Source organism: Malania oleifera, chromosome 13 (assembly GCF_029873635.1).
Source record: "Malania oleifera isolate guangnan ecotype guangnan chromosome 13, ASM2987363v1, whole genome shotgun sequence".
NCBI lineage: Eukaryota > Viridiplantae > Streptophyta > Magnoliopsida > Santalales > Ximeniaceae > Malania > Malania oleifera.
In genome coordinates this window covers 74928444-74994711 of record NC_080429.1, presented here as the reverse complement: position 1 = coordinate 74994711, position 66268 = coordinate 74928444, and the positions used below count along the sequence as shown (strand labels likewise).

At 35.0% G+C, this 66268-nt stretch overlaps 1 protein-coding gene across 2 annotated transcripts; it reads right to left on the bottom strand.

Annotated features, from left to right (window-relative positions):
- Positions 1–5645: 5645 nt before the first annotated feature.
- On the bottom strand, positions 5646–39882 carry LOC131145507 (peroxisome biogenesis protein 3-2-like). Of its 2 annotated transcripts, none has more exons than XM_058094635.1 (7): positions 39419–39882; positions 38829–38987; positions 38489–38694; positions 38211–38341; positions 8443–8570; positions 7123–7350; positions 5646–6219 (listed from the first exon to the last, which is right to left on the bottom strand). In XM_058094635.1, the coding sequence occupies exons 1-7, from the start codon at positions 39430–39432 to the stop codon at positions 5964–5966; spliced, it is 1122 nt and encodes a 373-aa protein (XP_057950618.1). In that variant the 5' UTR covers positions 39433–39882; the 3' UTR covers positions 5646–5963. The 2 variants fall into 2 exon arrangements, with proteins under 2 accessions (XP_057950618.1, XP_057950619.1); XM_058094636.1 differs by having other exon boundaries at positions 38552–38694; positions 39419–39750.
- Positions 39883–66268: the final 26386 nt, after the last annotated feature.

Here is a 66268-nt window from a genome sequence, read left to right as displayed (position 1 = left end):
TGTTGAGTCAAGCCCGAACCCTCTGCCATCTTAAGCCAATATAATTTTTGCTTAAGATACAACTTTTTTTTTTTCAATGACTTGGATATGTACTAGTGCTCCAGTTTCAGCCAAACCGCTGTCGGCGAGTCCTCACCCATGACGTGATACAACTCGTCATCGGCCAGATATAACCTTATAGTGGACACAATCGTCGCTTCTAGCTCCTTCCAACTTGCGTTGTCTATGCTTTCTGGCTTTTTTCCATATAAATCCTTCACCATCCCTTACTGCACCAACAAGTCCTTCACCCTCCTTTGCCACATCCCAAAGTTCCCCATTCCATCGAAATTACCAACCTTGAATGTAATGACTTGGCTATTTTACTATATAAATTTTTTTTCCACATAATAACATTCATAATGACTCTGATATCCTTCTAAACTGATACAGTCATGATCAACTCGAACCCATGGGCGTCAAGGATAAACTTGTCATACATCTCTGATACCTAAGCAGCGGAAAACATAAATTACATGCAACACCGAATACAATACTAGAGTTATACTGAATTTGTCATATATATATATATATACAAACATCCACAAAAGGACCCAAAAGTATCCTAGGGTCATAACCCAAAAACTAATCTGACCCTAACTCAACTACTTACCCTTCTGACAGGGTAGCTCAGTCAACCTCTACTGCTGTGAAGCTCTATCCGCCCTTCTATTTGGATTTCTTGAAATGTTTGTAATGCTGGGGTGAGACACCTCTCAATAAGGGAGATAAACTAATATCATTGTGTGGCAATATGAGTATATCGTGCTTAAACATGAACTGTACATAATAATATATATCTGATAAAAACTAGTTGTATAAACTCTAAGTAAAACATGATTCATCATATCATAATAAATGTCATAATATATATCGTACTAATTTCTATAATCATGAAAAACATCTTCTATAATTGTACAATACTAAAATAATACCCAGGATGGATAGTTAACTGATGTCATATCTTACCCCCCATATGATAGGGTTGTGCGGCCCGAAGGCGGGACCTAGCAATGGCTGGTCGACCATGCTAATCAACATATGTACGATGGGCTTGTCCCACCTGGTCCAGACTGCCAGGGGAACACCTCCACTACATTGAAGCCACATCAACTGCCATCTCCCACACTTTATCTGAGATGTGTGGTTGCACTAATATAAACTTGAACTTGTACGTATAGCTACGGTACCGTGCTCTGAAATCTAAACTAAGTCATCCGAGTTCTGATAACATATAGTACGTTTCATATTACTAATACATAGTTGTTTCGTATTTCTAAGTAATATCTGACATGATCATATTTTCATAGGTTCTGACATAACATATATAATTACAGCATCCGCGCTGACCATATCATAACATACTGAATATGAATTTTCTGTACTGTTTAACATAATATTCTAAACCATAATTTTTGTACTATTTTCATGATTTTTCTAAAAACCATTATAACATACTTATTCTGGAAAAATCATAATATTCTAATATAACATAATTTTCATGGAAATCAATACTCTTGTCACACAAATGTGAGTAATATCCTAAAAATAAAATCTGATCTGAAATCATATTTTCTGATAAAATATATTAAATCTATTTTCCTATTCAACAACAGTATTCTCAAACATTATACTATAATATACATAATTTTCTAAAAATAAATGTTGTATATTAATAAATAATTTCATGAAAAATGCTGACTTAATTTATCCCCTTACCTGGCTTACTAAGAAGCCCACAAATCTAACCAAGCCTATTCCTATATGTTCCCAGCTCAATACCCTAAAATTTACATTTCCCAAACAAACCAACATACACCAGTATAATACCTTCCTACACATTCCTCTCAGTTCAGAAATACTCAATAACTTATAAAGTCTAAAATAACCAACTTACCCAAATTTTGGGATGAAGCCCAAATGCTCCAAATCAAAATTCTGATCCAGTAGTATTGTAGAGAATCTTCTCAGGAGTAACGTGGCGACTTTCGATCGTCAAATCGATGAGAACTGAAGTCGAAATCCTAGAGTAGAGAGAAGGTGAAAGAGATGAATTCTAGAGAGAGAGAGAGGGTTTGCATGTAAAATTTCTCGCTGAAATCCCGAGTTTAGGAAATTTATAGAGTGTGGCCTCATTGACGAGTCCAAGAAGGAGGTTCGTTGACGGTATCATAACCTTCATCAGCGAACTTCAGGTCGTGAAATCAACTCTTTCGGTTTCTCTTCGTTGACGAGACACGTGTCCTCGTCAACGTTCCCAATAGGCTACTCGCCGATGAATATTTTGTGCTCGTCGACGAGTCCCTATTGAACCCTTTTGGAAAAATCCTTTTTCCTCTCTTTTCCTTTATTATTTAATTGCTATAATTTCCCGGGTCTCTACCTCGAACCTTATAGAAGAAATCCCAACAATTGAGAACCAATAGCTCTGATACCAATTGTTCTTCACCACACCAACAACCACCCAGGTCTGATACTGATTGTTGTTCTCAACAATCAGCTATCAGAAACCAATTGTCGGCGCTAAATGTGTGCAGCGAAAGACCTCACACAAACTCTCACGAACAATCAATGGAACAAGCAAGCAAATACTTGATGATGAACTATACGAACCTAACAATCACTCAACAATGAGAATCAATCAAAGTAATTATCAAAGCACAAAAATTTACGTGGTTTGGCAAGTTGCCTACGTCCACGGGAGCAACGGTTTTTTTCACTATGAAAAATGAAGCTTTCAAGCTCGATCCCATCTAGGATTACGTAAGATGATTATATATCAATCTAATGCGTACAAAAGACCTATAGTTGATCTAAAATACTTTTGTAGCAATCCCCCGGAGGAAATCCCTCCGATTAGCCCAATCTACTAATCTCATATTTGAAAATCCATGACGTCTGCAAGTGAAACCGTAGACGATTTGGCCTAAACTGTCGACAGTTTGAAGTAAAAAAAAAACACTTTGCAATCACTAACTGAAACTGTTAACGGTTACACCCCAAACTATCGACAATTTGCCTTTATGGCCGCACCCTGCATCTCTCTCTTGGTCCCTCGCTTCACCGTGCTTTCCTCGGTATATGCATTTCACTTAGAATATGAACCACATCCCCAACAGGTAGAGTTACAATTATGAAGTTCAATATGCGGAATTGGCCTTTAGTTTTGTAAGCTAGCTCCTTGACTCGCAATACTTACTAAGCCATAGAGCTCCAATACTTTTATGTTTCTCATATTTTGTTTGAAGGGAATTTTTTTATATGTTAATGTTTGGTGAGCACATTATTTGCTCTTACAAAGTTTGAGTTGCAATTGTGAAGTTCAATCCTTAGATTTTGAATTTTCGTTTGTAATTGACTCTTGGAACTTCTATCCATGTTGACTTATACCTTAAAATGTTTTCATGCTTAATTTGCTAATAAAACTTAGCAAAGATTTCCATGCTTAACTTTGCATTTTGTGTTATAAAAACTTACAATTTTTACATAGTTCACTGCATTGGTAACATAAAAATGATCAAATTTCCAAGATTTATTTCTTTTGTTATTCCTAACGCAATTTAAGAAAAGGTGAATTCGGACTAATTAAAATATTGGGCTTAATTAAAAAGATTGACAAACCTAAATCAACACAAGCAAGAACAAACAAATGAACATAAATAGAAAGTTTAAAAGAATTAAAAACAAGTAAACTCTTTGTAGTGGTTCGCATCTCCAAGCCTACATCCACTCTCTCAAAGCCTCAACTACCATGAGGATCCACTATATAAAACTTTATTATACTCCTCTTTCCTTCACGAAAGCATTGACACCAAGATTGACAACAAGATAAAATACAACAATCCTCACAAAGTTGATTTTACAAATGTAGCTCAAACTATGTAACAAGAATTTTTTTAAAATACTAGGTTTATGGCATAAGGAATTTTTGATGTTTCTCTCTTTTTAAAGAAAGTAAGAGTAGAGATTAATTAAAGGAAAGAGAAAAATAGCTTGATTTTTTGTTTGCCTAATATATTAGTTACACTTCTTTGAGCTCTACAAGGGCCTTCTAACTCTTACCTAAGAGCTCGATATTATCGACAAATGTTCTAGTCTCCTATTTTGCTTGAACATGACCCAAATACGGGAAGAGAGGGGCTCTTGCCTCAATGAAGAGCTTTTTAATCACAAACAACTTTTCTTTACACCCTAATACAAGAAAATGGAAAACTAACAATAGTCCTGCCATGGGTAAGGACAATCCTAGGTAACTAAGAAGCGGTAGAAGAAGAGGATTTCTCAGTCATAATTAAGAAAAAAATTTTGATAGAAAAAAAAATAAGTTATATTAAGAGAGAGAGAGAGAGAGAGAGAGAGAGAGAGAGAGAGAGAGTGTGTGTGCCTTGCAAGGATACAAAATCCTCAAAAGTAAAATAGAAAAAAAAAATACTAAAATTAGCCTAGAAAACCCTTCTTTAAAACCTTACATTTGTTGGACACTTCAAATTTGCTAATTCCCTCTAATCCTTCTTCTCTAATCAAGGAAAAAATGAATGCAAGAAAATCTTTAACAAAGAAAAACCTGAAGAGATGGGGAACAAGAGTAAGATGGAAAAGGCTCCAGGCAATGCTCATTGGATGCAAATAAAAAATAAAAAAATAAAAAGAGAGAAAAAAGGAGGAAGATAAAAAGAATGTATAATGCAACGACTGAATCCTAAAACAAAAGGAAGAAGGCAAGAATGACAATAAGTTGTGGGGAAGGTGTTCCATGTATAGGAGGGGGAAAAAAAGAAAGAAGAAAGCTTTCAACAAGAGAGGAGATTAAAGGGGCAAAAAGCATAAAACAAAATATGATATTTGAATTCGATACAAAAAATATTTTTTAACTTTTCTATATAAATTTTAACTAGAAAACAAGGTGACATTTTTATAATTACTTAAAAAATTAGATATATTTACAAAAGTAAATAGTATCAGTAGTTTTTATTATCGTTTATTTATTTTGTATAAATATTGTAAATTTTAAAAAATTAACTAACATCTCTTGTACTAATTTGGAGAACTAAAATGAAAAACAATAACTAATTTCCCACAGCTTATAGTGTTTTTCTCTATGTTATCATTAGTTTTTCAGTCTTAACTAATTCATTTACAAATGAGACAGACCATGGGAGAAATCGCTTCACATACCCCTCTTCGAGAGTGAATATCCTCATTCTAGAGATCTTAATCGCTGCTAATATAGGTGTTTCTTTCTTCCTATCATTTGGTTTTTGCATGCTCAACACCAAGGCAGATATAATAGAACAGATTGGCCTTTAATTTATCTTTTCTCCTAAATTAGCAGCAAAGAAATGTATGCATTTCAGCCTGCAGCCTGCCAATGACATGAAAGAACTATCCTGGCCGGCTATAATTTCAAATTTGCTCATGTTTGTTCATTCCATTTCTTATCATTTGGCCATCTCCATAGCCCACAAACTATTCTGGCTTTCAATCAGCCCTGAGAACATGGAGAATTCCGAAAATCCAATTACAAACCATCAACGGCAAAGGTTTTTTTTTTTTTTTTTTTAATTATATTTTATTTTGGGGGCCTCCAGGGGAACAGGGAAAAAAAATAAAAGAGAGAGATCTTCACTGTATAGACGTTTAAGCCTGAAAGCAAACAAAAAGGTAAGCTCTATCGAACTGTCTCGGCATTGATTGCCAAAAAAAAAAAAAACTATTACAGCAAAAATAAGTTTACCATAATGTTCAACAATATTTGAAGGGGGTGTAAATGATTACAACAAGTTGCAGTGATCTTCCTACTCCTTTATTACTTCCAAATCAAGAAATTTTGAGAAGCCCAAACCTAGCACCACCTGAAATCTTTACATTCTTTCCATCCATCAACAAAAGTTGAAATATTTTCAAACACAAAATACACAGCTACCTTATGAGGTGGGCATGCTTGCATAGAGAAGAGTGAAGAAGAGTTCAACGTCTGGTACACGTGCTATTATTTGGATAAACCGTTCTCTACTTGGTTCCTCGAGCAGTAACGGACCCATCTGGGCAACCCTTGGTAAAAGTTTGGCCAGTGGCATCCCTGATAATAAATTGCTGCCTCCCAACTGAACTTCAATATCCTCCATAAGTGAACCCACTACATTTTTCAATGACTTCTCCACAACATTTCCAAATTCAGCACTGCAAATAAAGAAACAACACAGAAAATCAAGCAAAAAAATTAAATGAGGCTTTTGGGTGGCAAATGTTTGGATTCAAGTTCCCAAACCTTTAAGAAAAAAAAGTAGTATGGTTTTTTTTGTGCACGAGTAACAATGAATGTTGAGTAATAATGATATTCTTAAAGCTTAAGCTGTTCGGTTCAGTGGTTGCTAACATGCAATCAGAGCTTCCAGGGTTCTATTCTTTTTGCCTGCATTTATTGTCCGTTTGTCAAAAAAATTATGCTGTTCCATATGATGGAATTTGTGTTAGTCTGTTTATTTCTCATGCAACCAAGCTGCACGTGCGGGGGAATGTTGAGGCTTGATATACATTGTTTGCCACAACCTACAGCTTACGCTTTTAGGTAAAGTGGTTACTAACAGATGCTAAGCTTGTATATATGACTGACAAATAACCTGTACGTTAATCCTATATTCTCACATAAATGACGAGTAATGCTCCATTTTAATAACTTCCAAGTAGTTCAATATTTGCAAAAGGACAAAAAAAAAAAAGGAGATTTGGGACGTTGGTATCTTTTAACCTAGCTGTTATATCAAGAGGATGAAATCTAAAATATAGGTCATTACGAGACATCCTTACTTCCTGCAGTTGTTTCCAAAAACACTCATGCTTATTTTTAAGACAGCTCAGTCATGTGACATTGCACAGCTAGGGACAATGCCGCTTAAAAGAAGTGATTTCATGCATGCAAGGTCCTAGGATCCAAGCAAATGGTTTCCAACAAAAAGTTGTACTTTTCTAAACTGTTGCATGGGTGAAATTCGCAATTCATATATTAGAACCAAGCGGATTACTGCATTTTTATCAAGCTATGTCACTTCTCTAAATTTTGGAATCCAAAGATAATTATTTTACCTTGATAAAACAGCACGTGTCTCCACCATAAGTTTGTCAAATTGGGTCGAGTCAAAGACACATGTGTTGTCATCGCTGGAAGCTGCAACCTGATTGTGATCTCTAGTATCATCAGGGATCAAATAATTCACCCATTGATAGTGACTCCCCATGGTCATGAATGTATCCACTATCTGTATAATCATTTCATGAAGTGCTGGAGCATTGAAGATATCTCTCAACTGCTTTCTGCACATAAGAAGGGCCCAAAATTATGTAAAATGAAAAGGAAATAGATGATTCACAAATACGTGTAAGATCAAATGGGGATGGGAATACTTTGTGGGCATAGTGGTTCTATGGAATCCTTGATGCCCGTCATGTAAGATCAAATGCCTGTATCAAGAATCCCAAACTCACATTCTCAAGAATCCTCTAAAGATTCCTTGAACCAAATGACTAGTTAGATATTATAGCACCCCAGCTTGGTGCATTCCTCCTCTAGCACCATCTAACTCAATGTAATGCTTGGACAACATTCCGGACTGCAAGAAACCCCACCTATGGCATGTGTAATTCATAATTTTTTCCAGGCAACTAGTCCCGAGCCCAAAAGAGGATGGTCGTGTAAGATAACCGATGGCTAGCACAAGATTTTGTCGAGTCATCGTTACATGGAATCTAACAGAATGACAGGCTAAATGGGGAAAAATGAGTGGCTAACAAAAAAAAATTTATATTTAAGGCTCAGATGATGTTGCTGATGCAAATGGCAGCATCAGGATCATTTATAAAATGCTGGGGTTGAAACAAATCTAGCTTCATTTCACAGGATGCTCCCAATTTTTAGGGCCTGTTCTGCTCTGGAAAACTGTTTTCATTTTCCATTTTCAGTTCCAAAGAATTACAAAAATGCTTCAAGTGTTCTAGCATTTGCATAAAAAAGTTAGAAAAGATCTTGTTTTCCATTTTTCTATACAAATGTTGGCAAACTAGAAAAGAAGGTGACATTTTTGCCATTCTTTGGAAAAATGGCAATGAAAGAACTTTTTTCCAAAACCGAACAGGACCTGAACAATTATAAGTCCATGAAATCCACCATTCCAAGGACATGATGGGGATTCAACACAGGGGATGCAACCTTTTTTCCTTGCTGCTTTTGCCCCCCAAAAAGAGCGACAGTAAAATTAGATTTCCATGATTGTAAATTGACATATTTTAGATGAACTTCTAATTTTCATGCCTATTAAATGATGGAATCAAAAAAATTAACTTCCACAGTTGTAAATTGACATGGTCTACATGAACTACTAGTTTTCAAGAAATAGAGGAAAACCTTACCCCTTGAGAACTTCTGTTGCTGCAGTCTGCATATCAGATATCAAATGAGGCAGGCCTTGATTGGCAAGAAAATCCGCACATGCCAGAAACTTCTGCTGGTCATGACTATCAAGGGCATCAACTCCCTCCTATAAGAAAAAAAGTACAGGAATAAGTACTAGCTGCAAGCCCCAAAAAGGCATGAGAGATAACAGGATTATTTGAAGGTAGGAACAGGCATATATACAATACTAATGGTAATTATACATAATATAGAAGATAAAGTGATAAGCTAACCATAAGACTTGTTCATCAAAATATTGTTAGGGGACTATTATGGGAAAAGAGAATCAACAGCAAAGGGCATATGCAAAACCAAAGCAGTGAAATGAAAATTAAACATGCAAGAATGCAAATATGAGAAGCACTATAAATTCTCTTTGACCAGTACATGAGAAAAGCTACAAACAGAGGATTAGAAGAAGCAAACCTCAGCCAATAAATATTTAATGCAAATATAATGAGTTTTGGATCTGCTGATTCTTTACATGAATTTTAGTTCCACAAGCTTGGACACAATGAATTTTGGATCCATAATGATCCCCATGACCATATCTCTGCCTTATTTTGCCAAGCAAAAAAAGAAAAAGAAAAAAGACATGCTAATATCTGCAGCAATTTTCTATGGATTTAATCAATTTTCTTGCCTTTGTAAAATGTTTCTACTTCAGTATTGTACATAACTGCAGTCTACATATCATGAGGTATAAACTCTGGGTGTACGTCTCTGTAACAATCAATACTAGCCACCAAGACACATGCTATGTGTGTTTCGTATAAAGTTGCAAGCCTGAGCAATCTGATCAGTAAATTGAGTATCAGCACAACCAAGATTAGGAGGAGTGAAATCCCAAAGGTCAGAGAAGAAGAAAATAGAGTGGACCACAGGAGATCACGGTTTTAAATAGTGATCACACCCATAATGTTACTGTTACCTAACCATTACATAATGGTTTTTTGGCTTAACGATACTTACACACTGCTAAATCCATGGGAAGAAAAACTGTAGCGGCTGTTTGGATGCTATCGTTACATAATGGCCATTACAGCCATTACATAACAACTACAGGACTGTAATGGCAAAAAATATTTTATTACTTTTTAACCTTTTCTTCTCATATTTTTCCCTTTTTACAAGTCATTCTCGATAAGCTATCTAAAGAGAAGGGGAGAAGATTATAATGAAAACGATAATGATGTAAAAATTATTTATTATTATTAACATTTACATAAGATGCATTAATTAACAATTTAAGGTGGATGCTATTTTTTTTAAAAAATATTTGGTTTGATAATATTAGTAATTAGATATTTATTTTCTATATTTTTCAACTTCAACCTTCTGTTCTTTCTAGCTTTTGGCGTGTTCAAGTTGTTAGTACTTTATTTATTTAAAGATAAATGTAATTATTATAAATTATAATTTTAAAGCTTTAGTCCTAGTTATACAATATAACTTGTTCGTCCAAGACTCTAAATTTGTTAGATTTTTATTGCTTTAACAAATAAAATAGTAAATTGTTTAATTTATTGCATTTTTTGAACGTCTAATGTGCCTAATAGATTAATGAAGTGTATAAAGTATTTCGTTTTATTAATTAATTTATCACATGTGATTAATGAAAAAATGAAAATATACATAATTTTCCTACCAATAGTAGTTTAAAACAAAGGCAAAATATGTTTTCATTTACTAAACAATGTTAGTAAGTTGAACTAAAGAATGCAAATGCACTGAAACTCTTTTTAAGAAGGGTTACCAGCTTAAAACATGCAAATAAACCAATTTACATAAGATTGTGTGTGCTTGAAAAAAATTCATGGCTGTTACACCTACTTCCCATTATGCAACATTTGTCACTCCCGCTTCCCACTACACCATTACAGTTATGCTACCCTACCTGCCGGCCGCTACCGCTATTTAAAACCATGCAGAAGATATATTTCCCAGACCAGCCATACTCCAAAATACATACTTTCAAGGATAAAAACAACCCCAGATAAATAATACAAATACAGGCCTATATTTTAAAAAATAACACTCCAAACACTCCCCTTAAGTGAGGGATGCATAAATATCACCAAACCCCAACTTGGTACAAGCGAAGTAGGTCTAAACATAGCCTTGGTGAATAAGTGTCCAGGATGGTTATAGGACTTTACAAATGGAGTAGCCGCAATCTTAATCACAACATTTCTGTTGACCCTACGGGATTGTTCCTTTTATGTAGAAAAAGAAAGATGTTATTAGAAGAGATAAGAATGCACATACACAGAAGGATAAGAAATCCTCCCACAAGGAAATAAAAACAAAAAATAATAAATAACACAAACAAGTTAACAAGGCCTGCCAGTCCCAATGGAAATCTGAAAAAACATGTTCCCTTAGCATCCCACTGCAAAAGCCCAAAGAGAAGCCATATATTGTATCCTATCCTAAAACAAAGATAAAATCAACCTTTTTTGCAGTGAAAAGCCAGATACCCCACAAAAGTGAACACTGCACATCTTGACAAATGACCAGCATCCTTACTCCTAAACCTCTAAACGAAATAACCAAAAGATCTTCCACTGTCTCCGGACAAGCCCAATTCTCTCCAAATAATCCAAACAACCAAGTCAAAATAGCCCACGTAATTGAACAATGTAAAAAGAGAAGAGCAGAAGTCTCTGAACTATTAAAGCACAAAGCAGAAACATCTGTGGGCAATGCCTTAGAAGGCCTCCTGCTCCTGAACAAACTATTACTGTAAAGCCTATATTGTGAACCATCAACCAAATGAATGCTTTAATCTTGGAGGGAACTTTGGCCTTACGAATAGAATACCACAATGAATCAAAAAAGACATGTTAGATCTAATCAGATTATCAGAGTAAGATTTACCCCCTCCCCCCACCCTCTAAAAATAAAATATAAATTAATTGATGAATCCAAAGCGCTGTTTTATGTAGTGACTGCAACTGTTAGGCATTATGCAACAGTTTTCTTTTGGCTTCCTGATACCAATACACATCGCTAAAATCATTGGGAAGAAAATTCTTAACCATAGCAGCCATTGCATAACAACAGCAGGACTATTGCAGCAAAAAAAGATATATGTATGTTTTCCCTCATTTTTTGTTTTCCCTTTCATAAATCATTTTTGATAAAATATGAAGGGGGGGGGGGGGGGAGGCTATAATGAGGACGACAATGATAAGAAAAGATGCATTAATTAAAAGAGATCCATTAATTAACAATGTGATATGAACACTGTTTTGTTAATAAATAATTAAATATTATATTATGATAATATTAGCAGTTTGATATTTCTTTTCTATATTTTTCAACTTCAACTTTCCTTTCTTTTCTAGTTTTTGTTGTGTTCAAATTGTTAGTACTTTATTTATTTAATAATAAGTTTACGATTATATACTATAAATTTTAAAGCTTAGGTTTAACTAATACAATATAACTCGTTCGCCTATATTTATTAGATTTTTTATTACTTTAACAAATAAAATAATAGAAATTGCATGATTTATTCTTTTATTTGTATCCCTTATGTGCATGATAGATTAATGGAGTGTATAATGAAGTTTGTTTTATTAATTAAGGTATCACAAATATTGTTAATGAAAAAGGGAAAATAATAATAATAATAATAATCAATAGCGGTTTAAAACAAACGTAAAATTAATTGCCCTTACTTAACAGCATAAGTTGAGCTAAAGAATCCAAAAATGCACTAAAACTCTTTCTGCAGAGTCAAAAACTTAAAACATACAAATAAAATAATACACATAAGACTGTGTATCCTTAAAAAAATTGATGAGCGTCATGCCCGCTTCTTGTTATATAACATCCACGATTCACTTCCCACTACACTTGTTATCACTATGCTACACTATTTAAAACCATGATCCAAAGCCCAATCCTGAGCCCTTCTATTTGAAGGGAGACAATCCTCCTCAAATGAAAGCAAAGAAGAGAGCTCCTCCACCCCACCCACCCTCATCCCCATCATTTAAATTTCTTTGAAAAGAAAATCCCCAGTGAAAGTATCACCAACAAAGATTGTTCATGTAGCACTAAAAAGTGAGTTTTTGGATTATAATAATTAGGTAAATCATTATAAAATTCTATTTCTATTACAATAATTTTAGATTTATATTATTTTTTAAGTTGTTATTTTAATCATATTTTTAATTGTTATTTGGTTCAAGGGAAAAAATGAGCATTTGTTCAATCAAGTTTTTAATTTGATTTAGTTTTAGAAATATTAACTAAACAGGTTGTTGGTTTTTAGTTTTTAGTTATTGTTTCAGGTTTTTTGTTTTTGCTTCTGGTTCTTGTTTCATAATTTTTGATAGTGGTACCAGATGGCCCCTAAGCTTTTTCCCATAGATTGACTAATGGGAAAACGAGATGTAATCTAATTAGAGAATTAAAGTTGAGGAAGGGGGAGATGGTTGACTCAGTAGAGATGCTTGGTTGATTAGTCAAGAAATTAATGTTTTTTTTAGTAATCTTTATGCTGAGGAAGATTACATTAGGCATATGATTGAGGATTTGGATTCGAAATCCTATTTCTAATGCCCAAATGCCTTTGTTGTAAAGGGTTTTTGAGTAGGAGGTGGAAAGGGCTGCTGTGTTTGGTCATAAGGCTTGGATCTGGATTGATTTAATATGGCCCATTTTTTCCCTAGTTGTATTGAATATTTTTAAAGAGTTTTATGGGAATGGGGTTCTTGGGAAGAGTGCTATTTCTATGTTTATGACTTTGATGCCTTAAGAGTCAGCCGTTTAGGTGTTAGATTTTCATCCTATTAGCTCAGTAGCTAGTGTTTTTGAAGATTATTGCCAAAGTTTTGGACTTCTAGTGAATAGGTTGACTTCATGTTAATTGATACTATTTCACAGGCTTAAAGTACTTCTGTAGGGCGTAGAAAAATTTTGGATTCTATTTTAGTTGCTAATGAGGTGGTGGAGGACATTTCTTGAAGGAAAGAGAAGGAGATTGTTTTTAAGTTAGGTTTTGAAAAGGCATATGATTGGTTTTGTCGGGATTTTCTTGATAAGGTTTCTATTAAAAAGGATTTGGTGCAAGGTGGCAAGCTTGTATGGGAGGATGTTTATCTAATGCATTCGTCTAGATGATAACTAATGGGGAACCTCAGTCGTGGTTTAGGTCTTCAAGTGGTGTTAGGCAAGGGGATTCATTTTTTTCCCCTTCTTGTTCATTCTTGTCATCGATGCTTTAAGCAGATTAATACATAGTGTTGTGGATAGAGGATTTGTGAGGGCAAAATTGGGATGGAGAATGCGTTAATGATAGTAACTCATTTATAGTTTGTAGATACTATTATTTTCTTAGATGATCATGGAGAGTATTTGTGATTTTTTTTTAGCAGATTTCTAGGTTAAGAATTACGCAGGTGGCTACTGCTAATAATTTGGAGAGGAGCACTAGAATTTTCAAACAAGTGGCTACTGCTAATAATCTGCTTTGGAACAGAATGATATATCTTGCATCACTGCGGGTGTCGGCTAATGGAATTCTTCATCATGTTTCTTTGTAAGACCTGCCGTGGGACTGGATGGCTCTGCTTCATTGAGTTGGCTTTTTGTAATTTATTGTTATTAATGCAAGGGGAGGATTTTTATTCTCCCTGGTCTATTTTCCATTTTTTCTTGTCTCTTTCTTTTTTTTGATGTATGCTCTTCTTTCTTCTAATAAATTCTTTGATCATAAAAAAAAAGTAAAATATTTTTAAGATGACTATTATTATTTTTAAAAAAATTTAACAAAATTTATGGATATTTTTATTTTAATTATATTTTAAATTCATGTGGTTATTTTATTTTAGTTTTAATCAAAATTATGTATCAAATGAATGATTTAATCCACAATGATAATTATGAATATTAGTATTTTGGTGACAACAGGTAGTCAAAACAACTGGAAACTATAAAATCCAGATTCCAAATTTTTAGAAATCAGCTAAAAACTTACAACAGAAATAAAAAGCTAGCAACATAAACAAAGGATGCCAACCAGCCCCCTAGAGATAAAATGGCCCTCCCCTAACTTAAATTTAAGTATTTTGCCTCCAAGTCCACACTTCCATAAGAATTACATGCCATCATTCTACAAAGACACAGACTTAGCAACCTCAACATCAGAAAGCCTCCCTACTTCCTCTTTTCTATCCAATGCACCAAAGTCTCCAAGAATGCTAGCCTTCCAAACCCTCATATTCTCAAACACTCACTTAACCTTTCCCTAATCTAGGAATGGAAACAATGATGATCAATCCACATGTTCTCAAAACAAAAAGAGGTAGGAGTCCACTTGACCTTACTAGGCTATAGCATGATAAGGAAATGATTGGTATAGACAACAACTCTTGCAGAAAATAGGAAATTCAACCTCCCAAACACAGGTAACTATCCAAACGACTAGCTATCACCTTCTACCTACCAGCTGACCAAGAAAAAATAAAGCATCCTCCAAAGGAAGCTATCTCTACCCACACTCTCCAACAAAGGTATCAAAATTCCGCATACTCAAGACAACCTGAGAGCCCCCTTTTCCTGCAGAAAGTTTGACTGCAATAAAATCAAACCCCCCAAAAATTCACCTAAGATAACAAAATCCAAAAACAGCATATACCTCATCCCATAAATATGAATGAAGAGTTGGCCTAGCAGGATCATGAATAAAAGGTAAACCACCACCAACCCCACCCTTAAACTCCAAAAAAAAAAGAAAAAGAAAAACCAACTAAACAAATACATTAAAAGAGAAGAAACCCTACTAAAAAGTGACCTCTGGAAACAGTTCAAGTATCCCACACAACTAAAATACCCCCAGCAGCCACCTAGGAAGGGAGAAATTGCCAATCCTAACATCTATCATTCAAAATGCCCCTAACTATCCACCATCCAAACTCTCAAGTTTGGTTTCTTACAAGAAAACAACATAGGGAGAATACGTAATCAAAACCTCCCAATTAAACACCTGTTCCAAGTTTCTCAAGCCTACCAACATTCCAACTAATGACCATCATAAACTTTACAACCCCTCCCCCTTCTCTTTTCCTCTTCTCCCATGATTAACAAAGCAGCAAGATTTTTTAGTTAGTTTTGAAATCTCTTTTTTCCTCTCTCACATGAAATAGGTGCAGCTCTCACTTGAATCTCTTCCCTAGGGGGCTAACGAACTAAATACCCATCCCTTTCAGAGATGTTGAGGGTCTTGGCCATCTCTCTTACCCAACAACGACCACCCCCCCCCCCCCAGGGGGGCCACTCAACAGGTTAATAGAAATGACTCCTTCCTCATTATCTTCCTCCCAATAACCAAAGAGATATCAGTTAATAAACAAGTTTTCTAGAATGGGGAGGATATATTTAAGGAATGTGGGGTTCTCATGATCATCCTTTGCAGTACCCTTTCAGTATTGGAATCAGCAACAAGTCCTTAAGACAGGACAACATAGGAAGAAATGATGTCCAAAGATGCCTCCTTTGAAGCAATAAATGGATCAGCAACGCCCCTCAAATGGCAAACACCGACCTGAGCATTCTCAGAATCTCAGAGGATCTCCCCAGATCAATAGTCCCCCTCCTGCTGTCCAAACAAGCATCAGTCACTCAAATCTACCTGTACTGAACTAATATCTTTATTCTTCTTCATGTCTTTAGAAATATCAAAATCATCTTCAATTCCATTATCTGCCATCAGTTGATCAAGCAATAATCCTTTCTTCGCTTCCCTTATGCTCCCGAGCTCATCATCCACCTCTTCAAACAAGTCTATTAAGAAGGAACTCCTAGATATCATCGTTCAAGTAACGCTTCCTCTTATTGCAGGTCAATCGTTCTGACCCCCATATAGCACTGATTATATTAGAGAGAATTTGCTGTACAGGAATCACAATATCTGAATTGTGATACCATTCCAAAGACCCAATCCTTCCTAATTCCGAATTAAATTCAGTACTTAACAAATTCATTTTCGCAGCTTCCTCATCTACCCTCAGCTTCAATTAGACAATCAGAAGCAAGTTGTCATGCTTGTTTCCAATAGCTGTGACAGTGATGCTTATATTCGTATCGCACACATCCCACACCCAGTCATCTTGAATCTGATCCACATGACCCAACTAATTTATCGCATGCGGGCTTCTTAAAGTCACAGACAGACATCTTGCCCACATACAAGCAAGCCACTCCTTACCATAAACCCATTTAGCCCAGACAAGGTTTTAACTGTTGGCCCATTTGACTTAAAACTTGAACTTGTGTCACTAAAATAGGAAAATTTCCCATTCCTTAAATTTCGAATATTATTTTGGAATTCTCCCTGAAGGGGAGCTTAAGCGCAATGGTAAGGTTGTCGCCGTGTGACTTGGAGGTCACGGGTTCGAGGCGTGGAAACAGCCTCTTGCAAAAATGCAAGGTAAGGCTGTGTACCATAGACCCATTGTGGTCTGCCCCTTCCCCAGACCCCGCATACGCAGGAGCTTTGTGCACTGGGCTGCCCTTATTTGGGAATTCTCCCTGCTGATTTCTCGCTCAAGTACCAATGAGTGCGTAGCACAACTTCGCTAAAGAAATTTCAAAGCATACCAACATATGAGAGACCCAACGAAAGCCTCTAGGAGACACTGACTCTTCCCCAAACCTTGCTTCCCTCAATGTTGGTTGACTCACTCTCACAACATCCCCAGCCATCACCATTACTATACAATGCTTCACTGCAATTTAATACCTCCTTCAAGGCTTGAAGGAATAACTACTGACACATACCAGCTCCAGAATACAAATATATTGATACTAACCAGCATCCATGAATTGTTTGAGGCACAAGAAACAACCCTTTCAATTCAATCACAGTTTCAGGCATAAGGAGCCTTCTTCTACTCTCAAACTAACACTAACTAATTTGACATAAGTGAGATTTCCACATTGCCCATCACCAAAAGTGGCATTCATCTTACTGTGAATTCTAAGATATGATGTGAAACATCATCCACTCAATCTATGTTGACAACCTTTTTACCCACTTTGAGAGAATGATGAAATCCCATACTTCAACTACCAATCAATCTGTGTCATACCCTCAAGAGAATATTTTTTGAAGCAAAGGCAGAAAAACAACAAACTCATCACATCTCCAACATTCTTCCTTCCACAATATTTTGAATTTATTTTGCTGATTAGAAAACTCATAGTTGATGAATTACATGAGCTTGCATTACAATTTACCCTTGTCAATTATAAGCATTTTGCCATGAGTGCCCAAATGAAATGTCTTTCTTAGTGGCAGTATGAGATATCTCATGGAAATTATGAGATGACTCATAGCAGCATGAGACATCTCATGGAAGTTGTCGTGACATCCCGGGAGCGGAGCGTGCCCCAGGAAGGCGAAGGAATTGAAATATAATATTTTCAGAAAAAATTAGAGTTTGGAGTCGCCACTAACCTATTTTCACTTGGTGCGGTTAGAACACCTAGCTACTACTCAATTAAGAATAGTATCGGTCTACATATACCAGGATCGGGATTGAGAGTTTGGTTATGCTAGGTGAAAGTATTCGCACCCCCTACGCACCCGTTCTATGAATGGTACCTAATTAATTAAGAATCATCCCCAAATTAAATTTAATATCCTTTTAATTAACTCCTTTTAAATAGCCAAACAAATACAAGAATAAATGTACAAACTTGATAGTAGATAATAAAAACCGGATGTGATTTAGGAATGTCTAATAAGACCCCCAAAAGAAGGAATCTTGTTAGAAAAACACCCCTCAAAGCTAATAAAGGTGAGACCTAAAATGTCAATTGCCCTCTTTATAATCATAGGGACACACCAACAAAAAAATTCATAATAATATAATACAAAAATACTTAAAAATAAATACCGCAATACATAATACAAAATATAAACATATGGTATAAATTAAAATACTAAAAATACGTGATAATAATAATACTAATATATCATAATAATAATACACTACCATAATAATAATACTATAATAATAATAATAATATATATATATATATATAACATATACCATAATATTACTAACACGTAAATAATAATACAATACCATAATAATAACATTATAATAATAATATATATAACATATCATAATATTAATATCACGTAAATAATAATACAATACCATAATAATATTATTATTATTATATATATATATAAAACACATATCATAATAATAGCAACACCCTAATGACAATAAACTAACCCTAATAATAATACAATAATCAATACCTTAACAATAATATGTAAAAACCCTAACAATATTATACAAATAATCAAAACCTTTAACATCTTATAACAAAAATAAAAACTTTAATCATAACAATAAAGGAAACCCTAAATTTTCAATAATAACATGGAAACAAATCAAACCCTAAAAGTAATATGCAATATATATAACATGGAAACAATAATAAAATTATGTAAACAAATCAAACCCTAAAATTAATATGCAATATAAACAATAATGATAACATGGAAACAATTAAAACAATAAAATTATGGAAACAAATCAAACCCTAAAATTAATATGCAATATATACAACAATGATAACATGGAAATAATTAAAACAATAAAATTTTGGAAAAAAAATCAAACCCTAAAATTAATATGCAATATATCTAACAATAATAACATGTAAATAAATCAAATCCTACAAGCAATATACAATATATATAACAATAATAACATGGAAATAATCTAAACTTTAAAATAAGACAATAATCAAAGCCCTAAAAATACCTAAATGATAATGACATGAAATAATCAAAACCCTAATAATAATGTCACCTGAACAATGATAACATGAACATAATCAACATTCTAAAAATATGAAAATAATCAAAACCCTAAATACATAAATATAAACATGAAATAATCACAACCCTAATAAGACAATAATCAAAACCCTAAACATAACATGCAATACTCAAAACCCTAAAATATATCATTCAATAATCAACACCCTAAAAATAATGCGCAAAAACCCTAAAATATATAAACAATAATGAAATAACCGAAACCCTAAAAAAATATAAACAATAATGAAACCCCTAAAAATATATCATGCAATCTAAAAATACATCACGCAATAATCAACACCCTAAAAATAATATGCAATGATAATAACCGAAAAAAAAAACCTAAAAATACTACCTTTGGAGAAGAGAGGTGGGTAAGATGCAAGGCGTGTGTGTGTGTGTGAGAGATGGCTACGGCTGCGGCTAGTGCATAATGTGTGGCTGCTACAAGTGGGCTACAACTGGATGGTGTGAGGGCTGCAATGGTGCGTGGGTAGCTGCTGCAAGAAGGCTACAGCTGGTGATGGTGTGAGGGCTGCTGGAAGTTGGTGTGAGGATGGTGGAGATGCAGGGAACAGGAGCCGCAGCACACAAGAGAAGAAGAGGCAGCTTCCCCTGCAGAAATCTCTCTCTCTCCCTCACGGCACAGCATAAAAATAAAGGGAGGAGGCTCACGGCACACACCCACTCTCACCATCCTCACACACGGCTGAGCAGCACAGCCACCTCACGGCTTCTCACTCTCCTGCAACCCCTCACACAGCTGCAGCCCCACACTGCTACTCACAGCCTACACAGCACTCCAGCCACCACCACACTCCAGCGGCCTCCTCCTCCTTGCACAGCAGCAGCTCCTCCTCCCTGCATCTCCACCATCCTCACACCATCACCAGCCGTAGCCTTCTTGCAGCAGCTACCCACGCACCATAGCAGCCCTCACACCATCCATTCGTAGCCCTCTTGTAGCAGCCACACATTAAACACTAGCCGCAGCCGTAGCCATCTCTCTCTCACACACACACGACTTGCATCTCACCCACCTCTTCTCCAAAGGTAGTATTTTTAGTTTTTATTTTTGGTTATTATCATTGCATATTATTTTTAGGGTGTTGATTATTGCGTGATATATTTTTAGGGGTTTCATTATTGTTTATATTATTTTAGGGTTTCGGTTATTTCATTATTGTTTATATATATTAGGGTTTTTGCATATTACTTTTAGGGTGTTGATTATCGCATGATATATTTTAGGGTTTTGAGTATTGCATGTTATGCTTAGGGTTTTGATTATTGTCTTATTAGGGTTGTGATTATTTCATGTTTATATTTATGTATGTAGGGTTTTGATTATTTTCATATTTTTAGAATGTTGATTATGTTCATGTTATTATTGTTCAGGTGATATTATTATTAGGGTTTTGATTATTTCATGTCATTATCATTTAGGTATTTTTAGGGTAGTGATTATTGTCTTATTTTAAAGTTTAGATTATTTCCATGTTATTATTGTTATATATATATTGTATATTGCTTGTAGGGTTTGATTTATTTACATGTTATTATTGTTAGATATATTGCATATTAATTTTAGGGTTTGATTTTTTCCATAATTTTATTATTTTAATTATTTCCATGTTATCATTGTTGTATATATTGCATATTAATTTTAGGGTTTGATTTGTTTCCATAATTTTATTGTTTTAATTGTTTCCATGTTATCATTGTTGTTTATATTGCATATTAATTTTAAGTTTTGATTTGTTTCCATAATTTTATTGTTTTAATTGTTTCCATGTTATCATTATTGTTTATATTGCATATTAATTTTAGGGTTTGATTTGTTTCCATAATTTTAATATTGTTTCCATGTTATATATATTGCATATTACTTTTAGGGTTTGATTTGTTTCCATGTTATTATTGAATATTTAGGGTTTCCTTTATTGTTAAGATTAAGGTTTTTATTATTGTTATAAGATGTTAAGGCTTTGATTATTTGTATAGTTTTTACATATTATTGTTAAGGTATTGACTATTGTATTATTAGGGTCTGTTTATTGTCATTAGGGTTTTGATTAGGGTGTTGCTATTATTATGGTATGTGTTATATATATATATATACATACGTGATATTAATATTATGATATGTTATATATATAATTATTATAATGTTATTATTATTTTATTATATTATTATTGACGTGTTATTAATATTATGGTATATGTTTTATATATATATATGTAGTGACCTGAACCCAGAAAATAAAATAAAAATAAATAAAGAAAAGAGAAGAAAAGAAAATGGAAGGAAAAGGGTTTGGCCAGAACCAAACCGTCGACGGTTACGTGGGACTCAGAAAAACCGTCGACGGTTTTCCTATAGGGCAAATTACCGAGAGCATATAAGGGTGTTTTTGGTGAAACCGTCGACAATTTTGTGTGGGGTAGCAACTCTATAAATAGATGTTAGGTTATTTTTTTAGAAAATTTCCTTTCTCTCTCTCTCTCAAAAACCTAGGGTTTCGAGATTTGGTCTTCTTTCGGGTTTCTCTCACTCTCTTAATCCTAATTGGAGTCCGTGCTTGCTCTCCGGTCATGTCTCTCTTCTCTCGGCTTGTCGGTCTCTATCCTCGGCGAGTTTCAGAAAGCTAGGGTTTTGCTTTCCCGTTCGTTTTGGGTCGTTTTTGAAAAAACAAGTAAGGGAAATAAATTATACCAGCTTTTTATTGAATTTGAACCGGTTAATTTCAAGTATATAAACCTGTGTATATAAGTATGATTTTCTAAACGAGTTAGGTATTTGAAAGTGATGGTTTTAATTATAAATCATATTTGGAGAAAAACCAATGTGAGTGGGGTATATTAATTATTTATAGTATGTAACAGTATGATTAACACTCAAACCGTGTGGCATGAGAATAACTCTTCATAATAAACTGGCTGTGATTACTGTGTTGAATGAATTGATATTCTTGGATGAATTGTTTGTGTGGTTATTCGTATGTATTGCAATATAACATTGGCAAGCATGAAGAGTTCGTTATATTGTCTGTGTATAAATCATGATATAAAGTTGGCAAGCATAAGGAGTTCGTTATATTGTCATTTATATAATTGGGGTAAAACATTGGCAGACCTGAGGAGTTTGTTTTACTGATATATTATGAATAGGTCATTGGGAAATGAAGCAGTGAAGGTCGATGGTGATGAACTTGTGCAGTATCCTGTGCGGATGTGAAACTTGTGCAGTATCTTGTGTGGATGTGACTGAAATGTGTGATAGTTGTTGAATATGTGCGGGGTACATGTATGTGAATTTAAATGTATGAATATTTAGGGCGAAGTAAAACTCTCCGCCCGAGGGCTTACTGAGTAAGGCAGTGCCCTGATAAGTATCAACTGTAGTCTTACCCAAAAATTTAAAAAGGGCAAACTTACAAACGGTATTAGAGCAAATGGGCATTACATGTATGGGCATGTAATCTCCCCAATCCTCGGGAACTTTCACTATAAATATTGGTTATGTATGCATGATTATAGTATATAAGTGTATTAGCAATTATAGTTGTTGATTAACAAACAAATATATTTTGTGTAAACTAAAACTCATCTGCCACACTATTATAATTTATTTCATCCTTTCTGAGAAGTGTCTCACCTTAGCAAATTATTAACTTTTCAAGTCCTTCAGGTGATCGAGCTTAGCAAGCTCCAGGGTTGGGTTTAGTTTTTGGTAATTGTGAGTAGTTGTAAGATATAAAATATCTAAAAGTTATGTTTAAATTTCTGGTCACATAATATAAAGTGAATGGATACACTTTTTGGGATTGTATAGAATAGAACTTTGGTATTTTAATGGATAATGTTTAATTATTTCCGCTGTGAATGGTATTTTTAGTATCAAAGATTGATGAATGGAACACATAACACCCCAAGCCCCAATTGGTGGGTTCGGGGTGTTAAAATATATATATATTATTATAGTGTTATTATTATTATGATATATTAGTATTATTATTATTATCACGTATTTTTAGTATTTCAGTTTATACTATATGTTTATATTTTGTATTATGTATTGTGGTATTTATTTTTAAGTATTTTAGTATTATATTATCATGTATTTTTGTGTGGTTGTGTCCCTATGATTATAAAAAGGGCAATGGACATTTCAGGTCTCACCTGTATTAGCTCTGAGGGGGGTTTTTTCTAACAAGATCCCTTCTTTTGGGGTCTTATTAGACATTCCTAAATCACACCCGGTTTTTATTATCTACTATTAATCTTGTCCATTTATTCCTGTATTTGTTAGGCTATTTTAAAAGGAGTTAATTAAAAGTTAATTAAAAGGATATTGAAGTCAATTTGGGGATAATTATTAGTTAATTAGGTACCGTTCATAGAACAGGTGTGTAGGGGGTGCGAATACCTTACCCTAGCATAACCGAAATCCTAATCCCAATTCTGGTATAAGCAGACCGATACTATTCTTAATTGAGTAGTAATCAGGTTTTCTAACAGTACCAAGTAAAAATAAGTGAGTGGCGACTCCAAACTCCAAATTTTTCTACAAATATTATATTTCAATTCCTTTGCCTCCCCGGAGCACGCTCTGCTCCCGGGACGTCGCGATAGAAGTCATTAAGATGACTCATCTTGACATATCTACTGCAGCTTATATTTTTATCTTGTGCAATCATATTAGCTACATCTAACAAATACAATTGTCATTTTGTCCCACTTGAATATTCATTTATTATTTTAATTGAGTTATAAAGTTACAATAATTTTACTGTGGGATTATGCCCAACTTAAATTTGAACTATGTCATCATTATGGTATGCATATAATTATGCCATCTATATTTTAAAATAAGGCTATTTATTCTTTGAAAGTTTGAATTTCAAATATTGAGTGATATGATGATAGGTGTTCTACATTCTCCCGTGATACATGTAGTTTGGCACCAACCTTTGATTCTTGGAATGCAATAAGTCTTATGTCACGGAAGAAATTTAAAATTGTTTAGAAACTTGTTCATTACAATATTTTCTTTACATATACACACAATGAATTGGGAATGTTTGGATTTCATTTAACCTAATTCTTTTCAAATGGCTATAATATGGCCTATTTAATGTATCCTTGTGCAGCAAATAGAAGACACGAATAACACAGTGGCAAAAAGATATTAGATAGCAGAAACACACGTAAGTCACAAAAAAGAAAAAACAACTACTAAGAATCACACTTTGACAAAAAGAAGAGCTTTAAAATTTTTGAAATCGATTTTTCCTGAGTCTCACTATAAGGTTGTTATAAATTGTATTGCTAAAACAAACTGCTGACCAGAAGCTTGAAATTCCCTATCAAACTACTCAAGTTTTGTTCATGACAGCTTCATCAAATAACTCATAAAGGACATACTTTGTTTATGAGCAACTTCTACCTTGTTCATGAGCAGCCTAAAAGACTACTCATCAAGAATTGACTTTGTTCGAAGGCAGCATAATCAGACGACTCATAAATATTAAGCACTTTCTAATTTCTAGAATGAATATTGCTGTGAGATTCATTGTGCAATTTAAATTCCACTAATCTGTTTTATTGATATGAAAATTGGATCAAGTACCTGTTGGTTGTTTGGATAGTATCTATATGTTGTATAATGATTGAGGGCACGTTCACTGTTTGATATACTAGTAGAATGTCCAAGCAAGTTACCTGGAAAGTGGATGTAGGTCATGAGAGACTGGACCACTATAAATCTTATGTATGTCATTGTCTCCATTGCTTTGCAGTTTAATTCATATAATTACTTCCGTGCTTTTATTGGTAAAATTTATATTACAAAATAAAATTTAATCACATCCATGGTCTTGCTTGTTTAATTCGTATAAGTATTTCCATGCTTTTCTAAGATAAAAGACTTCATCCATTAACTCATTAACAGCTTGGGTCATAGCTCTGCTTCAACACAAGACCTCAAAACTGTAGTTTGTTCCTTACTCTGCCACACAACAAGATTGTTTTTGACAGAAAAAGAAGAATTTGATTCATAGATTAAGAATTTACAACCAAGAGAAGAAAACATCTCCTTGCTCGTGTCTATTGTGTGCATTTAAAAATATATTATTGTGTTCCCTATCATGGGTGTTATTTATCGTGTGTTTATCTCTCCACGTGCTGTCGGGCTGCGTGTGTGGGGGAGTATTAAAACTTGGTATACATTGCTAGCCCACAACCTAATAGCTTAAGCTTTTAGGTAAAGTGGTAATCTAAGAGGAAGGATGCCTTGGTAGGAGAATCTTTGCAAAAGGTCCAGCAAGGTGAGTGGCATTGCAGCAATTGTGAAGGTATGGTGTGATCTCCGGTGAGCATGGTGGCAGCAGATGATCCAGTGGGCATCGCTTCAACTAGGGTTTGAGATGTGGAGAGAGCTGAGGGTTGGGAGCCCAAGAATAAAGGAGTGGGCTTAGAGTTGGGTGGGCTGGGGATTATACATATTACTTAAAACTTGGGTCAACTGTTGGATGCTACTGGGCTTGACCCAAATATATTAAAGGGCAGCATGCTTTTACTAATTTGTTTTCTCCGGAGCAGGCCCAAGACAAATCTCTGGCTTTGCAAAGTACTTTTGTTAGATATCAAGCCCAATCCATTGGAAAATTCCATTGAGCAGCCTTTGGTTTCAGGTAAATCACCTTATAACCAGGCCTAAACTTTGGAAGAGGTGGCCGCTGAGATGGTGACGACACAGATGGGCACCACAAATTCAGTTTTGGGCAGTGCAAGAAATGGAGGAGAAACATCATCCTAGAAATTATTTGGTGATGGGGGGAGATTGTGTGAGAAGATAAGCGGTGGGCAGACAGATGGGTCAAAGGACTTATTGCCAGTGGTGTTGCTACGGAGGATGGGTGTAAGGAGAGGCTCTTATGGAGGATTAAAGTTTGACCGTTTGAAATGGGAATCAAGATGAAGCAAGATTTAGTAACAAGAAGGCAAGGATGGATGGGGTAAAGAAGTCTCAAGTTGGTGAAAAGGAAGCAGCATTAAAGGTTTATACTTGTGGGAGGCAGAAGAGCAAGGATATTAGGGATGACTCAATTGGGAAGAATCTTGGGACAGATAGGAGGCCAATTAAGCTCCTCAAAAGACACAGTGACGGTAATTTTTACATTGAAGACTCAAATGGAATGAAAACAGTCTTAAACAGAAAAATTGAGGGGAAAATTCATTGGAGAAGAAGTGGGGAGACGTATCAGATGAGGAGGGTGATATGGATAGTGATTTTGATTGTTATGAAGGGTTTTTTTAGATAAGGTTCGTGATCAACTTGGTTATGGTTCAGATGTTTCTGATTTTATGGCGGCTCAATCTTCATCTCCAATGGATGATTTAGAGGGAATTCTTGGGTTGAAGAATGATGAATTAGACGAGGTAGAAAATGAGATTGAGAAGCATGAGATAAATACTGATTTTGTGCATTGTCTTGAACATATGCTGGATGAGAAATGTATGCAGCTAGCAGACTCAAAAGAAAAGGAAGTTCACTTGGATGAATGCATAATCAAAGCTAGGAAGGGACAACAGGAATTGGCTAATTTGCAATGTTTAGAAATTATGATGGGAATGGTCTGAAAAGAGGTTTTCTAAGGCTTTGTTTTGTTTAAAGCTTAAGGAGGGTGTTGGGTGGAGGGTAATCGTGGTTTGGATTGTGGCTAGTTTTGGTTTCAGGTGGTCTTAATTTTTGTTTTTATTTCCTTTGAGGACTCCTTATCCTATACTGCATGTACTTCCTTTCTTTCCTAATATGTATTCTTTTACATTACATGAACTTTCAATCCAGCAATCAAAATTATTTTTTATAATCAAATATTGAACTTGGTGACACCTAGGTGTTAGTGGAGCACTTGAAACACACACACATACACGCACGTGCACAAAATAATGCATACATTGATACGCACACGCATATGGAAGATGATTAGGGCTGTGTAATTAGTTAGTTTGGTTGGTTCAGGGGCAAAATTTAAGGAACCAAAATATTTTCAGTTCTGTGGGAGGATAAACCAAACCAAACCATACCAAACTTATACCATAACTGCAACTGAACCCACTGACCAATTCAGTTCAGTCCAAAACCCCTGAAAACCAACCAAACCAAACTTCAAGGAAAAACTAAATTGGGCAGCCTAATATCCACTACATGGATTTGTGGAAAAAAATGGTGGAAACAACCGGAAAATATGAATAATTGAAAAAGTGGGGGAGTTATACCTGTAAGAGGTTGAGTCTGTGTTCTAGTCTCCAGCAAGAGGCCGAAGGAGGAGCCAGACTGAGGAAGGAGGCGATGGCCAGCTGGCCGAGGAGGTGAGGAGGAGCTCTAGAGGCTGGAGCTGTCATCAATGAAGAGTGAAAGACGAAGAGGATGAGGATCTGAGGATTCACTGATCCGCGATTTGCGCCACACAGAATCAATAGTTGCCACAGTTGCACACTCACACTCAGTCCTTGTCCTTGGAGTTAAAGGTAATGAATTCGTACAATTACCACTATGCCCTAGATCGTTGACTTTATCGATGTCAAATTTGCATTCTTGAGGAGGTTAATATCAGCAACATGTACCAGGATTGGCCATAGAGACATGTGGCAGGGTATCTACCAATCCCGATCTTGGTATGTTCTCAAGAGTTTTGGCTTGGTGGGCTCGAGTCAGGGTTTACTAACGAGGTTCCAACCCCTTAGCCTTTTCTTAAGTTGTTCAAGTGTCCTGTGTCATTTGTGGCATGTGTTCCCTTTTATTCTCTCACATCTTAACCATGTGTCATTATCCAATCCATCTTCTTCATTAAAGAGACATGACAAGTCAATCTATCATTGGAAGATGACACTTTGCAACATTTTGCCTTCTCTCTATTAATACCCCTGATTATTCTTCAAGGGAGATCTTTATGACACTTGATCCATTGAGCCCCTCTCTCTCTATCTCTTAAGGAGGGTGTTGGGTGGAGGGTAATCGTGGTTTGGATTGTGGCTAGTTTTGGTTTCAGGTGGTCTTAATTTTTGTTTTTATTTCCTTTGAGGACTCCTTATCCTATACTGCATGTACTTCCTTTCTTTCCTAATATGTATTCTTTTACATTACATGAACTTTCAATCCAGCAATCAAAATTATTTTTTATAATCAAATATTGAACTTGGTGACACCTAGGTGTTAGTGGAGCACTTGAAACACACACACATACACGCACGTGCACAAAATAATGCATACATTGATACGCACACGCATATGGAAGATGATTAGGGCTGTGTAATTAGTTAGTTTGGTTGGTTCAGGGGCAAAATTTAAGGAACCAAAATATTTTCAGTTCTGTGGGAGGATAAACCAAACCAAACCATACCAAACTTATACCATAACTGCAACTGAACCCACTGACCAATTCAGTTCAGTCCAAAACCCCTGAAAACCAACCAACCAAACTTCAAGGAAAACTAAATTGGGCAGCCTAATATCCACTACATGGATTTGTGGAAAAAAAATGGTGGAAACAACCGGAAAATATGAATAATTGAAAAAGTGGGGGAGTTATACCTGTAAGAGGTTGAGTCTGTGTTCTAGTCTCCAGCAAGAGGCCGAAGGAGGAGCCAGACTGAGGAAGGAGGCGATGGCCAGCTGGCCGAGGAGGTGAGGAGGAGCTCTAGAGGCTGGAGCTGTCATCAATGAAGAGTGAAAGACGAAGAGGATGAGGATCTGAGGATTCACTGATCCGCGATTTGCGCCACACAGAATCAATAGTTGCCACAGTTGCACACTCACACTCAGTCCTTGTCCTTGGAGTTAAAGGTAATGAATTCGTACAATTACCACTATGCCCTAGATCGTTGACTTTATCGATGTCAAATTTGCATTCTTGAGGAGGTTAATATCAGCAACATGTACCAGGATTGGCCATAGAGACATGTGGCAGGGTATCTACCAATCCCGATCTTGGTATGTTCTCAAGAGTTTTGGCTTGGTGGGCTCGAGTCAGGGTTTACTAACGAGGTTCCAACCCCTTAGCCTTTTCTTAAGTTGTTCAAGTGTCCTGTGTCATTTGTGGCATGTGTTCCCTTTTATTCTCTCACATCTTAACCATGTGTCATTATCCAATCCATCTTCTTCATTAAAGAGACATGACAAGTCAATCTATCATTGGAAGATGACACTTTGCAACATTTTGCCTTCTCTCTATTAATACCCCTGATTATTCTTCAAGGGAGATCTTTATGACACTTGATCCATTGAGCCCCTCTCTCTCTATCTCTCTCCACCCCCCCCCCCCCCAAAAGTGCCACAATCCACATGATGCAATGGCAGCATCAAGGATCTGCAGCCATGGGAGAGATTACAAGAAATTGAAAAGAGGGGAAACTCACATTCACTTCAATCCAAATTCAACAACAACCGCCTACAACATGGCCTTCACATACTATTTATAAGAAATCCTCTTCACATGAAAATATACATAAAACCCTAAAACTAATTACATCACATACCCCTAGAACAAACAAATACTACAAACACACCCCCAAATACACATAATCCTAAACTAAACATACAATTAGTTACTAAGTAAACCCAACAATCCCTTAACCCAATTCTTCTTAATTATTATCCAACATGGATCTTCCCAAGGCCGTGCTTCTTGTCTTGCATCACCACGCTTGAGCTTCTTGGGAATTGCCTAGCTCTCCTCTCTGGGCACTCTCCAGAACATCCATTACGTGTGTACAACAAAGCTCTCCTCCCTTCTCAAGAACCCCCACCACATTTTGGCAACTCCACAGGGGAGAGTTTGATTGTGGAAAGTCCCACTCAAGACACCAAGAATGGAATAGATTCCAATGATCATCCTAGTGAGCGTGAAGAATATCCAAACTTTGTCGCCTACATGACTCAAATGATGAAGATGTTTCAAACCTCCTAAGAGAAGGTGTTTGGTGTTCTTCAATAGAATACTAGAATGCTAATCAAGCAATTGCTATAGTCAAATGATTCCTTCATCCACCACAACCTCAAGGGAAACCCTCTTGCTAATTCACCTTTGAGCGGAAAAAATGATTTTACTAATCCACCTATTTCTAGGGGACATGATAAAGGCATGCCACCAACTCAAAATGATCCCCCTTAAAGAATAATCAAGGGTATTTTTAAAGGAGAGGCAAAATGTTGCAAGGTGTCATCTTCCAACAATAGAATAACATGCCATGCCTCATTTAATGAAGAAGATGAATTGTATAATGGCACATGGTTAAGATGAGAGAGAATAAAAGGGACACGTATCATGAATGACACAGGACGCTTGAGCAACTTAAGAAAAGGCTAAGGGGTTGGCATCCCCTTAGTGAGCCCAACTCGAGTCCACTAAGCCAAAACTCTCTAGAACATCCCAAGACCGAGAATGGTAGAGACCCCACCACGTGTCTCTATGGCCAATCCAGGCACGCGCCGTCAATATTGACCTCATGCAAGAACACAAATATAATATAATTAGTATTTAATTTAATTAATATGTACATGCGAGTTTGACATTGATCAAGTCAACAATCTAGGGAAAGGTGATAATTTTACGCATTTACAAAGGTTGAGGTTCAAACTCTCCTTAGTTGTAATTTTCCTAACACTAAGTCCCTAGCTAACTAGATAACTCCTAATGGCTAAAGCCTAAATCATTGGGGGATTGGGGTTGGTTGAACTGAAGGCTACGAACATGATTGGGCAATGGAGACTACGAACATGATAGGGAAAGGTGGTAATTTTACGCATTTACAAAGGTTGAGGTTCAAACACTCCTTAGTTGTAATTTTCCTAACACTAAGTCCCTAGCTAACTAGATAACTCCTAATGGCTAAAGCCTAAATCATTGGGGGATTGGGGTTGGTTGAATTGAAGGCTACGAACATGATTGGGCAATGGAGACTACGCCTCAAGTGCTGGGTATGGAGTCTTGGATTGGGCCAAGGACCTGAGCTACTAAATAAAAGGAGTTGAAATTTCTGTTTTCATTTCCAAACTGAAAATTGCTTTGCTAACCGACCAGACCGAACCGGTTCAGTCTATTCGGTTTGTTTCCAGATAAGCCAAAACTCTCCAGAACATCCCAAGACCGAGAACAGTAGAAACCCCACCACATGTCTCTATGGCCAATCCAGGCACACACCATCAATATTGACCTCATGCAAGAACACAAATATAATATAATTAGTATTTAATTTAATTAATATGTACTTGTGAGTTTGACATTGATCAAGTCAACAATCTAAGGCAAAGTGGTAATTTTACGCATTTACAGAGGTTAAGATTCCTTCAATTTTTTTGAGTGCAGTTATTTTTGGGGTGCTGCATATTCATTAGAAATTGTACACAAATTTTGCCCATGTATCTTCCTTCATAGCATATTTTGTTCTGCTGAGATATTGAGCATTCATGTGTGCCTTTAGCAGTAAGAAATCTGGTCGGAAATTCAAACATTGTAACTCTTAAGTTTCTACTTCAGAGTCCTAGTTTGCTAGAAAATGATGATGATAATGAAGTGACATAAGTAATAACATCTTTTCTTCCTTATAAACCTTAACTGGTTAAACTACAAATATTAGTCTCACCTTATAGCACCATGTTCCTTAGGGCAGACAACATTATTCATAAACTTATTATGCTGGCAGACCTATGTCAGTAGCAGAGCATATAGAAATATATGCCATCAGCTTGGTACAAAAAATTTGACTAATATTTTCTACATTAGAAAACTAGATAAGTATCACAGAAAAAGGGCTTTCACCACAACAGTTCCACAGTATGGGGGCTCTTACTGAGATTGGTCGATAAAAAACAAGGTGATATTCTATTTACGACTTGAAACAACTAGTGCACAACCATTTGGAAGTGGCAGAATCAAACATAACACTTTCCAAGGTTAAATCATGCCTACAATGGAAGTCCATCACATTATACCAACTAGCAAGGACAAAAAGCCATAGCTCCTCTATATCTTTCTCATCCATACAATTGAACAAACTAAAAAAAACAACTCCATATCCCCAATATTGAATAAAGTAAAACCCACAGCTCCATATGCCAATCACAGTGTACGATGGTTCACCGTCTCACCCCGTTCTTCGCACAAAAATAGCACCAATTCCGACCACCCAGGCCCCATAGCTGGGGTCTTTTGAGGTTGCCAACAGTCTTATCCCATATTAATTCAAAAGGGCTTATTTTCCTTAACATTTCCTTCAACATTTCTAGCCATCCCCTCCTACATCACTTTATCAACTAACCCTCAGTTTTGTCTATACAGATCAGCTAAACTTCAAGCCTTGTCGATATGCCATTCCACAGGAACAACATACATCATTTTGTCAAATAACTTAAGAGTCATGTCAACAAAGGTCAACATATTACTGTTCAGCATATCAAATGGGTACAAACAATATTAGATGGAGGAGCATAAAACTCATAGTCTCATACAACTTAAGATTTTGAAGGCGTGAGACACAACTGAAAGGACGCAAAGAGAACCATAAGCAAGCCAAACTTACTTCAGACGAAGTCCATCCCAAGTCTCAAAAGCACATTGGCAAAATAATTTTCATCGTGACAAGAATATTCCCCAAACCATAGCTTGTACACATCTTCTTTTTTTTTTTTTTCTTTAAAAAGGGTTTTGGTTATACCAAAGAATTTTCTCTACATTTCTAGGAAGCATTGAGCATAAATGGAACAGCACCTCATCAACTTGCACAATGCGTAAAAGATCTAGAACATGTAGATTGGAATGACTTTTGCATGAATTTGGAAGATAACTACCTGTTACCAAACTCACTGAAGTATCATAAGCAAATTCCACTCAAAGAATATATATTTTCTTTTCTTCTTTTTTTTATACACAGAAAATTTATTACAGAGGGCAGAATGAACAAGAAGACCACTCGAATATATAACTCAAACAGTTGCAATCTGTATTCCAAAATACATGCAAAAGATAAAGCCATGCTATTTCATTCTGTAGTTAAAACACATCTCAGAGGAAACTCGCGTAAAGAGAACAGAAGTACAAAGAAAGATAATTATCTAAGTTAGAGAAGTACAAAAATTTAATCCAAAGGCACCCTAAAGGATTTCCTGCTTCCCGCCTGAAAGAACCGCTCACTAGCTAGCCGGACTAGTGGGGGGGCTATATGGAGACATACTGAAAACCATGCCTTTCAAACAGTCGCCCGTCTTCCAAATCAAAAGAGAAATAAGCTCGTTGGGAAGAAAGATGAAGTGCGGCCTTAATAACATAGACATTTATAAGTATGTGACAAGACAACATCAGAACAATGGCCAATACACTTTAATTAGGTTCCAATATATAAGAATTCTACCAATATTTTCCCATAAACAGAGCTCCAATATATGAAGAAATTTTCCCAAAATTTCCAAGAAGCACAGAGCATAATATTCCATCACTACAGCTATCACAGCATAGGACTACAATCCAGAACATGTGGAATAAAATGACCATGTACTGGTGCTAATTACTACAAGCAGAGTGTTTTTTACGATAGAAATAGAGGATTTACAAAAGGAGAGAAAAGATACAAGAGGGAGGACAAGGCTTCCTCCAAAAAATAAAAATAAAAATTGCAAGCAGCCTTCCAATCCTGTTGCAAATCATTCAAAAAAAGTACCTCCAAAAACACCTGAAGAAAAGGCCAAAAGAGAAGCTAAGATGACAACTTTGTCCCAAAGAAGTAAACCAGTCCTGAAAACATATCATTTCTCTCCAACAACACCAAACAAATAGAAAACAAGCACAATGCCACAAAATAAAACCTTTCCTTTCATATTCCCACCAAAGCCATCAAAGCATATCATTAAAAAATCTCCCACCATAGCTGAAGAAACCACAACTCATCATAAACATCAAACAACTTGGTCCATAACAAACTTGCTCTTAACAATGAGGGAGAAGGTAAGCATTAGTTTCCCTTGAACACTTCATACAACACACACATCAGGTCTGAGTGCACAGGGCTTACTCACATGTAGCAAGTCATTGGTATTCAGTTTCTTAAGAACTAGAATCCAATTGAATGCCTTGGCTGTTGAAGTAACTTTTGGCCACCCAGATGATTTGTCCAAAGGAATAAAGAAGAAGGGGGATCCTTTATTAAATGTGCAAAGAAATACTTGCAAGAAAACTAACAAAATCATCAACATTCTGAATTCGGGTACAGGACCTCAATTCTAGAAAGAGGAACAAAAGATGCAAAAACCTCCATCAAATGTATAAGCACCTCAATTTCCTACTCATTAAGATTTCCTGAAAATGGAAGTCTCAAGAAATAGACAACACCCCCCCCCCCCCCCCACCCTTTTCCACATACTTTTTCCAAAGAGTAGAAAAAAGAAATAGGATAAGAAGATTAAAGAGCCTATATAAGTCAAGGAAAAGAGACAAAGGATTGTATCATACCAAACATCTTTCAAAAACAAAAGGAAGGCCAATCCCCAAGTTTAAAGATGCTACACTGATAAAATAAATGAAAAACGTGATAAATGAACTTCCAAGAACTCACATGTTAAGAACCTTTTGCCAAAAGAATCATACCCAAAGGAAATCTTCACAACCATTTAGCAATTACGAAACTTAGAAACCAAATTACTGAGGCACAGCCCTCCGCCCCCTCCCTTCCCTTTCAGCATACCAACACCATCCCTACAGAGCAAATGATCCTCCCATTACCCATAACCAAATATAAGGGTCCGCTTGGATTAAGAATTTTGTTAAATAAGAAGCAAATTCAATTTCCATTGTATTTTTTTCTCTATATCAAATATTATTATAATCAGAAATTTATTTTAATATGAATTATAATTAAGAAAAAGTACATGTCAAATAATGTGTAAAATCAATTTTTTGTTCATTGATCTAGTATATTTTTTATTTTCTTTCTATTTTTCTTTGATAACTAAGCATGAAAAAAAAAAAATAGATTCCTTCATATTTTCCTTTCCTTTTTCCAATTTTTTCCGAGATCCAAATGAGGCTTAAATGTCCATTATCAAATGCTCAATTCTCTCAGCTACAATCATAGGAATCCTAAACAAAGACATAAAATAAAGAGGAATGCTGGTAAGACAAGAAGAACAAAGAGTAATCTTCCTCCTAAAGAAATATAAGCATTCGTCTAGCCCTCAAGACGACAATTCACTCTCACCATAACTGGATCCCAAAAAGAGACCGACCTAAGATTCCATAATAGACAAACTAGCTAAGACAAAGGCCGCTTCAACACCTCACAACCCATAAACCTCCTAAAACCACACCACAGCTGACCCACTCAGTGGCAGCAATGGGCGAAAGCCTGACGGAGCAATGCCGCATGGAGGTAGAAGGCCCACGGGTCGTGAACTTCTTTTCGCGGAGAAGAAGCAATGACGGTATCTGGGGAATAAGCATCGGCTAACTCTGTGCCAGCAGCCGCAGTAATACAGAGAATGCAAGCGTTATTCGGAATGATTGGGCGTAAAGCGTCTGTAGGTTAAGTCCGCCGTCAAATCCCAAGGCTCAACCCTAGACAGGTGGTGGAAACTACCAAGCTAGAGTACGGTCCACTCTCAGTAATCTTATACCAGACTACCTCAAAATTTCTCAGCAATGAAATCACTTTCCAAAACTTAGTTTGGCCTATAATAAAAGATTGTACCACAAGCAAACTACAAATTGACTACATGAACTAGCAAACAAGACGAGAATTTCAATCACAGGAGCGTCAAACTTACTGGCTAACATTCTACATTCTTACCAGACAAACTGCAAAGGAGGAACCCTAAATTTTCTCTCCCCACAGAAAGGCCCTAAATAATCCTCAACTTCTGAGCATGCATCGCTATCCTACTAAGTTTATCAACTCTCAAAACACCAAAAACTAATAAGAAAGGAGACAGAGAGAGAGAGAGAGAGAGGATTGCCTCCCCAAATCCCTCCACAAGAAATCAATAGTAAACCAATCCTTGGGCTCACATTAACAATAGCTGACATCAATATGAAGAAAAACAACCTCTAATCCATTTGCTCCTCCTCTCACCAAAACCTTTCCCCTCCAACATCCCAATTAAGAAAACTCCAGCACACCATATCATATGCCTATACAAAATCAAACTTCAAAATAATACCACAATTACCCCTCTTTTAAAATCATCAACCACCCCATTCACAATTAAAAGCAAACTCCAAAATCAATCTATCATTTATAAAAGCACTCGCAACATGACACAGTCTTCCTCAAAACTTCCTACACAGCACCTTTGCCTAAATACTAGTAATTAAGCTAATAGGCCTATATCTTTAGTGAATGACCCACTTAGAACACGTACTGTGAAAGTGGAATTCACATTCTTGCCCCCGCACCCCATTACTTGGAAAGTGCTTGAAAACTCTCACAAAATAATCCCTCAAGAAACTCAAAATAAAGCCACAGCGAAACCATCTGGACCTGACACTCTGTCCCCATCCATCTCAAAAACACCTACCCTCACTTCTTCCCCTTCAAAATGCCTCTCTTTAACCAACAAGCTTTCTCCTCATAAATTGGACAGCACTCCAAACCTTCCAACATAAGCCTACAAGGAAATTTGTCTATATATAGCAAGTTTCTCATAAAACTCAGTTACCTCCCCTGAAATTAAACTTTGAACACTAATCACAACTGCTGAACTCCCTCCAAATCCTTTATGGAACTCTTTCACTTCCTACCCATGGCAACTCTATGAAACAACTAAGAACTACAATCAAACACCTTAACCCACTTCATTCCGCACTCTTGCCCATTCAATATCATCTTTTAACTAAACATCTTCCAACTAATTTTTCAGCATAACTCTCCTAGCTCTAACCTCTTCATCCAAAGATCCATTCTCCGCCATCCTATCAACATCAGCTAACTTTAACGGGACACAAATTTTCTTTTCCCTAATGTCTCAAAGCCTCTTTAGTCCAAACCTTAACTTGCTGGAGTTTCCGAAGCCCAAGTAAAAGACTACAAGACTACAAAATTGAAGAAGGAAAGGGGATTATAAACAATCATTCCCAAGTGTGCTTAATACTCCGCACATTTACGAGTAAATCTTAATAGCATTAACCAAAGTAGCAAGCTTATAACTTATAAGCATTCCAACGGAATTAGGGAAAAACAAAAGAATGAACTAACACAAAATGATGTGTTTCTTAAACAAAATAAAGCACATAACCTTTACGCATGATGCAAGTCACGCATCAAATCCTTAATTGATAAAAGCATTGTGATGTGGAAATGTTATGCTTTATTACACTTCCACTTAAAATATTTATTAAAAAATAATAATGCTTCAAAAAACTACTTCCACACATGCACTCCACCTTTGCAACAACTGGGCTGCGTTGTCCCACCTAATCTATGGTCATCTAGGTGAGGGGCCAAATTAATGACCTTAAGCATGCTATCCAAATGTTCTTTTCCGCACAAGATAATTCAGGTAATTGATTCCATCTAATTAAATGTATAAAGTATACTATAATTAGTAACACAGAAGATATGTTTCTTGTTGTTTAATAGGAAGCAATGTGGCAATTTAAATCGCAAGTTAAATTAATTGTCGTCATTCATTGGCACACAGAACCAACCCAATTAAACTTTTTATATAGAGAAAAATGCTCCAAGGAACTCCAGCATGCATTTGGATTGAACTGAAATTCACATTGATCTAGATTTCCATTCAACTTTGTAAGTCTGATTAAGGAGAGAAGGGTGCAAATATGTACTCAGGAAATATATGCATGAGACAGTAGCTCTTACAGGTAGATCAGAACTCCCACAACTGCGGGCTGTATCTATATATAGATGTCTCCCTAAAATATTGACTTGAACCCTTATATATAAGCTAAGCACAGTCATTGCCCACAGCGACAACACCAATCTCGAGAAACCTGGAGAATAAAACTCTAATGAGAACACAAGGTAAAATGATTTAAAAATCTTTAACTTAAATACGATTCAAAAAAATGATATACAAGGAAGTTATGAACACTTTAGAAATGTAGAAATTAAGAAAATAACAAAGTGCAGTTTCATACTTAGGATCTTAAGTCTATCCCATAGTTCAAGTTTCTCTGAAGATGTCAAAGTGCTGAGCTGACCTTTCCCTTTCCCTTTTATTAGCCTCTCTGTTAGGTGTGAAAGGTCCATCTCTTCTTTTATCCGATCACTCAGATAATGCATTGCGTGAGGTAATGTCATCGTATCAGCTATTTTTTGAATGTTCTCAAAATGAACTTGCATTCTATCAATATCAGTCAATGATCACAGAAATCACAACGAAAAAAAAAAACATGTCAATTTTTCATAAATAGAATTCATGACAATACCAGGAATATTTATAAATAAATAAATATATGTATTATGAATCCCCTTAACTGGGCCTTAATGAGTTCATCATTTTCCCGCTCTCTTGTAAGTTCTTTGTCCAGTTCAGACAACCGCCTGTGCGCATCATTCAGTTTATACAAAATGTACCCGCCTCCTAAAACGCCAGCAGTAATTATAAACTTCCTCCTATGCCTTCTCCAGAAATCCCTATTTTAATAGGACCGTATACCAAATTAATTGAGAGAAAGAAACTTACAGAGCCCAACAGTTTTTACAAATCATGACCAATAAATGATATAACAAACTACGAGAACCAAAAAAAGAAAGAAGAAATTGAAGCAAAAAAATTGTAATTTAGTACAAACCAATAATATTAGAGGCACATACAAAAAACTCAGATGACTTGTTGAAACACGAAAACAGTTATTTCTCACAAAAGCCATGACAAAACTAAAATGAACACAAGATAACCCTGATGAAGAAACACAAATTTTAGTACAACACCCACAATTTAGACAGTTGTAAGCCACCTAGATGAAGAAACACAAAACCCCAAAAAAAAAAAAAAAAAACACACACACACACACACATTTAGCAATGACCACATGAAGAAACACAGCTGAACTTTGAAAACTCACCTTAAAGAAAGCATTTTTTATGCTGTGAAACCCAAAAATCATAACTATGTCTCTGTTCTCTGCGAATCCAGGAAGAAAGGGAAAACAGTTGCTTCTATGGGGAATTTCAGTATTAAGAGAGAGCGATAGAGAGAGAGAAGAGGAGAAGAAGAAGAAGAAAAAGAGGGTGCTCCTTGAACTGTTGAAAGTTTACAAGAACTGGGGTTTTTCTTATGTTGCTTCTGCTGCCCGCTTCGCAACGGAGCCCGGAATCAAAATTGATTTCGACAGCAGTGATTCAGTGAATCAAAATTGTAAGGTGGGATGAAGAGCAGATCCCCAAAATTCATTCACACATACCGAATAACTATTTTCATTAATTAATTATTGTGCACAAAAATAATTTTTCATTAATTAATTAACTACTGTGTATGGGATGCCCAAAATTTAAATTCTGTGTGCATGCATAAACAACTGACTAATACAGTACCATAGAAATAAAATGTGTAGTTTAATAAAATTAGTCAAGGCTATTTATTTTTTACTATTACTTTTTACACTTGATGAATACTTTGCTTGACTATTTTGAAGAAGTTTCCAATTTTTTAAATTATTTGTGAGAAAACAAAAATAACATACTTATAAATAATTATGAAATTTGTATATAAATTAATTATGTTATCGCTATATTTTGAAATTTCTGAATTTAGATTTGAACAAAAGATAGTATAATATTATATTAAGTTTTTCCAAATTCAAATTCAATACTTGAAATATATTCCTAAATATTGCCTTTATGTTTCTTGGACTAAGTGCATAATTGACCAAAAGGTATAGTACATATTATTTATTTTTTTTCTTTAATTATCTAAATTTACAAAGTCATACTTCATAAAAAATTTAGAAAAGATTTTTCCATTATAGAGTTTTTTAGTTGATAGATTTGTTCAGTATTTATACTATATAAAAGGACAGATAATGTAAATCATTTTACATTATCCATACTCCTATAATATTATTTGCACTATATATACCCGTAAAAGATATAAGTGTAAATCAATTTATGTCCTTAATTTTAGAAAGTAAATTTTAACAAAACCAATATTTCTATAAAAAAAAAAAAAATCTATAGAGATAGTGCTAATCATCCTCCTGAAAAAAGTATTTTTATCTTTGAAAAGTAAAATCAAATATTTGTATGCCCCTATATTTATTTATTATAGCATCTCATATCAATATTTGTATTTTATAATTTTAAACAAAGTATCAATTTTTATAAATAAATTAGAATATTTACATTTTAATATTTGTAAAATTAAATTAGGTAAATATGCTGTTAAGTTGTTTTAAAATTATGTTTAAAAAATTTATTAAAAATTATATAATATTTTATTCAAATATTCATTATAATATTTGAGAGTTTGTAAGTTGTAATTAATTATAGGTGATCTTGGTCCTCCTCTTAGAGGCTTTTTTATATTAAATGCATCGCTTGCTAACTTGGATTTTCTCATTAAAATTTTCGATATGGCATCTTAGACTTTTTTTTCTCACATTTATGTTGGCCTAACTTTTTATGTATATATTATTTATTACATTTTTTTAAAAAAAAAATTTACATAGATGTTTCATTCGTGATATCTTTTTTATATATATTTCTAGGATATCTGTTTGGGCGCGTGTAAACATCTTAAGATTGTTTGGTATTTTTGTCAAAAAATAAAATGAAAAACAAAAATATTAAAGGGATTCTATTTCAAACATTGTGTTTTTTGTTAAAGACATTAGTTTGTTAAGAACATACATAACACATTTCCATTACAATCATTGTAAGAACATATAAGCTCTCTATGAAAGATGATTCATTAAGGTTAGCAAATCATTTTCATTTTGGCTTAGTTTGTCATAATATGAACTTTAGTTATATAGAACCGAGATTAATTTATTCTTGATCATCACATTCATAGTTTAAGTCTGTTAATTCAGAGAGATCTACTTATTCTTATGTTATGTTTAGGAATTTAAATTTTGGATCTTACATTTGGATTTGAATATATTTGAATAAATTCAATACAATGTTAACATCTTCTCCAAATCCAATACAAATTGAAACCCAAAACCTCTCTAAATATAAGGTAAATATATTTATTGGAATGTTTATGATTTGTTTTAATCTATAATTGTTAGTATAGACCCTTATTTTCCACATTTAAAACGTTAGTTATTCTCGTTAGATGATGACTTGATTTTTAAAATTTCCTCTTTGACTCCCTTTGCCATATCGGTTTTTGTTTTGAGTGTTTTTTAACTTTATGTTTGGAAAGACTTTGGATTTGAATTTATATTGAATTTAGATAAAATGTAATATAAAATTGTATTAAAATTTATCCAAATTCACTTAAATCCAAACTAAGGTACAAAATTCATACTCTCAAATGTAGCGTCAATAAATACCTCTTTTCTCATTTATATCTTCCTTTGAAGTCAAAATTTCTTATTTTCTCAAACCAAAATGATTTCCACCAAACAACACTAGTATTGTAGTTATCCATTGTTATTCCCTATATTTGAGTTTGTATTGAATTTGGATAATGTATCATATAAAATTGCATTGAGATCTGGTTAAAACCATCCAAATCCAAATTCAAATTCTAAAAAATATGTCATGTCAAAGGCATTGATTAATTATCATACATCCATTCTTCATAGTTTATGATTCTATATTGATGTTCATTGTCATCTTCATGTTGGCCTATTCTACAATGAACTTTTGTAACAACTAGAGTAAGATCTTTCCAATGTGATATATTACAATTAGAGAATTCTAGCTACAAAGATATCTTTATACCTCCTAACATAAGATAATTTTATACATTCTTTTTTTTTAAAAAAAATTGTTAGATTGTATTTCTTGTTCAAAACTTTTTTCTCTCACAAGAAATAGACCTATTGTGAGACACGAAACTATTATTTGATTGTAATGTACGAATTGGTCATCCTCGGCTTTCAGTATATTTGTTGTTTGGTCCTATTCTAATGGTTTTTATTAATCTACCTATTATATTTTTGTTTGAGCTTTAGATACTTTCACAAATTTCCTCACCCACCTATAAATCTGAAGGCTAGATTATTATTTTAGAAAATAACTATGCTTTATAGTGTACATTTGTTTTATTATTGAGTCATGGTATTCAATTAGCCCACCAATATTCCATTTATGACAACCATTTCTTGTGTGTGCCAAATGATGAGGGTTTGCCCTAATTGCACAATTAAGGGAGCTAGTCTGGATAACAATTTCATTATTATCAATTTTTTGCGTTACAAGTTTAATGGAGTGGTATTTGAACATTGATTTAGATTAGAAATTTCTTATATGTGGTTTTTATTAGTTAATTTGTTTAAGATAATTTATCAATAATTGAAATTCCACCGATTTTTTTGATAGTGTGGCTAGCTTCATTTTGATGATTTTAAGAAGTCCAGTCTTCTTGTAAGAAAAGCAATTGTTTCTGGTTGAATGAAAGAAAATAGTTCTTATGGAGCTTGTTGTGATGTTTTTTTTTCTTTTAATAAAATGCAAGAAAAAGGAATCATCGCCTCTTGTCTTGGACTAGAGGTGTATGGCAGATATGTTACTTTGTATTTAATTGTCTAATTGTTCTCCGGAGTTTGCTAAATATGCAATTGCATAATTATTTTGTCTAATGAATATGCCTACTTGAGTGAGGCTTTCCACTAGGTCTAAGTTTTTGACAATAGCAAAGGAGTTATATTCAACGTTGTTTTTCTATTCTATTATAAATTTATCTTTCGACAATTTTGTACTAAATATGGGACTCATTGGTTTTTATAGATTATTTATGCTTTATGTAACCTAAGCATCCCTTTCTAATTCATATCCTATTTTATGTGAGTTTGTCTCATTGTTTCAAATCATTCTTCTTTATAAGCTTCAACCTTTTTCTTTAAGGTACTGTCAAAAAAATATGTATTTGGAATGAAAGTATCATAGTATAATTTATTTAAAAATTTCATATTTGGAATTTAGATCATTAATTATGTTAAATTTCAATATATAAGTAGAGTGCATCACACCCCAACCAAGTGGAACCCACTTAGCTAGGTCAAGAAGAGTCGAAGAAATTAAGATTTCAACTTTATCACAAATGTTAGGATTCAAAATAAGTACTTTGTCCATAAAAATAAATAGAGAACAAGACAAAAAAGAAATTTGGGATATTATGGTTTACAATTAATAAAAAAATTATGAAAAATTGATACTAGTTTAAATAAAAGAGTGCAATGAAGGCCAAAGCTTTGAAAGTAGTAGATCATAGCACAACTAAATCAATAATAATGCAACTATCCTTCTACTAAAACCTAGGAACAAGAATGGAAATCATACAACTTGCTCTACAAAATAATGGAACTTTTGTGGTCAAAAATTGGTCGAAGAATGTGGATTGATTTTTACCTTGACTATCTATAAAGAATCGAACAAGAGAGGCCTGGAGGACCTAGGGTGTACACCGGGGGATCACTATGATTCCTAAGTTAGGGAATGTAGAGGATTGAATTATTGCAACAATAAGAATGGATTAGAGTGAGATGTCTTACCTCTTTCCGAAGTTCCCCTTTTATAGTTATGAGAGACATGTCCCTATTGAATTTGGTATTTATTAGCCAATTAATTTTGATGGTAGGGGGTTTCATTTGAATTTAAGGATAATTATTGGAAAATAATTGTGATGCCTAACAATGGTGAACATGAGACTTCCAATGGCTGAGGCATAAGGTACCTTAGCCATGAAGTCCTTCTTTTCATCTGTCTAGGGAGCCTGATCCTTGAAGAGGAGGAAGTAACTGCCCAATGGTGTAAGTACCGCTTTGGCATAGCTCATGTTGAATCTCTATAAAACATGGCTAAATTACTCCTATTGAGATAACCACAACATTCCCTATTGCTTATCTCTGGAAATTAGCATCCCAAGTATCTGTTTTGCTGAATCCAAGTCCTTCATGTCAAACTCCTCTGACAATTGTTGCTTTAATTTTCAGATCTCTTCCATATCTGGTCCTGCGACTAGCATGTCATCAACATATAGCAATAGAATGATATAGTTAGACTGATACCTTTTAAAGTAGCAATAGTAGTCGGCATTGCACTTCTAAAAATATTTCCTACGCATAAAGCTGACAAATTTCTTGTACCATTGCTTGGGAGCTTGTTTGAGACCGTATAAGCTCTTCTTCAATCTACATACCAGATTTTCTTTACTTTTCACTAAGAATCCTTCTAGTCGGTGCATGAAAATCTTCTCATCTAGATAATCCTAAAGAAATGTCGTCTTCACATCCAACTACTCGAGATGTAGGCCTTCCAAGGCAACAATGCTCAAGGCTAATCTAATGATTGTTAGCTTTGCAACTGGTGCAAAGATGTCGATGTAGTCAATTCCTTCCTTCTACTTAAAGCTTTCGACTACTAACTGGGCCTTGTACCTCCTAGAGCCATCATGCTCCTATTTAATCCTGTACACCCACTTGCTGTGAAGAGCCTTCTTATCTTTGGGCAACGTAGCTAGTTCTCACATTTTATCAAAGGTGAGGGCCTTCATCTCGTCCTTCATCGCAAGCTCCTAATTGCTCGAATCTCTTGTCTGACATGCTTCACCGTAACATTCGAGCTTTCCTCCATCTGTAAGAAGTAAATAATCCATATACCTTTTATTTGGTACATGGGGCCGAAAAGATCTTCTAAGCTCCAGAGCTAAAGTAGAAGGCGGTGGTTCGACAATCTTCTTCATAGGTTCCTCTGCATGAGGATTCTTGACATTTTGCTATTGTGTCTCGTCACCTTCTTTCATTCTGAACTGATTTAGTGGGTTCTGTTTTGTGTTTGTCTTTCTCGGCATTTTGTTGTTGTGTCCCGACACCTTTTGGGACATCATCCAAGTTTATATAGGTTGTTTCATTCTGAACTGGTTTTGTGGGTTATGTTATGTGTCTGTCCTTGTACATCACTTTTTCATTGAAGATCAAGTCTCTGCTTTTGATCACGTTCTTATTTTCATCGTCCCAAATGCGATACATGTACTCATCTTCACTGTAGCCGATGAAGGTGCATTTTCGAGACTTTAGATCAAGTTTGTTTCTGACATGATCACTAATATACACATATGCAACACAATAAAAAACTTTCAAATATGAAAGTCTCACCTCTTTTCCGCTCTATACTTCTTCTAGTAGTCTGTGGTCCAATAGTACTGATGGACTCTTATTGATCAAGTATGTTGCTGTGTTGACTACCTCAGCCCAAAACTGCTTTGGTAGGCCTGATTGCATACGCATGCTTCTAGATCTTTCGGTCAACGATCAGTTCATCCGCTCAGCTATGATGTTGTGGTGGCGCGTACCTAACACAGTTCTTTCCATCCTAATACCATGCTCATAGCAGAATTTCTTGAACCCAGTGTCTTCATACTCACCCTCGTTATTGGTCCTCAACTTCTTGATTTTTAAACCAGTTTCATTTTCGACCATTGATTTCCATATCTTGAAAGCATCAAAGACATCTGATTTATATTTCAGAAAGTAAACTCATACATTTTGAGAATGATTATCGATAAATGTCACAAAGTAATTCCTTCCTCCTGTGGATGAGACGGTTGTCGGTCCCCATACGTCTGAATGAACTAGTTTAAGTCTCTCCTTGTAAGAACCCGAACCGTGATAATGGGTTTATATATATATATATATATATATATATATATATATATATATATATATAAAGAGAGGGACATTTTGGTAAAAGAGCAGATTCATCGACGAAGCCTGTGTTTTTCTCATCGACGAAATTCAAAGACTCGTCGACGAGGAAAAGACGAGGGGTCTCAGAAAAACCGGCGATCTCAGATTTGTCGACAAGGCCATTGATTCGTTGACGAAGCCAGTTGAAGATTCATCGACGAAGGCACCATTTCGTCGACGAAATTGGGCCGGTTCAAAGGGCTATAAAAGGAAATTCTCATTACTTCTTCGTTAAGCAATCTCAAACTTATCTCTCTCTCTCTCTCTAAACCTCTCCCTACTCTTTCTCTCTCTCTAGATTTCTTCACCGATCGTTGATAGAATTGGGAAACGGAAGTTACCACGAGGATCGTGGAAGGATTCTCTACAACTTCTACAAATCGGAATCTCGTTTCAGAGGTTGTCAGGTTTTGGCAAAAAATCGAGATAAGGCTCGGTTTTCATTTCTAATCTGATAGTTTTGTAGAGGATGGTCTTGTGAGTATATTCTGTACCTTGATTTGTAGGTTTTGGAACTCGGTTTGCCGTTTAGGAGCCTTGGAGTTTGAGATTTGTTATACGGGGTTAAGGTAAGGGGAACTATGTTTATATTGGTTCTTTTCGAAATCGGACTCGGTGGAACTGTGGTCCACTGTCCTATGTGTGTTTTGGCTATTCATTTGGGGGGATCTAACGGGGGAAACTATGGGTTTTTCATTATTGCAGTTTTGGGAAAAAGGGGGCGACAGGCTGAATCCCGAGTTTTGTTGAAAACCGAGTATATGTGTGATTTATACTGTGATATTGGGATGGTCGTGCCTTGACTTTGTTTAAACTGTATTTTTTTGGAAAACCATGATTTAGATTACCAAATGAGTGTGGTTTGTTTGGTTATATGAGCATGCATGTGTGTGTGATATGCGGAATTGCTAATAGGATCGCGATTCCAATGATTTTAGGGACTGAGAGTGACCGGCACTATATCCGAGGGCGTGTGTTTATTGCCTGCCACGTAGGCAAGAGTGTCCAGCTCTATATCTGAGGGCGTGAGCCTATCCCGGTAGATTAGGCCGAAGGGTGTGGATCCACCAGTTAGCGCCGGTATGATGCCATGGGAGTCGAGGACTAGCCATGTGCCGGTGGCACCGTGCTTCGCTGGTTGGCTACCAGCCAACGCCAGAATGCCGGACCAGCTTCGGGCCAATGAGTGTGACGACACTATGTATTACTGATCATGTGTGTGTATTGTGATAGGACTACGTATAAATGGCTGCCGTATGCGTGCGTGTATGCACTGTGTGAATTGGAACTGGATTGCATTCAACTGCATGTATGTTACATCATGATAACACGTAAATACCACACACCGATATAACCTATGTTCTTCCATACTAAGAGGTGTCTCACCTCTGCTGTACGTACATTTTTATAGGTCCTTCGAGTAACCGGAACAAGCGTCCTGGTGTAGGGAGCGTAGTGGCCAGTGTACTGCGTTAGCGCTAGGGTAAGTGTTAGGACTGTAGTCTGTTAGGTTGCCTTTTTTAGTTGTATTTGGACACCCAGTTTGTACATTTTGTTAGAGCCATGTTCTGCTCTTGTATATACTCTAGTTTGGTATTACATATGTTGATATAGAATGACTTTTTTCGCTGCGTATATGATTGTGGTTGGATGTGTTTAGGGTGTCTGGGAACCCCACGGGGTTGGACCCTCATCCATTGTACTGTATCTATGGTGATTGTATGATACAGGAACAGGTTAGGTTACTATATTCACCCCTAGGTCCCATTTTCAGGTTCGAGGCGTGACACTCCTTCTTTGGGGTACATATGTATGTTTGGAAACTGACCCTCTTCTATTTTTTGAGTATGCAATCCTCGCACATGTCAATCTTTCTTGACCGTAGATCACTCAATTTTCCCTTTGAGTGCATCACCTTGAGTCCCTTCTCGCTCATTTGATAGAGTCATTGGTGCCAAATGTTGCGATCATCATTTCCTATAGCAATTGAAATAAACATGTAGGCATTGGAGGTCACATAAAGTATTCTACTTTTCTTACCTCGTGCAATCATCAGTACACCCTTTGATATCTTCCATTTATCATCAATGAATGTTGTGGTGTATCCCTCATCTGCCAGTTGCCCCTGTGAGATTAAGTTCTTTCTCAGGTTTGGAATATATCTAACATCCTTTAACTTCCATATGGACTTGTTTATCTTGATCTTCACAATTCCTTTGCCAACTATGCTACAAAGTTTATCATTGCCAAGATATACCTTATTGTAGTCACTTAGTGTATACTCTTCTAAGCAATCTCTACTACAAATGGCATGAAATTAGGCTTCAGAGTTTAAGACCCAAGACTCCTTCTTGCTCTCCAAAGAGCATATCAACATATCACCTTTTTCTGAAGCGACATTTGCTTCTGTCTTCACCTCATATTCTTTCCTTGGACCTTTGCACTGATTTCTATAATGCCCAGTCTTCCCACAGTTCCAGCACTCAATATTATTTGTGCCCTCAAAAAACTTTGAGATTTCTAAATCTGGACCGCCTGGTCCTAGATCTGTCGCGATTGTTTGATCACCCATGCCCACTTCCTTTCCATGAATCTTTCCTTCAGCTTTTCACGTTCAAGGCTGAACTTGAAGTGGAAGCATTGTTTGAGTGCATCCTAATCTCTTCCGTCAAAATCATGCTAATGACTTTGTCGTACTTTAGCTTTGATTTTCCTGTGGAGCTACTGATTGCAATAATGATACCTTTCCAACTCTTGGGCAACTATCTGAGAATCAGCAAAGCATGAATTTCACTATCAAACGTGATTAACCTAAGGTGAGTTCATCTGACAGCTCGTTGAAATTGTTCCGATGTTTACTAAAACTTTCACCAGTAGGCTTATGCATGGTGAACAACTTTTTCATTAAATGTACCTTATAGGTGGCTGATGGCTACTCGTACATGTTGGAAAGAGCATCCATAAGTGATTTGGTGGTTGTCATGTGCTTGATGTTGAAGGCAACAAATTTTGGGAGCGTAATCCTGACAGCTCCAAGAGTCGTTCGGTCAAGCAACTCCCACTCGTCTTCCTTTATGGATTCTAGCTTTCCCTTCAGTGGTAAGTGCAACTGTAGAGACCCGAAAAATTTAAATTATGAAATTAATAAATGAAAATAATAAAGGAAAGAAAGAAAGGAGAAAAGAAGGGAAAAGAAATTTTTAAGGGGAAATTACAGGGCTTTGTCGACGAGTGCCCTGAGCTCATCGACGAAATGCCTTTCTTGACCCATCGATGAGGACATGTGTCTCGTCAATGAAGAGATACTGAGAGCAGGGTTTCAGAACTTTCAGGTTCGGCAACGAGGTTCATGGGTTCATCGACGAACTCCCTTCTTTGGTTTGTCGACGAGTCCATGTGTCTCATCAATGAAGCCATGTGGCCTGCCGTCTATAAATACGCAAAAATCACATTTTCAGCGAGGGTTCAAGATTTTTCTGTTTCTCTCTCTAAACTTTGGTGCTCCTCCCTTCTCTCCTTAGATTCAACTCCATTTTTCCCCTTTTCGATGATCAAAAGTTACCACGTTGATCCCGGGGAGATTCTCCACAACTTAATCAGAACAGATTTCTAATTTGGGAAGCTTGGGCACCATCCCAAAATCATTTGAAGTAAGTAATTTTTAGGGTTTATGTGCTTATTTGGAATTTCAGAACCCAAAAAATGTGTTAGATGTTAATATATTGGTGTTTGAGTTGATTGAACTGGGGTGAATATGATTTCAGGATTTGGAGTTTGGAATGCCGTAGGCGTGATTTAGGGCTTTTAATAGGCTTAATGGGAAACAGGTAAAGGAATAAATTAAGTCAGGTATTTTTAAAAATTTATTTATAAATTAATGTATTTTGGGAATACTGGTATTGGACAGAGAAAAAAGATTTTATAGCATATTGTAGTATAATACAAAGTAGAACTCACTCGTGTGGTATGAGTATAAATTTAATAACAGTATGTTAGAAATGTTATTATTTTATAGAGTAAGTGCAATTTTACAGTAATTTTTAGAAGATCATAAACAGTACAGATGTTAAAGATATTTCCAGTATATTATGATATGATAGCCGGCACAGATGCCGAGATATGACAGCCGGCGCAGATGCAGAGATCAGTTTTATTATGATGATTTATTTAGAAAATATGAAATGACAGTTTTTATTCAGAAATATGTAAAAGCCATATCTTATTTCAGAAATGTGAAAATGTTATTTACGTACAAATATATATATATATATATATATATATATGTATGTATATATATATAATGTGAAATATAGTATATATAGTAACAAAACTCGGATGATTAAGTATGTTAAGAGCACGGTACCATAACTAGCTAATCAGATCGGTGTAATAAGATACCCATTGGGTGCCGACCCCCAGAGGTTGTCGGTGAGTAGGCTGGGTGGACCAGATTGGATATAGCCAATAGTGCAGACACACTATTCAGGAAGTGTGGGTCAGTGTGGGCCGATTAGCTCGGAAGTGTAGGCGGTGTAGTAGGATACCCACTGTGTTATTGACCCGTTAGAGGTTTGACAATGTAGTTGTAATAATCCAGAAAAAAAAATTAATTAATTAAAATTATTAATCAATTAATTAGTTAAACATTATTAAATTAATTAAATAAATAAACAAATAAAAGGAATAGTATGAATAAAAATAATTAAAAAATGAAATTAGATTAATTATTATTTAATTAAATTAATAAATTAATTAAAAGTTATTTAATTGAATTAATTAAGTAAATTATATGATGGGTATATATATAAATTAATTAATTAAAATTATTAATCAATTAATTAGTTAAACATTATTAAATTAATTAATTAAATAAACAAATAAAATGAATAGTATGAAAAAAAATTAAAAATGAAATAAAATGAAAATAGATTAATTATTAATTAATTAATTATTATTTAATTGAATTAATAAATTAATTTAACATTATTTAATTGAATTTATTAAGTAAATTGTATGATGGGTATATATATATATAAGGATAAGGTATATATATATATATATATATATATATATATATATATATGTGGTTAAAGTAATAAGTGTATATATATAATATAAAATAATGTAAAGATATAATTAAATGAATTGTACCTTACCTCATTAGAGTAAGGTACAAATCAGGTTCTTTTTCAAGTTTTTCTTTGAATAAATCAATTTGTGTTTTGATTTCTGGTCTTTGAATTTGTGTTACTGACTCATTAGAGGTTTGACAATGTAGTTGTAATAATCCAGAAAAAAAAATTAATTAATTAAAATTATTAATCAATTAATTAGTTAAACATTATTAAATTAATTAAATAAATAAACAAATAAAAGGAATAGTATGAATAAAAATAATTAAAAAACGAAATTAAATGAAATTAGATTAATTATTATTTAATTAAATTAATAAATTAATTAAAAGTTATTTAATTGAATTAATTAAGTAAATTATATGATGGGTATATATATAAATTAATTAATTAAAATTATTAATCAATTAATTAGTTAAAAATTATTAAATATATTAATTAAATAAACAAATAAAATGAATAGTATGGAAAAAAATTAAAAATGAAATAAAATAAAATTAGATTAATTATTAATTAATTAATTAATTATTATTTAATTGAATTAATAAATTAATTTAACATTATTTAATTGAATTAATTAAGTAAATTGTATGATGGGTATATATATATAAGGATAAGGTATATATATATGTGGTTAAAGTAATAAGTATATATATATTTATATATAATATAAAATAATGTAAAGATATAATTAAATGAATTGGATTTCAATTTGAAATCCAATTAAATTGGTACCTTACCTCATTAGAGCGCCTCTCAAATCTCTCAGTCTCTCTTCTATAACCATCCACTCCTCCATCTCCGTCTCTCTCTCTTCTCAATTTCTCGGCAGATATTCGGTCGATCGGGAAACAGAAAGTACCGTTGGGTTCCTAACTCCGTCACCGACATTTCTACTAGTGTGAATTTATCGTGGGAGCGGCATAGGCACCACTATTGGGGAAAAGTATATTTTCTCTAAATCCTTAATTTCTCCTTAAATCTACCATTAAATCGATGATCAAGCACCCCCACGGGATCCTAGTCGTGATCGTCGTCATTTTGGCATGATTAAATTTTCAATTGAGGTTTTCTAGGCCCACTCCAAAGCAAGAGTGAGATTTGGGGAAATAGGTAAATTGGTTATATTTTATGATATAACTATTTATTTGAAATTTATGGCCCTAGGAAATTTTAAAATAATATTTTATTTAGGGTTGATTTAATGGAATTAGAATTTTTTATTCAGGGTCCGAGTGAGCACCGCAGGTATTTTTTGGGGTCCCTGTTGGCATAGTTCAAGAAACCAGGTAAGGAAAAATTGTATATTAAATCAAGTTTTATAAAATTAAAGGTAATAAATTATGTTATACTTATGTATATGTTTTGATATGAGTTTAAAAATGTCAATCATATAAATTATGTTTTCTGAGCCTATAACCATTTATTTAGCTATGTATATGTGGAAATGAACTAATGAAAGTGAAAGGTATTTTCTGAAAATTATATAAGAAATGGAAATTATATTTTCAGTATTTAAATGTTAAATGTGGGTTGACTTATTTTACAATGAATATGTATGAATTTTATTATTAAATTGTGTGACATGAGTAAATGTAAGTTCTGTACAAATGTATGTTATATGTATGAGATGTAGGTTAAGTAATGCATTGAGAATAAAATATGAAATGAACTATGTTGTTTGTGTATGTTAATGCAACCATATAAATGTATGACAGCTGAAAGTCATATTAGCAGATTCTAGGGCATTTCTATGTGGACTAACTGATGATAGTTAAAAGGAGTTGTGTTAGCAGATTCTAGCGTATTTCTATGTGGACTAACTGATGACGGCTAAAGAGCGACTGTAATACGAATGAATGAAATGAAAATGGAACGAAATGACAATGAGATGACGTTGGAATGAAATGTGAAATGTGAACAATGTAAATGGGAAAGAGTCACTTAAAGTGAAATGCAATGCAATGTTTAAGTTATGAACATGAACAGATGTGAATGGTTGAATAATGACAGAAAGAATAATGAATTATGATATTAGAAGTATCTATGCTCATAGAATATGTTACGATTGAGCGGGACGTACTCTTCGCCTAAGGGCTTGCTGAGAAAAGTGAGTGCCCTAGTAACTTCAGATGTAGTAATAGCTACATAACGTACTAGGGCAGAGGAAACTTACTTGTTTAGGCGGATAGATTTCTCTATCATTGGGGCCTCCGCTGGTAAACCTTTATTTGAACTGTGTGAGTACGAGATCAATCTAACACTAGAGGGTTTACTGAGTAAGGTGAGTGTCCTAATATGTTTCAGTAGTGACCTTCGGGTTGCCAAATGTATCAGAGCATAGGAGTGCTACTTGTATGGGCGAGTAATCACCCTTATCCTTGGGTAATCTCGTGGACTAAATCTTTTGCATGTGTTTGGTTAGGCTTAGAGAATGATTTCAGTGTTTATGACAACGTTTTGCAAATGTTATTAAAATGATATTTATAAACCTCATGTTAGTCACACGCTGTTTTAATATATTATTTCTTCCCTTACTGAGATGTGTCTCATCCGAATATGAATTTATCTTTTTCAGAATTTCCTCGAGATCGAGTTTAGAAAGTTCGAGGTTTTATAGCATTTTTGGGAAATAGAAAGAGAAAATGTATATTTTTATGTTAATTTTGAGATGTATAAATTTATATTTTATGTTCTATGTTTTAAGTTTTCTAAGATATGGATGGTTGAGAATACTGGTATTTGGGGATTATGTGTAATAACCCCGAAAAGGGATATAGAAGATTAGTAGAGTGATCTAAAAAAATAATAAAATAAAAAATATAAATATAAATATAAAAAATTGAAAAACAAAAATAAAAATAAAAACAAAAACAAAAAAATAATTAAAAATAAAATTAATTAATTAATTAATTGGATTAAAAAATAGAAGAGAAAAAATAATAATAATTAAAATTTATTTTTATTTTTATTAATTAAATATATTATTATTATTATTATTATTATTATTATAACTCTCATGAAGCTAGAAGCTTTAGGAGGTTTGATTTTTTTTTTATTATTTCTTTATTTTTCTTCTTCTTCTTCTTCTTCTTCTTCTTCTTCTTCTTTTTCTTTTCTCCTGTCCTGCGCGCAAGTTCTCTCTCTCTCATTCTCTCTCTCTCATTCTCTCTCTCTCTCTCTCTCTCTCTCTCTCTCCTTGATTTTGAGACGAATTTTTCGCCCAATCAAAAATCGGAAGATATCGTTGAGCTCCATTCTCCGCTATTGTCATTTCTACCGGAGCGGATCGATGGTAAGAGTGGCGTAGGCGTATCCCCTGAGGTAAGCTAATTTTTTTTTTTTATAATTTCTTACAAATTATAAGTCCGATTGATGAACGGACACCACCACGAAAATCTAGGGATGACTCTCTACAAGTCTAACATGATGGAATTCTCGTGGGGTCGTTATAGGCAAAACCCCAAATTTGAGATACGGGAGTTATTAAGGGACTTATTTTTAATTAATTAGTATTAATTTAGAAATACTAAAATGTTGAGCATCTGGAGTTGAAGTATAATTTTTGGAATTTAGGGTTCGGGTGAGTGCCACAGGTGAAATTTTGGGGACTCGCAGGTAAAATTCAGAAAATTAAGTGGGGGTGTTAAATATTAGTTTAAATATTAATTTGGAGTACATGAAACCTAGGGAAGGCTAAATGGGTATTATTTTGGGGAAATAGGTTAATTAATCTGGAAAAAATGCAAATTGTAGGATTTGAATTTCAGGCGCCAAGGGCGTGGGATTTGGGGTTCTAACGAGACTTTCAATAAGTCAGGTGAGGGAAATAAATTATAACAGTATTTTTAGAATTACTGTGTGAATTAATATGCGAAAATGAATATATGGTATTTTGCTTGAAAAATTATTATGATATAAATATTAGATAAATTGTGTGGCATTTGAGTAATATTAAATTATGATGCTTTGCGGTGTGAAATTAACATATTATGAATATTAGATAAAAATTGTGTGGCACATGACATGTGTTGAAAAATGCGAAATATAATGATGTGTATTTTCTGAGAAAATATTGAAATGAGAATGGTAGATATGATATTTATACATGAGTAGAAATTATGTGCATGAAAAATGAGTTTGTACAAATTACTTATATGAGTATTTTGGGAAATGTGGAAATATATGAAATATGATATATACTATTATGAGATGATGAAATGTGCACAAAAAATGATGAGAATATTTATATTAAATTGAATTGAGATATATTGAAATATGATTAATGATATGCCAACACCGCACAATAATTGTGGGTGGGTGGTATTCCTTTCCTACTAATGTCGTTGGGGAGGTATGCTCAGTATGAAAACTGTATGTGTGTGTGTGAAGTTCCTACTGATGTCGTTGGGGAGGTATGCTCAATATGGAGACTCTGTGTGTGTGTGTGAAGTTCCTACTGATGCTGTTGGGGAGGTATGCTCAGTATGGAGACTGTGTATGTGCGTGAAGTTCCTCCTGATGTCGTTGGGGAGGTATGCTCAGTATGGAGACTGGGTGTGTGTGCGAAGTTCCTATTGATGTCGTTTTGGAGGTATGCTCAATATGGAGATTGTGTCTGTGTGTGTGAAGTTCCTACTGATGTCGTTGGGGAGGTATGCTCAGTATGGAGATTGTGTGTGTGTGTGTGTGTGAAATTCCTACTGATATCGTTGGGGAGGTATGCTTAGTATGGAAATTATGTGGCGAAATTCCTACTGATGTCGTTAGGGAGGTATGCTCAGTCTGGAAATTGTGTTGTGAAGTTCCTACTGATGCTGTTAGGGAGGTATGCTCAGTATGAAAATTGTGTTGTGAGATTCCTACTGATGCCGTTGGGAAGGTATGCTCAGTATGGAAATCGTGAATGTGTTAAGAATTGGAATTATGTGATTTAATGTATTATGTAAAGTACATAAATGGGAATTTAGGTATACATAGATATGTAATGAGTTAAAATGGGGAATGATTATGAAAAATGAAAGAGTGTGTGTTTTATAAAATAAATAATTGAGGTGAAGTGAAACTCTCCACCTGAGGGCTTACTGAGTAAAGTGAGTGCCTTGATAGGTATCAGATGTGGCCATTCCTGACAGCATAATGTGTTAGGGCAGAGGGAAGTTACCTGTATGGGCGAGCAATCTTTCCTATTCTCAGGAACTTCACGGGTAAGTATGTGTGTTAGAAATGAATAAACTTGAGAAATAATTTTAAAGCTTATAAAAGCTTGTGTTGTATATCTATATGATTATGAGAATGTGAATATCAGTGTATTTTCTCAAATGAAATGTTTTTTGAAAAAAATAGAAGTAAAACTTGTTATAACTGAACTTATATAGCCATACATTGTAAATAATTTATTCCTTCTTACTGAGATGTGTCTTATCCAAATTATTTAAATTTTTTAGGGAACAGGGATAGATCAGGTGATAGAGCTCCGTGATCATAGGGAGCTAGGACCCTGACACACAGGGTGAGTTTTTGGATTAGGGGGTGTGTAATTTACCCTAGAGTTGAGTAGTTTTTAAGTTTGTGATAATGATGTATATGTATGTATGTAGATACTCTAGATATTGTATTCTGAATGATATAAATACACTGTCTTCCGCTGTTAGGTTTTATAAATAAAATGACTTTTTACCCGGTACCCAATGCGGGTCGGGTCGTACGAATGATAGTAGAATTGTTGACGTGACCGATTTGTGAATGTTATGGATGACGTGACCGATTTGTTTATTATTGAGGATAAAAAATTGTACGAAAATCGGGGCGTCACATTATGTTTTGGAGACATGTATATATGTGATTACAGGTGGTGAATAGTTAATTTGGATTATGGATAGGAATGGTAAACTCTGGTATTATATTTGTGGAGATTATATTTATGTTTTTCGCTGCGTACTTGTTATGGTTTATCCGGTTTTTTATCAGGTTTAACGCACCAGACCGAGTTTAAGGGCTCGGGGCGTTACAGATGGCATCAGAAAAATGTCTAGCCAGAAGTTGATTAGATTCACATTGCCTGGTTATGGAAATATTAGAGTATTAGGTTATGGATGATTTATACAAGAGTATAGGATTGAGTTGCGATAAGGATAGGGATGGGTAGATTAAGATACCATTAGGAATTCTGAGTTGTGTTTCATTAGCTTGGGGGCAAAAATCCCTTGATGGTCTTCTGTGTTTTTTTGAAGAAGTAGCTAGTTTCAGAAAATCATGGTAAATCCATCGATGGTGATGTTTCTGAACAGAGAAATTAGAACTTGGAATTTGAACTTGAAGGTTAGGTTGGTTGATTTAGGGAGAAAATTTTTTGAAGGAGAATAATTTAGGTGTTGTGGTTTAATGGTTTGTGGTCTACGCTTTAAAATTTTGGAGACACTATCTCTATGGAGGTAGGTGTGAAATTTTTACTGACCATAGGAGCTTGAAGTATTTCTTCACATAGAAAGAATTAAATATGAGACAAAGGAGATGACTAGAACTTATAAAAGATTACGATTGTACCATCAGTTACCACCCGAGGAAAGCAAACGTGGTGGGAGATGCTTTAAGCTGGAAATCAGTGGGAGCAGCACTATCAGTAGTGGAAATTCAACATCTGATTCAGATGGATTTGGAGAGGCTTAGTGTGGAGTTGGTAGAGGGTGAGCACCTGACATTTATTATTAACTTAGTACTACAACCTACCTAGAAGAAGAGGATTAAAGCTGCTCAAAGGAATGATCTAAAATTGGAAGAACTGATGAATAAAGTGTAGAGTGGAAAGGGAGAAGATTTTAATATTTTAGATGATGGAGCTCTGAGGTTCCGTACCAGGCTGTGCGTACCTGCAGATGCTGAAATTAAGAGGACTATTCTAGAGGAGCGCATAGATCACCTTACACAGTACATCCTGGAAGCACTAAGATGTACCGGGACCTTCGAGAGTCTTTTTGGTGGAGCGGTATAAAGAGGGAGATAGCTGAGTTTGTGAAACAGTGTTTGCTGTGCCAGCAGGTAAAGGCTAAGCACTAAAGACCAGTGGGACAGTTGCAGTCATTCCACATTCCTAAGTGGAAGTGGGATCATATCTCTATGAATTTTGCTATAGGGTTATCGCCGACGTTGCATGGGCAGAATGCCATTTGGGTGATTGTAAATCGACTGACGAAGACTGCTCATTTTCTTCCTATTAAAGTCAACTATTCCATGAGTAGACTGGCAGAATTATATATCGAGGAGATAGTTCGACCTCATGGTGTGCTGGTATCTATAGTATCAGATCGAGACCCACGATTCATGTCAGAATTTTGGAAAAGTTTACAGGAGGCTTTGGGGTCTCAGTTATCATTCGGCACAACATTTCATCTTCAAATGGATAGACAAACGTAGAGGACTATCTAGATACTAGAAGATATGTTCCGAGCATGCGTGCTGGATTTTAGGGTAGTTGGACCCAGTATATGCCGTGGTTGAGTTCGCGTATAATAACAGCTACCAGGCCAGCATCGGGATGACACCTTACGAGGCATTATATGGTAGGAGGTATCATTCTCCGTTATACTGGGATGAAGTTGGTGAAAGACGAGTTTTGGCACCAGAGTTGGTGCAGCAGGCATATGGTAAAGTCCGACTTATTAGAAACAGAATCAGTGCAACTCAGAGTCAGCAAAAAAGTTACGCAGATACTCACCGCCGAAAGTTAGAATTTGATGTGGGAGATCAGGTATTTTTGAGAGTAGCACCGCTGAGAGGAGCTATGAGGTTTGGGAAGAAGGGTAAGCTGAGCCCTAGGTTTATTGGTCCATTCGAGATACTTAAGAGAGTGAGTTCAATCGCCTACAGACTAGCTTTACTATCAACTCTATCTAGGATTCATGAAGTATTTCATGTTTCCATGCTGAGAAAATATGTTTCAAATCCCTCCCACATGATTAACTACGAGGATATAGAGCTTAGAGATACTTTAGCATATGAGAAAACACCAGTGCAGATTCTAGATAGAAAAGAACAGGAGTTGTGAACCAAGAAAATTTCATTAGTAAAAGTCCTGTGGAGGAATCTTGCAGTAGAGGAGGCGTCATGGGAGCTTGAGGAGGAAATATGACAGAAGTACCCACATCTGTTCAATGGGGATCAGTATTAGTCAAGAAAATTAAGGTAATAGTTCAAATAAAGTCAGTATTGTTTAATAGAATCAGTATCGTTTATACAGTGCAGGGTAAATAATGTATATATTGTATTTTAGATTATAAAATAGGTAGTGTTTTGGTTTTGGGAGAATTTTCTTTTATGTGTATATTTGTAATCTCCCAAAATTATAAATGTAACCATAGTATTCCTCCGCCATAAGTGAGGGTAATTAATAAAATAAGTAGAAATTTTTTCCTCAGAGGATGGTGTATACCATAGATAGCAAATTTAAAGGACGAAATTTTTATAAGAAGAGAAGAATGTAGAGACCCGAAAAATTTAAATTATGAAATTAATAAAGGAAAAGAATAAGGGAAAGAAAGAAAGGAGAAAAGAAGGAAAAATAATTTTTTAAGGGGAAATTACACGACTTCGTCGACGAGTGCCCTGAGCTCGCCGACGAACTGCCTTCTTTGACTCGTCGATGAGACACCTCGTCGACGAAGAGATATAGAGAGTAGGGTTTCAGAACTTTCAGATTCGGCGATAAAGTTCATGGGTTCGTCGACGAACTCCTTTCTTTGGTTCATCGACGAGTCCACGTGTCTTGTCAACGAAGCCACGTGGCCAGCTGTCTATAAATGCGCAAAAATCACATTTTCAGTGAGAGTTTCAGGATTTTTTTGTTTCTCTCTCTAAATTTCGGTGCTCCTCCCTTCTCTCCTTAGATTCGGCTCCATTTTTCTCGGTTTCGATAATCAAAAGTTAGCATGTTGATCTCGGGGAGATTCTCTGATACCTTATGTAACCTTACCCATTTAGCTTAGGTGTGGCTACAACTAATACCTATTAGGGCACTCGCCTTACTCAGTAAGCCCTCGGGCGAAGAGTTTACTTCGCTCTAGTCACACGTAATGCCACAGTATAAAATATGTATAATACTTTGCTAAAAATAACTTTCACAGGCAAACTATAACTCACACCTGTATAAATACTATAAACTGTAAGCTGTTCATACTTTTGCAACTATATGTTGTATAGTGTAAATATTTTGCAACTATACTCTGTAAATTGCAATCTTTGGAATACTCTGCTCTGTTATACTCTGTTAAATATGATTTGTTTTTATATACTCTACTATGTTATACATTGGTTAAATCTACAAATATGAATGTAAGAACTGACTCTTAAATGGATAAACGACATGCTTCCCCCTATGAAGGGTTGTGCAACCTATAGGCTGGACTTAGCCCTGACCGGCCTGCCACCAGGTAAAGTCAACTATACTGCATGTCTGCTAGTATAAATGGTCATCCCATAGCTGGTCCAGGCTCCACGTGGGAACTCTACACTTCATTGGCCCACTCGACTATTCAATACCAACACTCTCCCCGAGACATGTGGTTACACTAAGCTCTTCATTACTGTAGCTACAGAACCGAGCGATCTATGGTCCATCAAAGTTCTTAAACCATACATTGCAATTTAACAATACTCGTGGTCTATACGCCACCGTAATTATTTGCTATACATGCATTCTTTTCAACCATTTCTAGAAAATAATATTTTATCAACACATTTCTAGTTTATATCATTATATCAAACCATAAACTCATAACTTTAATTAAGCAATAAAATTCTTTCTCATGCCACACGATTTGAATGTTTCTCATAATTATATAAACTACTGGAAAACAGGTCATTTTATACCCAATATTTGTTTTTACCGAAAATATAGGTTTAATCATCTCCATAATTTATTTAACTCAAAATATGTATTTAAAGGAAAAACGGAGATAACCAACCCTACTCACTTTAATTCTTTACAAAATACGTATAATAAATCAAACCAATAATTTTAACTGGTCAAATCATTCAGAAAATCTACTACAATATTCCAGAAATCAAATACTTTAATTCAATTAGTTCAACTTTAAAATAATAATAATTATAAAATCTCTAGGTTCACAAACACCAATTTAATTAACTCATAATAATAATAATAATAATAATAATAATAATAATAACCCAATATCCAATTTCCATATGCCAGAATATTCAGAAAAACGTGAATATAATTCATGTAATCTCATATTACAATTTAATCAATTAAATTATAAAAATTCCTAACATAATTTATTCCTTTTACGTTAGCCTTGGAGTGGTGTCTAGGATCCCCAAACCTAAAATCTACTCCGATTAACTTGCTAAGGATTGAAACCGGGACCTCGTGGTGGTGTTCGTTTTTTTATTCGGCTTAGGATGGAGAAAAAAAATGAAGAGAGCAAGTGGGAGAGCGTGAGAGAGAGAGAGAGAGAGAGAGAGAGAGAGAGAGAGAGAGAGAGAGAGAGAGAGAGCGTGGAGAGAGAGTGGCGTGAGAAATGTTTGGGGGGGGGGATTTCTATAAATCTACAGGAAGCTTAATTCTTAAGCTTTCATATATATATATATATATATATATATATATATCACTTATCCTTATATATTTATGCATATGTATATAACCATCATGTTACTTAATTTAATTAATTCAATTTAATGATCTTAAATTTTTTTTTTCAGGTTACTACAAGTGAGGTGGCAGCTAACGGGGTTGCTGATGCAACACGTTGACATCATGTTGACGTCTACTTCTTTTTCAAGCTACAGCAGATGTGTTAGGTACACACGTTGTGGGTTGGTCGGGGCACGAGGACACGTGAGGTCACGTGCTGGTGACCTGGTGCCAGTCATGTCAGCTTCTTTTTCATATGCTTTATTTGTGCATTAATTATTTAAATAAGTACCCTTTACTCTACTGAGCATATTGTATAACATATTAGAGTGTGCATTTTATGAGCTTAAATGTGTACGTTCGAGCTTATTGTTTGAAACATGTAATATGTACAAAAATATTTTTTTTAATGTATCTGTTGAGTTCAACCCGTTAATTGAACTGGGGAGTCTCAGCCCCGTAAGTGAGACCATGTAATGCCCCGAACCAGCCAGGGGCCCGAAGGTTACCTGTTTCTGATACCATAAACATCATTCACGCAGCGGAAATAAATAAGTAATCTCTATTTAAATGTCAGAGTTTATCTATAAATCCCAAATAAAACAATAACATAAATGTGTTTATATTACAACCCAGTATTTAAAAACATAAACTATACATAAATTGTTCTTACATTCATCCCAAAATTTACCAAAAATACTACCCTGCCCGGAGCTCTAATCTCGATCACCTGATGGATCTGAAAATATAATCATTCGCTAGGGTGAGACTCATCCTAATAAGGAAGAATAAACTATAACAGTGTGTGGCAGAGAGTTTAATAAATACAAAATATAATCATTTGCTATTCAACATCAGTAAAGGAAGCACATACAGATTACACTCACACATACATAATTATTTATAGTGATAGTTCCCGAGAATAAGGAAGATTACTCGTCCATACAAAGAGCTTCCCTCTGCTCGGATACTAATACCAGGGCACTCACCTTACTCAGTAAGCCATCGGGTTATGTATATAGGCAAAGTCTCTGAGAATAGGGAATATTACATGCCTATACGTGCAACTTCCCTCTGCTCTGGTACCAGACTGAAATTACAAGGGCACTCGCCTTTCTCAACAAGCCCTCAAGCGAAGAGTTTTACTTTGCCATAAATATTTATGTAATTAAGTTCACACACATCCATTATAAACCATTTCACTGAGATCCATGTGTACACATAACTACACACATCCACATAGGAAATACCGTCCACACATAACTCACATCCACACAAAAAATACCGTCCACACAAGACTCATATCCACATAGGATTTTGCACAAGTTCTTCCCTGCCAACCAACACTGTCATAATTTCATAATGACCTATCCATAGTATATCAGTAGAACAACCTCCTCAGGCCTGCTAATGTTCAACCCCAATATATAATGACAATATAACGAACTCCTTAGGCCTGCCAACATTATATTGTGATTATATCTAGGCAATATAACGAACTCTTCAGGCCTGCCAACATTATATTGTGATACACACAGATAACCACACAAAATGACTCAATCACACGCATCAAAGTATTTATCACACAATAATCACAAATAGCCAGTATTCACAACCAATCTATGTTCACAAATATACTATATCCACAATCAGTCAATATTCACAAGCAGTTAGTATTTATCACCAATCAGTATTCACAACAGCCAACATTCGCAACTAGTTAAATTATGAAAGTTATATTCATGCAACACAATTTTTCCCATATATGATATATAATCAAATATCATTATTTTCCAAATGCCTAAACTGTTCAAAAAATCATACCTAAGTATATAAATTTGTATAATAGAATTTAACCGATTCAAACTTAGTAAAACCTGCTATAATTAATTCCCCTTACCTGCTTTCTAAAGAAACCGCTTGAAATAAACAAGAAACTCAAAATCCTAGGCTCCAAACCCGTCGACGAATGGAAACCAACGAGCTACAACACGAACCTTACGTCCGGAAGCGATCACAAACCCCCGAATAGGCTTAGAAATACCCTAGCTGAGAAAGTGAAGGGGAAGAGAAATTTTATAAAAAAATGAACTAGGATCTATTTATAGTTATGTTGTCCCCGTAGAAAACCGACGACGGTTTTCCTGCACTTGACAAAATCGTCGACAGTTTATTTCTTAAAATGCCCACTGAAGAGAAAATCGTCAACAGTTTTTATGAGATATCCTCAAACCATCGACAGTTTGGTGTTGAACTAAATCATCTTCTTTTTATTTTTCTTATTTTTCCTTTCCTTTATTTATTTCCTTTTTCTTTGATTCATTTTTATTTTATTTTTCGGGTTCGGATTACTACATTCTTCTCCCCTTACAAAATTTTGTCCTCAAAATTCGTTAATCCATCATTTTTCACAACTTAAAAGCTAACTAACCACATTCACATAGTTCAATTGATTCTTACATATGAACCGAAAAACCCACTTAAAATCAAACAAGACTATTGCTTATGAAAACGTAAACATATTACCTGTGCCTCCAGCATTGTCCCCCTCTATCGGGGTAAGCAAATAGACATGCGTCGAGCCGTCGCCGCTGCGAGGTATCGGGTTTTTCCTACTATTCTGATCAGGAGCGAGTGCATTGTTCAGTGGAGTACGACAATCACGAGCTATGCTCTGCCCTGGAGCTCTAAGCTCGATCCTCTCGGGGTCCTGAAATATTGGAATAAATATCGAGGTGAGACATCTCTTAGTAAGATGGGATAAGTTAATACTGGTGTATGACAAATGAATTTTTACACACATAACATAATTGTTAATTTAATCTGTAACTGAATTAGCAATTTAATTTAAATGTGTAGTACAACTCACACCTACGCCATTTAAAATACACATTTTCTATTTGAACATACTTCCAATTGTATTTCATAGTTTCTATTTCTATAAATCTACATATATATATATATATATATAAGTGGAAACACTTCCCTAGATGGATAACTATAATCATGAATTAACCCTGCATGATTGGGTTATGTGCCCTATGGGTCGGACTTAACCATGGCTGGTCTACCAGGTTAAGTCAAACTATAATCCGTTTGTAGTACGATTGACCTGCTCAACCTGGTCCGGATAGCTAGGGAGCTCCTCTACTATAATACCATGATTTTATAATAACTGTAATATTATGGTTCTGTAAAAGCTGTAATATCATGGTTTTGTAACAGTTATAATATCAGGGTTCTATAAAAGTTGTAATATCATGGTTCTGTAAAAGTTATAATATCATGTTCTGTAAAAACTGTTTAAAATTCTAAATTAAAACTTCATACTAAAACTAGTATTTCTCATGCCACACAATTTGGGGTAATACTCAAAATACTATAATCTGTATGATAAAACTGTATTTTACTACTGTATGGGAAAATCATATTCTCTGCTGTATGGAAATAATAATATGTATCATCTATAGGTTCTTTTGAAACCCAAATTTCAGAATTTTCCCCAAATGTACATAACATGTGAAAAGCCATAAATTTCTATACTCATAAATTCATATCCTGTAATATTCAGAAAATCATATACGAATTTTTCATAATTAAATACTATACTTTAACTAGTAGAATTTCTAAAACTAACTGGTATAACTTATTTCCCTTGCTTGCTTACTGAGAGGGTGTTTACTACGATCTCTAAACTCACGCCCACAATGTTCGGAGCTCAAAACCCTAAAATCATATATCCCCATTCAATCAAATTGACCCCATAATTATAATGATTTAAACATCCTCAGGCCTAAACACTCCATTTAATCAATTAAATTCCAAACATTTAACATATTTATCACCCTTACCTCAACTTTAGAGTGGTGCCCTGGAACCCCAAAACTCAAAATTGCCCCTGCAGCGAAGTCTGATCATTGAATCGAGCTGTAATCGGAGAGAAATCAAAGAGAGAAGGGAAAGGGTTTCGTGGTTTAGAAAGAGATAGAGGGAGAGATTATTATTTTTATTTAAATGAAAATGAGTTTGCACGATCCCTTTTAATTCAACACTGTCAGACAAAACCGTCGACGGTTTGATTTTTAACCAAACCTATTTTCACCGTTTTACCGTTACTGGGCTACGGTTAAACAAAACTGTCGACGGTTTTTTGGCCTCTCACCTAACCATCGACGGTTTGGTCTACACCAAACAAAATTTCCTTCTTTTCTCTATTTTTCTTATTATTTTAATTTTCTAGGTCTCTACTGAAATTGAAAAGGCTTAACATGTAAATTT

Excerpts from the sequence above, each read along its gene's own strand:
- LOC131145507 (XM_058094635.1), bottom strand. Across the intron at positions 38,342-38,488 it reads GGATAGACTTAAGATCCTAA|GTTTCTCGAGATTGGTGTTG; the intron begins GTATGAAACTGC and ends TTTATTCTCCAG. Across the intron at positions 7,351-8,442 it reads GCAACAGAAGTTCTCAAGGG|AAAGCAGTTGAGAGATATCT; the intron begins GTAAGGTTTTCC and ends TCTTATGTGCAG.